At 42.8% G+C, this 71,585-nt stretch overlaps 2 protein-coding genes and 1 pseudogene across 2 annotated transcripts; all 3 read right to left on the bottom strand.

Moving 5' to 3' along the window:
- Window positions 1–4,585: 4,585 nt before the first annotated feature.
- LOC100028145 (leukocyte immunoglobulin-like receptor subfamily A member 5) lies at window positions 4,586–10,835 on the bottom strand. Its single transcript, XM_056826294.1, has 6 exons — window positions 10,802–10,835; window positions 10,025–10,114; window positions 8,928–9,118; window positions 8,825–8,868; window positions 7,020–7,060; window positions 4,586–5,692 (listed from the first exon to the last, which is right to left on the bottom strand). Exons 1-6 carry the CDS (start codon window positions 10,833–10,835, stop codon window positions 5,553–5,555), a joined length of 540 nt encoding a protein of 179 aa, XP_056682272.1. The 3' UTR covers window positions 4,586–5,552.
- A 29,440-nt stretch (window positions 10,836–40,275) lies between these two features.
- On the bottom strand, window positions 40,276–56,616 carry LOC103103350 (leukocyte immunoglobulin-like receptor subfamily B member 1). Its single transcript, XM_056826293.1, has 11 exons — window positions 56,583–56,616; window positions 56,001–56,073; window positions 55,801–55,841; window positions 55,555–55,647; window positions 54,751–55,044; window positions 54,293–54,361; window positions 46,082–46,195; window positions 45,946–45,985; window positions 45,819–45,856; window positions 45,656–45,711; window positions 40,276–45,476 (listed from the first exon to the last, which is right to left on the bottom strand). The coding sequence occupies exons 1-11, from the start codon at window positions 56,614–56,616 to the stop codon at window positions 45,348–45,350; spliced, it is 981 nt and encodes a 326-aa protein (XP_056682271.1). The 3' UTR covers window positions 40,276–45,347.
- A 3,975-nt stretch (window positions 56,617–60,591) lies between these two features.
- Window positions 60,592–62,184, bottom strand: LOC100028343 (cyclin-Q-like; annotated as a pseudogene).
- Window positions 62,185–71,585: the final 9,401 nt, after the last annotated feature.

Genomic DNA, 71,585 nt, shown 5'->3' with positions numbered 1-71,585 from the left:
GAGAGGGGTCTGAGGACGGAGGGGTGGTTGGTTGGAGAGGTTTTGGCTCTGAGAGGTTGTGCTGGCTCTGAAGGAAGCTGCTCTGAAGGAAGCTGGAGGTGGAGGCCCCTGAGACTGTTTCTCCATTTTGGTCACACGAGTAATAGGGACTGATCTCCTTTCTTTGCCCCAGCTATCTAAGGTCTTGGGCCTTTTGGCTCAGCCTAAACAGAAGGGGGTATTTAAGCCCTATTCCCTTCTCTCCCCTTTCTCTCTCCCTCTCTCTCTCTATCTCTAATACCTTTCTTCATCCTGTTTGTAATTAAACTCCATAAAAGGTTGACTGCTGACTTGAGTTATCATTAAGGAATTACATAGCTGAATTCCTTGGCGACCTTAAATTAATATATATCATTCTTTTAAAGTGATTTCCTTGTCACAACCCTTACTAATTATTATTTTTATTGCACTGTGGTCAGAGAAGGTTGCATTTATTATTTATGCCCTTTTGCATTTGTTTGCAATGATTTTGTGCCCTAGTACATGGTCAATTTTTGTGAATGTACCATGTACTGCTGAAAAGAAGGTGTATTCCTTTTTGTCCCTATTTATTTTTCTCCGTATGTCTTCTAACTCTAATTTTTCTTAGTTTTCATTCACTTCTCTCACCTCTTTCTTATTGATTTTTTTTTATTTGATTTATCTAGTTCGGATAGGGGAAGGTTTAGATCTCCCACTAGTATAGTTTTTCTATCTATTTCATCCTTGAGCTCCTCTAGTTTCTCCTTTAAAAATTTGGATTCTCTGCCATTTGGTGCATACATATTGAGTACAGATATTTCCTCGTCTATACTGCCTTTTATCAGGATGTAATTACCTTCCCTATCTCTTTTAACTAGATTTATTTTTACTTTGGCTTTGTCCGATATCATGATTGCTACTCCTGCCTTCTTTTTATCATTTGATGCCCAATAGATTTGGCTCCATCCTCTTACTTTCACCCTATGCATATATAACTTCTTCATATGTGTTTCTTGCAGACAGCATATGGTAGGGTTTTGGATTCTGATCCACTCTGCTATTCGCTTGCGTTTTATGGGTGAGTTCATTCCATTCACATTCAGAGTTATGATTACTAGCTGTGTATTTCCCAGCATTTTGATTTCTACTCCTGGTCCTGCCTTTTCTTCTTTCACTATTTCTTTCTATACCAATGTTTGTTTATAGTCAGTTCCCCCCATCCCCCCCTTATTTTACTTCCCTTTCTACCCCCCTCCCTTCTTATTCCCTCCCTTATTTTCCTCTGTAGTCTTTTTAAAATCCCCCCTCCCTCCCTTGTACTGCTTCCTTCCCCACCAGTCCATTTTTTACCCTTCTACTCCCCTATAGGGTGCAAATCTATTCTCTTCCCCAGTGGATTGGATTGTTTTTCCCTCTTTGGGTCAGTTTCAAAGTACATAAGAGTTGAGTATTTCCTGTCTTCAACCTCTTTACCCTTCTAGTGTATTGATGTTCTCCCCCCTCCCGCCATGAGCTTCTTTGTGACATATAAATTTAACCCCATTTGTTTCTTTTCCCATTTCTTTTAGTCATAACCTTTTCTTTTTTAGCTCTAGTCATGTATATATATATATATACATACATACACATGTAAATGTGTTTATGCATGCATATATATATATATACCTATTTATGTCTTGTCCTTTCATCCTATACAGCTTGTCACTGTTCCCTCTGAGTGTAATTCTTCTAGCTGCTCAGGTGATAGCAACAGATTTTAAGAGTTACCAATGACCTCTTTTCTTATAGGGATACATATCATTTTAACTTATTGAATCTCTTAAAAATTTTTTGTTGTTGTTTTGTTTGCTTTCCACCCCTCTTTTTTAATTACCTTTTGATGATTCTCTTGAGTTATGTGGTTGGACATCAAATTTTCTGTTCAGGTCTGGTCTTTTATTTATGAATGCTTGGAACTCTTCTGTAGTGTTAAATGACCATATTTTCCCCTGTAAGAATATAGTCAGTTTTGATGGGTATTTTATTCTTGGTTGTAGAACTAGTTCCCTTGCTTTCTGGAATATCTTATTCCATGCCTTTCGGTCCTTCAGTGTGGATGCAGACAGATCCTGTTTTAACCACACCGTGTTTCCATGATATCTGAATGGCTTATTCTTGGCAGCTTGTAATATCTTTTCTTTCATCTGATTATTTTTTAATTTGGCTATAACATTTCTTAGTGTTGTCAGTTGGGGATTAAATACAGGGGGTGATCTGTGGATTCTTTCAATCTCCACTTTCCCCTCTTGTTCTAGGATCTCGGGACAGTTTTCCTGGATAATTTTCTCCAGTATTATGTCCAGGCTTTTTCTTTTGTCGTGGTTTTCTGGTAGTCCAATTATTCTTAAATTGTCTCTTCTTGAACGATTTTCTAAATCTTCTGTTTTGTGAATGAGATGCTTCACATTTTCCTCAATTTTTTCATTCTTTTTGTTTTGTTTTATAGGGTCCTGCTGCCTTGTGAGGTCACTTGATTCTAGTTGTTTTATTCTGGTTGTTAAAGATTGGATTTCATCTCTGGCTTTTTGGTCGCCTTTTTCCTTCTGGTCTGATTTTCTTTGAAGATCATCTTTCATCCTCTTTACCTCATCTTTCATCTCCTTTGCCTCATTTTTCATCTCCTTTGCCTCATTTTCCAGCTGGTTGATTTTGCCTTTCAAGACACTATTTTCTCTTTTTAGTTCAAGTGCCTCTGTTTCCAGATGACTTATCTTAATTTTTAAGTTCTTTTCCCAATTGTCTTCAGCCTCTCTTAGTTGTGTTTTGAGTTCTTCCACAGCCTGTATCCAATTTGCTGGGATTTCTGATTTATCATTTGCTGATCTCTCCCCTTCTGTTCCATTTGCTGAGTAGTAGCTTTATATTGTAGTTTCTTTCTTCTTTTTCTGTTGTTTGCTCAAATTCACTCCTTCTTTACTCCCCATATTTGTCTGTGCTCTTGTTCCTCTCATTTTTTTTTGTTTTTTGGGGGACTTCTATCAGTCTCCCCTCTTGGATCTTTAACAGAAGATCTCTTGGTGTAGTCTCTGGGGGAGGGTTTTGGGGGTTTGAACTTCCCTGTCCTCTGGAGGCTTTTGATTGGCTTAAAGTCCAGCAGTCAATGAGGATGGGTGTGGATCCTGGGATTCCCTGAGTTCTGGAGACTTTTGATGGGATTGGGTTCAGCTTAGTTGGGCTGGGTTTACTCTGAGTTTTAAACTTCCTGGATGGCTGGAGCAAATATGGAGGATCCCCAAAGCTCTGGCCAGGCTGCCAGGTCTATGCTCCTTCTATGCTGCCATCTTGACTCTGCCTCTAGGTTCCTGTTTTTTCAGAAGACCCTGCTCTCTAAGGGGGGAGGGGTAGTGGCCTCCCTGGGCTCTGAGGGCTCCTGATGGGATTATGTTCAGCTGGTGTGGGCTGAATGATCCCCAAACCAAAAAAAAATACAACCTCCTCCTCTACAATCTGTGTTGAATGCCCGGAGACTGGCCCAGGTTACTTTCAAGGGAAGCTCTTCAGAGCAACCCCTTTCCCGGCCCTGGGGTTTCTGTCCTTTCAGTAGCTCTGAGGGCTCCTGATGGGATTGGGTTCAGCTGGTGCCCTAAATCTGGGACCTCCCTTGAGACTCAGATGGAAGGACCCAGCCAGGGGGCTATAGGCTTCCCCCTTCTTTCTATGTTTCCCTGCCATCTGTGTTGGGCGCCCCAGAGACTGGCTCAGGTTGCTTTCAAGGTGAGTTCTTCAAAATAGCCAGCCCTGATGCCCTTTTCCTGGCCGTGAGGTTCCCGCTGCTGCCATGGGCTCAGCACTCTGGATTGGGGGGGATGGGTCCTGGGACCTTCCTTCTGCCTACCCCTTAGATCCAAGTGATCTAGGGTTCTGGCTTTTGGGGGGGGGCTGTACCTTTTGATCCAGGTCCAGAAGGAATTTCGGTGTCCTAGGAGCACTCAGTTTGCAATCCGTAAGGAAGGGTTTCCAAGGTCTGAACTTTCACTGCTTCTAAGCCGCCATCTTGACCGGAAGTCAGTAGTCCAAGATTTCTTTTCTCTTTACCTTTTTTAATACGTCTCTTGAGTCTTGTATTTGAAAGTCAAATTTCCTATTCAGCTCTTATCTTTTCATCAAGAAAACTTGAAAGTCCTCTATTTCATTAAATATCCACTTTTCCCACTGCAGGATTATGCTCAATTTCCTTGGGTTGGTGATTTTTTATTGTAATCTGAATTCCATGCCCCCCAGAATACAGGATCCTTGTGTCTAGAATGGGATACATTCCAAGAGCAAGATAGCTGAAACTGTGGATATAAGTGAACACATGTTGACTCCATAAAGAACAGGATATTCTCAAAGAGATATAAAATAATTTTTAATTGAAAAATTAAGTATACAATAAGACATTAGTAACATTCAACACAGTAACAATTTAGCACACTGTACAATATGAAGTAATACTGTACAACTATCCTTTCTTTTATTACCTTGCCCCTCTCCCCATCACCACCCCACAATGAAATTATTTTTCCTCATTCTTTCCTGTATAGGCATTGTCTAAATGAAAAGATTTAAACTTTTTGGAGGCCAGGAAGCCTTTAATTGCGCAGAGTTCAGAAATAATATATGTTGAAGATTATGAAAATATGGTCAAAGCTGATCCCCAAAACAATTGTTGAGGGACAGTGAAAGAAGATATGGAGGCAAAAGGAATTTCTTGTTATGGCTGATTTCAATAATTCACAAGATTGGTATTGGCTGAAACCTTTAATTTATCTGGGGCTGAAGGATCAAGGCATGAAGTGCCAAAGTATAAAGAAACAAAGTTATTGTAACTCTTTCTACGAATGCTCACATCCTCTCAGCCACCATCGGGGTAAGCAGGCTGCTGCTTCTCTCCCAGCTTTCCAGAGGCCACATACAAGCAGTTCTCACACGCCTGTGACAGCTTGGAGAGGGGTCTGAGAGGCAGCTTACAGTACAAGGAAGACGGATGGAACATGTACAACGTCACAACTTGCAGGAAAAAGGTTTACATTTTGTGCTTCATGTTTAGAATCAGCCAAATTAGGTCTGAACATCCTTTCCCAGAATCCTGTATTGTCTACGTGGAAACAGATGTTGTTACTTTGGATAATCTCTTGTATTGGGAATTCCTTGATTCTCATCAGTGACTTTGCAAATAGATGAACAACTCTCAGCCCTGCAAGCAGAGGAAGCCTCAGGGTTATTTCCAATAAGAGGCATCTTTGTGGGTTCTTCACACCATCTTCCCCCCTTCCCTGCCCTGGGCTTCTGTCAAGGGTTTCCTTCCACAGAGGAAAAGACCCTCCTCTGCTTAGGCTGTTCTGGAAGCAGCAAATTCTCCCTCATCTTTCGGTCTCGGTCTGTGTCTCCGACCCTTTTAATGACTGTATTTGGTGCTTAATAGAGACCCAGCACAGAGGCAGCCCTCACTGCATTTGTAAATGGTTTTAGATGGTTTTGTTCTTTCCTTCCTTCCTCTCTCTCTAGGTTGGGGGCTGCTCTGGCCAGAGGGCTCAGCCAAGGACTCTCGGGATGGGTTGTTCTCTGGAGCTCTTCCAGTGCTCAGCCAGCAGGACCCCCAGGAGGATAAGGACCAGCCCAGCCAAGGTGAGGCGGACCAGGTTGCCCACAGTGTAATCCTGGGCAGCAGCATCTGCGGATCAGAGAAGGTCACTGAGAAATGGCTGCCCGGTGCTCAGCCCCTGTTTCACCCATGTTTTGTCTCCCACAAGCACTCAGATCCTCAGCCCAGACCCTTCCCCTGAACTGGGGAGATGCCAGTTATTCCCCTGCTGGTAGCCTGGCTCTGTGGATGAGGAAGGGGAGGGTCTGAGGGGCTGGGCAGCCTCCAGCCTCCTCCTGCCCTGAGTCCTTCCTCTGCTCTCCCTTCAGTTCTTCCCAGCTCCCTCCTTCCCCAACCCTCCATGCTTGCACTTCCTCTCCTCACTTGCTCCTCCCCCCTCTGTAGGCTGGCTCTGATCTCCTCCGTAGGCAGAAGCTGCACCCCAAAGTCACCAGAGACGCCTTCCTTGCCCAGGCTAAGGGTCCCCCTCCTCATCCTCCACCCTTTCTTGTAGGACTTTCTCCTCTCTCTGGGTTGCCATGACAACACTTTCTGCCCATGCCATCCACCAGGGGGAGGGAAGGAGACCCAGCCCTGTCCTCAGGGGCCCCCAGATTATTCCATGATTCAGTCCTCCAGACTTTTATTCATCCCCACCCTGTGCCCATCCCAGAAGATACAACAGTAAAACCAAGCTACCTCCTGCCCTCTGGGGCTCCACATGGACAGAAATAAATCATCTCTCTGAGGAGGGAATCCCTAACAGCTGGGGGGGGGACAAGCTGGGGATCAGGAGAGGCTTCCTGTAGGAGCTCAGGATGGGGCAGGCTGAGACGTCTACCAGGAAGCCTGCTGGGAGGCTGGAGAGACCTGGCAAAGCCCAGGATGAAGATGCAGGTTTCCTCCTGTCTGTGGAGTCCCCTGTCCAGCCCTGTCCTCAGGGAGTTCTTGTCTTATTCCAGGGTTCAGTTCTCCAGACTTCTATTAACCACTGACCCTGGGCCAGGCCCTGTTCCAGGCCAGCCCCAGAGGTACAAAGGCAAACTAGAGAATAGCTCCTGCCCTCCAGGGGTTGACACAACCCTAAAATAATCTGTTTTCTCCTATACAAATGAATCAATCCCATCTGAGCAGTGGGTCACTAACAAGTGGGGAGGGGACAGGCTGAAGATCAGGAAAGGCAGCTCCTAAGCTTAGTCTCAGAGACATCTTTTCATTGTAAGAGGAGGTAAAAAAGGAGAGTATTCCAGGCAGGGGACTCAGCCTGGCAAAGGCTCAGAACTGGGAAAAGGATGATAAAGTGCTGGCAGAAGTGGTGGTAAATTAGGAGACCCTGGTTGAGGAAGGCTGACCCTGACTGGACACCCAGCCCCTGTGCCTCCTTCCCCCCTCCGTTGGGGATCCTCCAAGTACTCACCTGAGGGCCTGTTCTTAGATTCAGGGCTTGGAGAGAAAGTCCTTGGGGATGAAGAAGGGGCAGGGTTAGAGGCTCTGCCGGGGTGGACCAGAGAGGCCTAGAGAGCTGGAGGGTCTGGAGATGGCTGTGAGCCCAGCTGTGCCCAGACTTGCTGGGTGAGGGATGTTGATCAAGTCCCTCTTCTCTCTGGGCCTAACTTTCCCATCTGTCAAATGGGCCTGAGCTCAGGACCTCTCCTGGCCTAGTTCTGAGACTTGATGCTCCTGTGATTCCTGCAACCCCTCTCTGAGCTCCAGTGGGTGGGTGGGGCTCTGGGGACAGGCAGGGACCCCAAGAGAAGAATGGAGGAGCTGGTATGGCAGGGAGGGACCCTCTTAATCCTCCTTAGGGCTCCTTGTCCTGGCTGGCTGCAGGGCCCTGAGGTTGCCTCCTGCCTTGGTGTCAGAGCCCTGAGACTCTGCTCGATCATTGGGAAGTTGTGCTGGGCAGAGGAGGGAGTAGGGGGAGGAGGGCCCTCTGGGGCTTCTAGATTAGAGGAATTGGGGTACCCCCCCCTCTATACTGGAGAAGCCAGGGAGTCCCAGCTATGGCTGTGTGGGTGAGGAGAGGCAGGGCCTAGGGTCTCCTGAGGAGGGGGAGAGAAGGAAGAGCCTTTGGGGCTTTAGAGGGCACCAGAGACCAAGAGAAGGGAAGTGGAGGGCGACTCAGGAACCCTAGAGGTGCCTGGAACAACTCAGGGCCTCCTCTTCATTCTGGACCCGTCCAGCCAAATACTCTCCCTGAGAGCCCCTGAGACATGGACAAACATGCCATTCTTGTGGCATCTTTTTGGGATCTGAGAATCTCCTGATTGACTCCTTGTCACACCCAGACCCTTCCCCCACAACCCCCATCCTAAAAGGCACCCAGCCCCTCCCCCAGAGTTCTGTCACCCAACTAGCTCTCCTGGCAAAGCCTCAGAAGCTCCATCCTGTGTTAGCTGGCTGAGGCCCACTTTCCCTGCCAGCTGCCTCAGAATCCCTTTCAATTTACTGATGGGTCTCTTCATTCTGGAGGTGTGGATGCCTCCTGGGGGCTCAGGATCACTCGAACCCTTCCCAGGGCTGCTCTACCCTTCTCTGCTTCCCATCCCCCCCCCACCACCCTTTCCTTCCTTCTTCCCCAGCCTTCTGTTTCCTCTGTCCCTGTCCCCTCCCTCCAGCCCTCCTTGTGCCTTGGTTTCCTCTATGATAAAGGACGTCAGGCCTGGCCTAGATAAAAGGTGGTCAGCAATGGGGGAGTGAGAGAGACCCCACCCTGTCCTTAGAGGAAACGGTTACCCCCTGGGTGGGGAGACATCAGAGCTGGGGGAGTCTTAGAGCTTTGGGGGAGGTGAGGATCCTTTGAGGTGCCTGGAACAGGGAGAGGAGGAGGGGGTCTGTAGGTGTTTAACATGCCTCCCCCCCCCCCAATTTCCCCATCCCCCACCTCAAGTTTGCTCTGCTCTCCTCCTGTCCCCCTCTGACCTCCTCAAACCTCTTTCTGAGGCTGAATAGAATATTGCCTGGGATGTGGAACCAACACAACTGGTTAGGCTGCTGGTGTGGGGCATCTAGAGGGGTCATGAGGAGCGGCCTCACTGTCTACACTCTCTGAGGCTGACCCAGTGCCCTCCCTCTGAGCCTCCTCTTCCCGCAGCTCCCCTGGTCTCTGGCCTCTGGGGTCCCCTGGACAGGCTGAAGCAGGCAGGGAGGAGTCCCAGGGCAAAGAGGGAGCCTGGGAGAGCTGGAGGCGGGGGGAGCTAGGAGGGCCTGGGGCTGCCTCACCTGAAACCCGGAGCAGCAGGGGGGCGCTGGGGGAGGACCACTGATTAGGATAAGAACTATGAAAGCCGAAGCATCGGTAAGTGCCATCCTGGGTCGGAGTCACAGCAGGGAAGAAGAAGTCAGCCTGACGCCCCCTTCCATGGCTCCGGGTCCTGCGGCAGCTGATCTCTTCTCCATCCTTGCACAGGACACACCAGTCATACCATCGCTCTGACCGACACTGCAGGGTCACCCTCTGTCCTGAGGCCACCTCAGAGCTGGGAAGGGCTGCCAGGGAGGGCGGGGCAGAGAGGCCTGGGGGGGGGGAGGGGAGACCCTGGAGTTAGAGCAAGAGCAGCCCTGGGGCAGGGAGGGGGCAGGTGAGGCTGGGAGGAGGCCAGGCTGGGCTGGGAGGTTCAGCTCTGAGAGGGGAAATGTGGGGTGTGTGAGGGGAGAGAAAGACCTTGGACAGCTCTGGGAAAGAGGAATGGGAGGGGGAGAGGGGAGGAGAAAAGTGGGATAGGTAAGAGAAGAGAGAGACCCTGTGTGATCCCCTGGAACAGTCTGAGAAGGAGAGGAATAGGCTCAGCTGTGCCTCTGCATCCTCCGCAATACTCTTCCCCAGGCCTGAGGAGATGGTCCTGGGCAGCAGCAGTTCCACCCTCTGCTCCCTCTCCTGGCTTTGGGAGGGGCAGTGCCCGCACTGGGAGATGCCCCACTAGCCCTGGCCTATCCCAGGGAGCCCCCAGCTCTGTCTGATCTCCTGAAGTACAAGCTGAGCCTCTCCTGCCTCCTGTCTGACCCCAAGATGGGAGCTGAGTGAGGAAGCTCATGGGGCAGTGGAGAGAGTCCTAGATCTGGGGTCAGGAAAGCCTGAGTTCAAATCCAGCCATCACAACTATGTGATCCTCAGCATGTCACTTTTCTACTTCAGATTCCTCATCTGTAAAATGGGGATCACACTAGCCCTGACCTGGCAGAGTTGTTGTGAAGATCCAATGAGACAACAAGGGTGATGTGTTTAGCACACAATAGGTGTTACAGAAATGCTGATTCCTCCCCTCTTCTGCCAACCCTAGAGGGAGAGCTGAGGCAGACACAGGGGAGAAGACAGGAAGGGCAGAGTCAGAGGGACACTCGGGGCCAGGCTGGGCTGGGGAGGAACCCAGAGCTGTGGAGACCCTGAGCCAGCCCTGCCTGGGGGGGGAGGATCTGCCTTACCTGTGACCACCAGCTGCAGGGGGTCGCTGCGCTCTGACCACCTGTAGGATGAATGTCTGTACTGGCACTGGTAGGTTCCAGCATCATTAGCTGTCACAGATGGGAAGGAAAATTCGCTCTCATTTCCACCTCTTCCCATATGTCCAGATCTTCCGTTTTTCAGCAGATGCCACTGTATAGCCTCCCATGGCCCCCTGCACCTGAGGGTCACAGCTCCTCCTTGGGGCACCAAAGAGCCATTCTCTGCCTTGAGGGAGGGTCTGGGAAAACTGTCTGGAAGGGAAGGAGAGCTGTTAGGTCGAGGGGATCCCCCTTCTGTAGGTACTCCACCTCCACACGGGGTCTCCTCTTTCTTTAAACCTTGTCAGCCCAGTCTAGACCTCCCCCAGCTCCCTCTCCTGGGGCAGTTGTGTCCTCTGCTCAGGGGCATTGTAGGGGGAAGGACTCACCTGCTGCCTGGGTCCTTGTCCTCTTGCACAGACACAGCCCTGCCAGAGAAGACCCTGATTACTTTCTGCTCCCCCCAGCATCCCCACAGGAAGGTCAGAGACAGTTCAGGGACTGGGCTTAGGGTGCTGTGAGGGAAGGAGGCTGGAGCCCAGGAGACCCCTCTAAGAGTCCCACCTTCTCTGCTCCCAACCGCACCCTTGCTGTGTGACCTTAGATTTGTCACTCCCTTTCTCTGGAGGAAAATTTCCTCCTCAACAAAGTGGGGAGGCATGTAGGACTTGATTGTGGGTAAAGTCCCCTCTAGGGTGGGGGCTGCTGAGGACTCACCGAGGCACAGCAGAGTTGATAGGGAAGGAGTCATGGTGCTCCCAGAGGCTGGATGGTCTGAGGCACAGGATGTGACCAGGGTCAGCTCTGCACTGTTTCTCCACTCCGAGCCTCTCTGACAAGCTTCACTTCTCCTTCCTCTCTGCGGGTCCTCCTTGACTGATGGCACCATGCAGTGGGCAGGGTGTGTGTGCGGGTTGGCAGGATGGTTGGAGAGTCATCTAAGGTTGGAATGGTGGAACAGTTCTTGCTTTTACCTGATGATTCAGACCCCATTGCCAGGGACAGATTCCCTGGTCAGCTTTAGGAGCAGCCTCCTGCCTTCCTTCCTCTCCCCCATAACTGGCCAGTCCTGGGATCACTAGAGTCTCCCAACCAGATTCTGCCCCCTCCCCAGCCTCATTAAACAGGGCTCAACCCCTAACCAGACAGACCAGGATTCCTGTGTTCTGGGAGCCAAAGAGTTAAACCCAAACCCCAGAATATGGGGCTAATGGGTGGGCAGGTTGGGGAGCTGCTGCCTTAGAGCCCAGGGTGGTCTCTTCTCCTGTTTTCATTGTCACTTCAATTGCTTATACGGTCTAGATCTCTAGATTCTGTAGAATGTAAGTGCTAGGACTCAGTCTCCCAACCTGCACTCACACTGGCAGGTCAGAGCCCCAGGACAGAGTCACTCTTTTCCTAATGCCCATTGCTAATGAGCCCACACCAGTGTGGTTTCACCCTACCATTTATCCAATTGCTGTGTCTCCAATATCAATTAACCAAGTGACATGGTTTAGTTCACCCTGATTCCACCAACATTTATTTCTTTTCCAAAAGGATATTTACTGAGAAACTGGAATGGAGTATGAAGTGCAGAAGACTCCCTTTCCATTTACCACACTTAGCTGTAGACTCTTCCTTCTTCACACTCACTTGATCCTAAGTGCCAGGGGCAAGGTCCAGCCTCACTGGTGACTCCAGGGATTCCCTACAAGTGGCAAATGGTCAGTCAAGAAAAGAACATATGGAAGACAGCTGTATATTTTACAGCTATGGGCATGCTTTTCACCTGATAGCTGCTCCACCATCCCAGGCCTGGTGTTTCTTTTTATACCCATTTTCTTGGCACACAGATACATTACCTAACATGCATGTCTTAATGGAGATAATTGGAAAAGTGATACATTAACTTTTAACAAATCACTTGATTAACATTCTATATTCTTTATTTGTAATTACAGATTCTTGACAGAATAAAGGTTTTACACAAGATAAATGATTTTGTCACAGGTCGCTTAATTTTCTCATTACCCTGTGAGGGGTTTTAAGCTTATAATCAAGGATTTTTCCTTATTACTTTTAATAAATATACAGAATCAATCAGAAATTCTTAAAGACAATTCAACAATCATATCATTGAGATTAAGAGGTTCTGGGGACAAAATTCAGATTTAATATCAGACTGATCATTTTTCAGGGTTTATTTCTCAAAGGGAAGAATCAAGTCACTGAGGCAAGATGAAGCTTGATGTACCTGCATGTTTTGTATGGGCCTTTATGAGTGATTTGTATGCTGGCTTTATGAGAATAAGTTTCTGTGAGTGGGAAGTTCTGGGCTTGGCTTGTAGCTACAGTTTTATTGTGAATTATTTATGTTGGCACTACCTGCAGTTCCTATTTAATTCTTCATGGTGTTAAGATTGTAATTAGTTTCTCTGCTTAAAGTATTATATTTTAGAGGTTTATTAAAGATTAAGAAATAGGGGGCAGCTGGGTAGCTCAGTGGATTGAGAGCCAGGCCTAGAGATGGGAGGTCCTAGGTTCAAATCTGGCCTCAGCCACTTTCCAGCTGTGTGACCCTGGGCAAGTCACTTGACCCCCATTGCCTAGCTCTTACCACTCTTTTGCCTTGGAGCCAATACACAGATGGAAGGTATGGGTTTAAAAAAAAAGATTAAGAAATAAAGAAAATACAAAATAAGAAAGCACATGCCTAGGCACAGAGGCCATTCACAGTCACTTACTCTACATCTTGAGAGACTCATGTGACTAGAAGTGGAAGCAGAGAGAGCAAGTAGGCAGTACAATCAGTTTAAATACCCCTTTTGCTCTCAGCCCAGGTGAGGACCTCTGGTGAGATTTCAGGGTATTCTGGGAACTACCAAGGACTTCTGGGAATTGAAGTCTGGGGTTCAAATCTCCATTTTTACATTTCCATGTTTGATCCTATTGGGAAAAGTTTCCCCAAAAGGATCATAAAAAACATAATCAACTTAAAGATTACAACAATTTAAGGATAAGAGGAAAAAAAGAACAAAACCAATAATTGCTAGACGCATTGACAAAAAGTCAGTTAGGGGGCAGTCCCCTTTGGCTTGAAAGTATACATACAAATAAATGTTCAATCAACCACACCCAAAGTTCAGTCTTAATCTTCTTGTGCAGCTTGTGGTCTGGAGGCATCTTCATGGTGTCTTCTCCAAAGAGTTCAGTTTCTGGATTCAGAGAGGTATTGTGTTTCTTTAACCTAAAATACTCTCAAAAGGAATTTAAATGTTAAAATTTAAAATAATAATAGTTAAATATTAATAAAAACAATAAATTAAAATAATAATAATAATATTATATTTCCTCATGAAGAGGGTGATTGAAAAACACAGGATCACTTAGGGATACATGGCTGAGGTGTGAGGTATATGAATCAATTTGCAAGAGAAATTAAAAAGACATCAGAAAAATTCAAATAAAAAAGATAATTTCTGGATGAAAATATAGACTATCAAAGTCTTATATGTAAAAATTCTAAGTAAAGGAAAAGTAAATCTATAACAGGTCCTTGAATCAGGGCCCAATTAAAATGATCTAAGCAAGTAAGCATTTACCCAGTCAGTAGCCAGGACTACAGAAAGTTTGCCACACTATGAAAGACAAAAAAGGGACTAGATTGTAGAAGCTGAGTAGGAGCCAAGTTAGGGATTCTCGTCTGTATTTTTGGAGTGAGTGTGGATACAAGGAAGGCCTACATCTTAATGTATATTAAGTGTTACAATCTTGAATCTTCACACTAATATATCCTGTGTGCTCTTTTGTGGCACTAATCAGGTTTAGCTTTGTGCTTCATTGGCCCTGTGCAACAGCTCTTTTGTATATCTTGTCCTGGAATCAGACAGAATCATTAAGTAAAGTCCCATAATTTTTAAAAAATAATTAGTGGCATCATTTTTATAGTCTCAAGCCTTTGGGGCATGCATTGACATTATAGCAAATGTTTTTTAAACTTATATTACTGCAAAATAAAAATATTAAAGAAAACCTTAATACTAACATGTGCTTCAAATATAAAAAGGAGAGAAAAAATAAAAAACTGAAATAGTATATTGCACATGCAAGAAAAATATAATAAAAGAGTTTTAAAAATTCAAAAATATAGCTTATAATCATTGACACACTGTGTCAGCTAAGAAAATATAAAATACCAGGCTTCCTCACCAAAAATGAGATCCATTTCCTCTTCATATCTCGCCATGATCCACTGTGAGTATAAGCAAATGAATTTCACAAGGTAATAGTTTTTTTTTATAAAGAACAGTAGTATAAATATGTAGGAATCCCCAAAATTCTCAATAGTCCAGTTAATTACAATAACAAAGAAACCCACTATCATATTTCACATGAGTTGCTATATGGCATTTTTAAAGCTTATGAACTGATTTGATATTTGTCACAATTTTTACAAATGTAGCAAATCTTTCAACCTTAGTAAACATATTTTTAAATAAAGTAAAACTTATTTTGGGTTTGGAACATCCTCAAGAAATCTAGATATCGTTACAAAAATGTGGTAGAGGAGTCTAGGAAAAACTCAGAACTCAGTAAAGTGAGCTGAAGAGTATAAATGAGAGATGCTCCCCTTTTTTTGAGGGGGAGGCTTCCAGGGGTACAATGCCCTGGGATTAACTTCCCAACTTCCATTCACATTTTTATAAGTGCAGGAGTTGGGATTCATAATTGTATTTCACTTCAGCTACTAAAATGGGCCTTACCTCGTGTCAGGGGCAAGCAAAATGACCAGAGATTGTTAAGAAAAATTCTAGAAATCATGCTCAAAGAACCCTTAAAAATCAATTTGAGATATTTAGCTCATTAAATTTTCCAAAGGTTGTCATAGCAATTTTCTGATGGAGTCCATCTATCCTCTATGTGACCATTTACAAAGTCAAAAATAGAAAAGGTCTTTTTATATGGGCCCACTCAATAATGTTTGTTCAGTATAGTTATAGGGGAAAGGCAACAGAATACAACAGTAGTTAAAACTCAGTACATTAAAATGATTCAGTGTAACAGAATAGTATTGAATGCAGTAATATATGAACTTAAAATCACAAAGTTAAACCTTAAACAAAGCAAACAGCAAAATGCAATAGAATGCAGAGATTTTTATAAAATATTGGAGTCTGAAATGCCTTAAAAATATAACCTCCAGTCTCTTTAAAGTTCCTTGGGCTTTTTAAAAAAAATTATCCATTTAGATGCCTATTGTCAGAAGGCAGAAGATTGGTTAGGCAATAGGGGTTAAATAACCTGCCCAGGGCCACACCACCAGGAAGTATCTGAGGCCAGATTTCAACCAAGGACCTCCCGTTTCTAGGCCTGGCTCTCAATTTACTGAGCCACTGAGTTGCACCCCCATAATAAGGGTGGATTTTAGGAATCTCAAATTTGGCTAAAGAGTTGCAGGGAGCTGAATTTTTCCCCTGACTCTCAGGTGAAATAAATGAAAGTATCAGTACAGTCAAAAGATATCCTCTTAAAGCCATGCTTTAAGATCAAAAGTCTCTTCCTTCCCCTCTTCCTCCCTGTGATCCCCTGCCCCCAGTCTATGTGGAGGCTAATTTTAGCCTAAGGAAAAAGCACCCCCCACTTTTACCAGCTGCTAGAAGTGAGTCCTGGGCCTGGGGCGATGAGCAATCTGCTACGAGGCTAGAGTTTGCTGGGGGGGAGGGGAGGGTCGTGACCAGTTGAATGAGACCTGGTTTAAACAGGTCCAGATTTCAGGCAACAGGAGCTGGGCTGAGAAGGGCTGGGACCAGGTCAGCGAGAGAGAGAGAGAGAGACAGAGAGAGAGAGAGAGAGAGAGAGAGAGAGAGAGAGAGAGAGAGAGAGACAGAGAGAGAGAGAGAGAGAGAGAGAGAGAGACAGAGAGAGAGAGACAGAGAGAGAGAGACAGAGAGAGAGAGAGAGACAGAGAGAGAGAGAGACAGAGAGAGAGACAGAGAGAGAGAGACAGAGAGAGAGAGAAAGAGAGAGAGAGAGACAGAGAGAGAGAGACAGAGAGACAGAGAGACAGAGAGACAGAGAGACAGAGAGAGACAGAGAGAGAGAGACAGAGAGAGAGAGACCAGGAGCAACAGCTGGAGCAGAAGCAATTTGAATCAAATAGGAGATCAAGAGGCTTTTCTGAAAATTCTTGGAGGAGCTTGGCTTAAAAAAATTTGAACATGTGACTTGGTATGGAATGTGGTCTAACAGGGTGGGAGCTAGGACCCTGTGGTAAATAATGCCCTGCTCAGAAATTCTTTTGTCCTTTGGACTGAAGATTTGGAAATACAATAATCAAAAAGTAACATGAGCATGAGCGTGGTATTTGAACACATAAGATACAATATCAATACACCAATAATACTTTCAAGATGCTAATATACCTAGTATGCTACAATGTACCTAAGTAAAAGTTAACCCATGGGATCCTTTTGGGATTGGGTTTGAGGGTCTGATCTTTTGTAATTTTGGGGATAGTAATCATGTCAATTACATAGGTAAGGGATGCTAATGAGAGAGGTCATTCAAAGGGAACTGTGTGGGCAGTCACGTCTTGCCAAAGGGCCACTGTGTGGCCTCCTTAGCTACCACAACTGACTTTGTCAAGGCGTCGTGACCTGATGGCTCCCAGCACCTAAGAGACTGTGAGAATTTATTCTTTATATACTCTGTTATCCCTCTGACTTCTACATTTTCTTCATTCTTAATGTGTAAAGGGAATTTTCACCCCCTACCCCTCCTGGGTTGTGGGCCAATTTCCCCATCCTATTTTTTGTGCCTATTGGCTGTTCCCTCACATTTGATGGGTGTGCGAAGATAAAGGGGATCATGTAGAACCCTGGGGTCCTCTACTTCCCTGAATGCAGCAGGAGAGGCTGACTGAGAGTCATGTGGGAGGCCCAACATGTGGCTAAAAAAAATGGGACTTAGGTGGGATGCTCCAGAGTCCTCAGGGATCCTCATTACTGATTCTTTTAATTTCCTTGCCCGGAGCTTCCCTTCATTTTTTTTTAGGAAAACTCTTTTCACCTGTGAGTGTTTTAATACACATTTTTTAAAGGTGGATTATTTAAACCCTCCAACTCTGAATGGTCTCAAACACCAAAGCCACCACCCAATGGGTGCCATCTTTCAGCTGGATTTGGCATCTTTCCCCCCTGGGTGCTCCTGCGGAGCTGCGTCCCATTCCCCCATGTCCTTGTCAGGGCTTAGCACAGGATGTGAGCTCTACTCCCCTTCTCAGGCTGCAGTAAAGGATCTCTCCCCATTCTGTGTCTCCTCAGGGCCCAGCACATGGCCCAGATCCCTTTTTTTCTCTTTCCTCAGCATCCAGCCCAGGCCTTGGATTTCCCTTCTCTCTGTGCTCTCAGCATTCTACTCAGGTGCTCTGTCTGTTTCCCATCTATGCCTTGATAAGGAGTGCAGGGCCCTCTTCTCCTCTCATATCAGACTTCTCAGCCTCCCAGAGAGGCCTGAATCATAGGCCTATTTATCCCAGTCTGTCCTCAAGGACCAATTTATAGTACATATCAACAGAGAAGCTTCTCCAGTTGCTAGACCTGGTCAAGGAGGAGATCCCATGTTGGTTCAACATAAGTTATGTAGTCAGGCTGAAGGGCTCCTGGGACAGCTGCCCTCGGCTATCACTCGATGTCATTCTCTTTTCTCCCTCCTCCTCCCTTCTCCTTTCTCAACTATGCCTGAAATATTGGGCTTTGGGGTTGGAGGACATGGCAGGAAGTCGGGGGAGGTATGGAACCTCAGTAGCAGAAACAGCTGGTGCTCCTCCCCCAGACTGGCTGCTGACTCCACTGTTCCTGCTCCATGCTGGGCCATTCGTGGCAAGGTGAGATCAGAGACCCCCATCAGGGATCAGCCAAAGCACCAACCTTCCTGAGTCTAGCCTGTAGCATGGCTTTTGCTCACAGCCTGTTAGGGCTTCTCGGTCAGCCATGATCGTCAGTCTTACAGGAAGTAGGAGCTAAACATCCTTGGAGAGGACTCCAGGGTTGCAGCCATCTTTGCTCCTGGGAGAGCAGCCATGGGGGAGGAACCAAACTGGGTCTGGGCATGTCATTGGCCCTGGAACTGCTGGGTCTGGACACAATCCCTGTCACACACTCTCTGATCCAGGGAAACTTGTTGCTGTCTTCTTGGCTGAATGCAACATGCCCATCTCTGCCTTTCCATTAGGGATCCCCTTTCCTGGGATGCCCTTCCTCACCTTTACCAGGTAGAACCCCTAACATTGGCTCAAGTTCTGGTCACTCCCTTCCTCTTACATTCAGCCTTTCCTTTCTTGCCTTGACTCCTCCGTTTCCCTGAATTGTTAGGGCTCTACCAACAGTAAAGAACAAAGATAAATACCTCCAATGTGTCAAGCACTGTTTTTAGTATTGTTCCTTGGACTTCAAAGTTATAGTGAAGCATTTTAACTTCACTAGGGAGGGGCATATAGGGTGACTCAGTGCATTGAGAACCAGGCCCAGAGACAGGAAATCCTGTGTTCAAATCTGGCCTCAGATATTTTTTAGCTGTATGGCCCTGGGTAAGTCACTTAACCTTCATTGCCTAGGCCTTTCTGTTTCACTGCCTTGGAACCAATGCAAAGTATTAATTCTAAAAATGAAGTAAGGGTTTAAAAATAATTAGATTGAGGGAAATGCTCCAGAAGAAATTCTTCAGAGTCAAGGACTCCCATTATTTGAGACCCAAACATGTGAGATGATCTCTGCCCAAACTACAACTCCTTCTCAGACCTGGATTCTGCCAGTCAGGGTTTTAGCCACACTCAACAGCACTGTCACATCTGTGAACTAGATAAGTGCACCAAGTGCATGTAGGGCCCTTGAGCAACCTGAAACAACAGGGAGCTGAGCCTTCAACTGGCATTCTATGTTTTTCCATGAGATTCTGGATTTGCCCATGATGCCTCCTGCAGAATGGGCTTCCTGATGCTGGCTGAATTGCTTGCTGCCCAGGATTGGGAGATGGGGGCTTGGAAAAAGATCTACCCCTTTGTTCTGTCCCAGAAAAAGCATGGACAGCTCCCTCCCACCCCCTTCTTTCATCCTTGTCTACACTACACTCCTGAATACTTGATATTCTCGGTGAGGTCCTAAAAACTTCTTCATCCTACAAGCTGACTCTACTTCTAGCCTTTACTTCAGAACTTCACACACTGGCATTCTCCTCCTTGCTTTCAGCTTCTCCCTCTGATTGAGTTATTTCTCCCCAAACCTCCACTTGAAAGAGGACTGATGCCCCACACCAGCCAGATCTTCATTTCTTCCCCTTCTGCACTCCCGAGTCTCCCCCGCTATCTCTACAATTCCCCAGAGCCTTTCCTGCCTCTCCTCCCTTTTCAGTTCCCTTTTACATATTGAAGTTACCCCATTAGAATGTAAGCACCATGGGCACAGCGATTGTCTTCCTTTCTGCTGCCTTTTGTTTTCTCAGCTCTTAGCACAGTCCCTGACATGGTTTAAGATAATAAATCCTCCTTGACTGGGATGGACGTGACTTGGCTCCCCTAGTCCCTGGAACCATTAATGGTTTCTTTGTGTAACCTCAGTCTCCACACCCAGAGATATGGGACACTTTGCTTTTGGTGAGAGATCAGTGCCCTGCATGTGTGTGAGGGAAAGGGTAGAACCGGAGGGGGAGCCGAGGTTTGCTATATCTGAGGTGCTTCTGGCCCCCAACTTTAATAAAGATGATGGAAAAGCCAACCGCACTTCAGACTGCTGACCTCCGGAAAGAAGGAGAAATGAAATGGCCATCTCCATCGTGTCCATCCAAGTCTGGCTCCTCTCGAGTCTTTGAGGACTTTCATCATCCGGGACTCCTTTCCAATGAGCGGAGACATCTCTGATGGAGGAGCTCTCAAGTCTGTAATTATCTGAGAAGAGGCCAGAGATGTGGATTCTACCTCCGTTTGTATCACAAATGACACCCCAGTGCTAGATGGAGGAGCATCCCTTGCTCTATGTGGAAGCTTTGGCCACAGGAACATAATTTGGAGTTGTTCAGTTTGGCAAGAAATTGTGTGTGTGTGTGTGTGTGTGTGTGTGTGTGAGTGTGTGTGTGTGTGTGTGTGTGTGTGAGTGTGTGCACGCGCGCATGCGAGATAGTTCTTTTTAAAAGCTGAGACAATTTTCTTTCTGTCTGGCTCATCTTTAGTATTTTATTTTCTCAAAAGTATCTCCCAGTGTTCTGAATGGGGCTACTTAAGTACCCCTTTATTATCCCAAATTGTTCCAGACTCCTAAAATACTCCAGCCTTCATATCTGTCACCCCCTGTGTCTTCAAGCAAACCTCCCCCCTCCCCAGACACTCTCAAATGCATACCACTCTGAGAGTTAGGTCTCTACTGTTGTAAAGGGTATAAAGACCCCACACTTGAAGTTCCCAGGGATGCAGCTTTCCATCTATGCTGTCCCCACTAGGAGGCAGTGTTCCATCTATGCTGTCCCCACCAGGAGGCAGTGTTCCATCTATGCTGGACCCACCAGGAGGCAGTGTTCCATCTATGCTGTCCCCACTAGGAGGCAGTGTTCCATCTATGCTGTCCTCCTGGCCAGATTCAACATTACCTTCTAAATTAATCAAATTCTCTTTATTTTCAAGCTAAGTTTTAAGCTAAGTTTCTTGCAAAGGGTGCCCTTCCCAAACCCAGGGGGTTCACCTCAAGCCCCCCACAACAATACTAGCATGAGGTTGTTCTCCCTGTGTTTAAGGTACAGAGTCCCAGGGTTTCGGTTGTGGTTGCTGTTGTTATTTCCTGAGCTCTCTGGGATCTTTGCCCTCTTGGTTCCTCTAATTCCCTGTTGCAGAATCTCCAGCAGCTCCATCAGTTCCAACACTGTTAACCCTTGCTGTTTCTGCAGAGGTGGTAAGCGCTTTTTAAGCCCCTCTTTCCTGGGACAGCAATCAGGAGCTCTGGTCTCCCAGGGTTCTCTCCATTATGGGTATTTGCTCCTCCTTTTCTGCAGCCAAAGCTTATCAGTCAGCAAGCAAAGGACCAGCAATCTTCTGCCCATCAGCCATCCAACCCTCATACAGTCAGTTGGAGGTTCAGAAGCTGAGATGATGGACTACACAGCTAATATTCTATTGTATTATATCATTATACTCCATGTATTCGTAAGTAACATTTATTTTAATTCAATTGTATCCTCCTTGTTGTTACAAAGTGCTGATGTTTGTGCTTCTATTGTATAGTTGCAGGTTTGTGACCTGACTTGGGCAATCTTTGTCAGGGAGTACAAAGAGTTTCACTCTAGGGGAGGAATGTCATCTGAGTCTCCAAACCCTTTGGCATAAAACTCTCTTCATGTGGGAAGATTAATAGCCTGTCCTGTGTGAGAGGCAGGATGGAATTGCTGAGAGCCAGAGAGAGGAGAGACCTTCAGTTTTCTTCCAGTCACCTGAGGCTCTTCAGGCTCTCTGAATCACTGCTGGTACTTCAGGTTTTCAGCTTAGATAGAGAAGATGAAGAGACCAACTTTATCTCAGGTTGTTGGAGGAAAGACACTTGGAAGTCCAGAGAGCAGTAGGCAGACTCCTTCACATCCCCCTCCCCAGCTTCCTAGAGACTGCAGGGCATTTCCCTTTGGGTGCCATCCAGAGCCTTCTTGGTACAGTTGAGCCACATTGCTGCCAATGGGGGTGGGGGGGTCTCCTCTATTTGGTATTATCTCATGTACATTCTCCTTTGTATGCCTTCTCTGATTTGTTTTGCTAAGATTTGGCCAAATAGAATTCTTTGGTAGTTTCTAAATTAAGGAAATGGTATTCGGTGGGAATGGAGTCAAGACTGAGATACAGAGCTTGGGGTCCTCTTTTCTCCCCTGTCAATGAAACAATGCTCAGGAGTTAGCTTGAACAGGAAAACCATATCCTCTTGACTAATAATATTTAAGGGAGCAGATAGACATATTTTTAGCCTATTATCCCTTTCTATGAGGTGAGAAGACTGGTGGACTGACCCCAATTTCCTTCTTTGTCAACAATCAGGAATGAAAGTCTTCCTTGAAGAAGGAAGGGGGAAGAAGACACTGGTCACCTTCCTTTGAGCCACACAAAGACACTTCCATGCCACATGTCAGGGAGAGCCCTCAGCACACTTGTATAAAAGTCCTCTTCTGTCCTCTGATACTGCCACATGCATACTAATGCATGCCCTCATCAACTATTGCAATTGACCCTGGTGGGCCTGCCTGCCTGAAGCCTCTCCCCATTTCAGTCCATGTTGCTCTACTCAGCTGTCAAAGTGATTTTCCTAAACCCTAGGTCTGCCAAGGTGGCCCTTCTTATCATCAATTAGAGGACCCTTGCCCTTGTCTGTCACTACTCTAATGACTGCTCAGAAGAAATCCTTCCTGAGCTGATCTGAAAGAGGAGAGGAAGCCATTGTTTTGGAAAAGACAGTCAACAAAAGAGTACAAAAGCTTCTTTTCCAGATCAGGCTAAAGCCTAAAGCCTTCAGACTCCAATACTTTTTATAGGTTTTCTTACTATTTGTAAAAAGGGGAGGAGAAAAGAGAGTTTTGTCTATTTCAGTATGGGTTAAAGGGAAGTACATTGCTGAAGACCCATGAGCTAGAATGGAGAGCAGAAGGAAGATATTTCTCCAGTACCCCAACAGGACTCTAAGGAGTCTGGTACATGCAGATACCATGAGTACTCTGAGAGAGTTTGAGTTTTATCCCGTGGTGTTGGTGCTTGTCTGGAAAATCCTATAAGACATGGGAGGCACTATATGGAAGATGTCCATCAAGGCACACACTACAGGGCAAAAGAGATAAAACCAGACATTTTATCTGTCTTTGAAATCAGAGTTCTAAAGGTCCCCAGGTAGCGTAGTGGCTACAGTGCCAGGCCTAGAGTTGGTAGGACATGAGTTCAAATTTAGCCTAAGACATTTTCTAGCTCTATTATCCTTGATAAATCAGTTAATGCAGCTGCCTGGCCCTTGCTTTTCTTTTATCTTAAAATTGCTACTATGTCAGAAGATATGAGTTAAAAAAAAAACAAAACCCTAGGGTTCTTGTTACTTTACCCCCCCCCCCACTGATAAATGCTTAGATAAATCAGTTTTTTTTCCATGTTGTTCTTCACTCTACTGCCAAGATGGGATGTAGAGAAAAACAGGAATGACAAATGTTGTAGGGAATGTGGGAAAATGGAGACACTAATACACTTTGTGGAACTGTAAACTGACCCAACTATGTTGGTGAGCAATTTCAAATTATACTCAGAGAATTATAAATCTTTGTGTATCTCTTGAGCCAGGAGGACCATTTTTTGACCCAGAATCATTAGTTTAATTTCCTAACATTATCAAGGGAAAAGCAAAAGAGAATCCTGTACCATAAGGAATGAAGATCAGGTTAATTTTGGAACGTGCAGAACCAGCAATACGTGTCTTTTTCTGTCAAATGAGGCCTTCTCCAGTGAAGGGAGGGGAGGGAGAGAGAGGGTTAACTGGGTATTTGAATGTAACAAAGAAACAAATTAATAAATTTAAAATGAAAAACAAAACTCTGGTGTAATAATGAGAACAAATGGGAAGAGGAGCTCACGGTAGGTACTTTGAGGTTGTTGCAGAGAGAGGTGGATCAGACCTGCATCAATTTCTTTTGCAGGGAGCCTGGTAAAAGGGATGAAGCATTGGGATGGGGCAGTGGTCAGCAGAAATTAAGGATCAAGTCAGAGTCTGGATCTGGGTTCAGCCTGCTGAATTACATACACTCTGATCTGTAGGACTTTTCAATTTCTGTTTCCTGTTTTGCTTGGATATATGTATTTACTAGCTGTTCACCACTGGTGCCTGTCCTTTGGGGGACCAGCATTTGGCGGGGAAGAAATAAACTGGTTCGTGTCATCTAAAGGCTACCTCCTCCTCCTTCTCCTCCTCCTCCTCCCAGAGCAATGAAGGAAATGCCTTTTCGTCTGAACCCGCCCTCTAACCCTTAGACCAGAGATATCTAGTAAGAGGTAAATAGATAGAAGAGTAGCCCCATATCTCCTCTCAGAGACCAGAGAAAAGAATATCTGAACTTCAGTAGCACTTCATTGTCTATCCATTCATGCATGGCTATTGGTTTGTCGTGTCTCCTAAAAGGTGGGCCAGAACCTCAGATCATATCTATCCATCCTTCCAACAAAACACTTTAGAGAACTCACAGAGACCGGCATTCCCCATAGTAGAGTGCCCATCTGCAAGAATATTAGAATGATTGCTGGTCATTCTGGGTTCAACCACTCCTTTCATCTATATCACTGGCCCAGTTTTGAGTTTCTATATAAAATAGCTTCCTCATTAAAAAGATCACTTTCTGCATTCAGACTATCTCTATATATGGCTATTACTGGGGCATTCTCTCTTTGTCTTAATGCCTTTTTAAAAGTTATTTTTAAGCTAGAAAGTCCTACAGGAAATGATGGAGAGTGAAAAAAGCAGAACCAGGAGAACAATGTACCCAGTAACAGCAATGTTGTACAATGATCATGAGTGAAAGACTTTGTTACTCTCAGTCATGTAATGATCTAGGATAATTCTAAGAACTTATGGCAAAGAATGATATCTACTTGCAGGGAAAGAACTGTTGGAGTCCAAATGCAGATCACAGTTTAATATTTTTTACTTTAGTTTATCTGCATTTATGTTTTGTGTTTTGGTTTTATATGAGTATTTTCTAACAACAATGGCCAATATGGAAGTTTTTTTTGTATGAGAAGATGTATATAACCCAGATCAAATTGGTTGTCATCTCCAGGAGAGGGGTGGAAAGGAGAAAGGGAGACATTTTGGATCATAAAACTTCAGAAAACCCATGTAGAAAATTGTTATCACATGTAATTGTCCGAATTTTAGATTTTCTCCATTTTGCTTAGTCTTAGAAATTCTAGCAACCAGGAATGTATAGCCCCCCCCCCCACTTAAGGATTAACTGTGAGAAGAATGGCCTGTGACCACATGTGCTAGCATGTGATTAATCAGAAACAACTGACAGAACCCCTGGGATGTCCTAAGTCAAGCTTAAGCTACCATTGGTACATGTGAGACGCAGGAAGTGATGTAAAGAATGGTCTATATATTTCACATCACTTCCTCTCTCTCTCTCTCTCTCTCTCTCTCTCTCTCTCTCTCCCTCCTCTCTCTCTCTCTCTCTCTCTCCTCTCTTTCTCTCTCTCCCCACTCCCCCCGTGGCTCGTGGTGGGTGCTTGGCATCTTGGTGGATTGGCATTTGCGGCTTGCTGGTGAGGTGACTGGAAGGAGCTCTGTAGCATGGGTTAGGTGAGGTGTCTTCCCTGAGTGTCCTTGGTGAGGTGACTGATTCCTCCTTTCCTTGACCTCGAAACTCCTATCTGGCTTGCTGGAGCAGTCCAATTTCCCTTTCCTCTCTCTCTTCTTCTTAATTTCTTCCCTCTATTGTAATTAAAACCACCATAAAAATCCCAAACTGACTTGAGTAATTTGTTGGGATCGAATTAAACCCTGGCAACCACTAGTATAATATATTCAGTCAATAACCCCTAATTTTACCCCTTACAATTGGGAAAACAAAGTATCTTTTTTTAAAAAAGTCATTTGAAACTAATTGTTCATTGTTACCATTCTCTTACTCTTCATGGAGTCTAACCAATCAATTAATTAATCAATGAGCATTTAATCACTGCCAACTATGAGCCAAACATTTCACTGAGTTAGACTCTTAGATTCATTAAACAGAAGACCTGCACTTCCAATCTTGTTGGAGAAAGTTTTTGTGAGAGCTGATCTGTGCTTTCTCATAAGAAGGGTTTCTTTAAGCCTTTTTTGCTCTACCCCAATACTTTCAAGTATCTAGATAGAAGTTAGTATTTTCTGCCTACCTTTTAGAATATCTCCCCTTCTCTAAAAATGAAACTCTTGGCCTATCCACTTTACATTTCAAAGGCCTTGAAGGATGGAGTAGTTCTCTGGAGACAGTCTCCACCCAAAGGTAAAAATGCAGAAAGAGACCACACAATGAGTCTCTACATAAACACCAGAGACAAACTATGACCCACACACTTGTAGTTGAAGATCCTTGCTTCCCTGTATTGTATCAGTTCAAGCAGACATGATATGAAGCCTTGAGAACACATTAACAGGTCCATAACTCAGATGGAACTCATAAAACAAACAATATAAAAATAAGGAGGATAAAGAAATCCAATATAGCTGTAACTGTAGGAGTGTCCAGTCCTTTGACAAACTCCATGATATTCAGGTGACTGGATAGATCAGAGCAGGTTGTGGAGGTCACTTATGGAGATTCTCTGGGGAATGTTGCTAAAGTCTGCTGGGGGTAAGACTTAGCAGAATTTAGGAAAACCCAATAAAATCTGATCAGATTATCCATTCAGTAATTAATTCTTTAGTTCTTCCCTTTTTGTTCTAGTATTAAATTCATCCCAATATAAAAATCTAGCATCAGAAAGTAAGAAATTTGTTACATTCCAGAATTCTACATTCAGTTTTCAGTCATGTCCAACTCTTCATGATTTCATTTGGCATTTTCTTGGTAAGATAATGGAGTGGTTTGCCATTTCCTTCTCCAACTCAATTTTTAGTTGAGGAAACCGAGGCAAATAGAATTAAGTAATTTTCCCAGGGTCACATAGCATGTCTGATCCCAGATTTGAATTTAGGAAGACAAATTTTTCTGACTCCAGGCCCAGGTACTCTATCCACTATGCCATCTACCTGTTCCAGGAACTCCACATAGAAAGGAATATATTACTCAGAAATGAGAAAAATACTGGCTACTTCCAAGTATTGTTCCATTACTACAGTTCATCATAAAACCAGGTCTATTCTAAAAGCAAACTTGTAAATTCTCTCCTCCACTTTGCTAAGGGGTGTTTGTGCTAGAAGAGGGAATCCCATTTTCTGAGTCAAGTAATTCATTATTTTGGAGTTTTGTAACATTTAGCAGGTTCCTTCACAGTTCTGTAAAATTTTATGATGCTGCCCAAGCAAATTCCCAAAGAATGTGGCAATTTTTAAAAATAAGGAAATTTTACAAAGTTTCTTTTTTCTTTGCCCATAAACTAATTCTTATTCTTTTAAAAAAATATCCAATTATATATTTGATGGTTTTTAACATTATGATAATAGCCTCTAATTGCATAATAATCTATCAGCATCCATAGGAAAAGACAAGTGAAATTTTCCAATGATATAATTGCACCATCCTCTTATGAGTATTTCTTATAAAATGGTCTCCCGAAATTCATAGCACAATAACATTGAGAAACACAATAATAACACAGGCAATATTATGGACTTAAGCCATGAAAGAAAACTGCCAGGCAGATGACATCACTTCAGCTGAATGTATTTACAAATTATCTTACTGAGAAGCTCACTGTGTTGGTTTGATCACTTTGGCATTCCACACTGATTGTATTGAAGACAAGGATAAAATAATTTGCATCTAACTCTAACAAACTAACTTTTATTATTTTCAAACATCTTGTCTGAATTGCAGCTATTAAGTGTATTTTAAGTCCTTATTTGCTTCTAGAGGGTCAAACATCTTCATTATCCTAATAGAATTTGCTATTCCTCATATAACAACAAAGCTTCTAATGATCCTTTGCAGATAGACTGTTGGTATGCTATCCTCAAATAATTCCAGGTTGCCAATATATTCCTATAGTTTCCATATAGAATAAAGAATAACCACTGAACATTGCTCATGTCTACTTTATGTCAATGGGATCAAAACCTCCCTCCATCTACTTTTTTTATTCCAAATTTTACAAAATGAAATAAAACAAATCATTCCATACACAAAAAAAGATTGTGCATAAAAGAAATCACAAATCTCTAATATGTTTAGCTTACTTTTCTTCATATTTACATAGTAAATTCCATCCACAGGTGTCCTAGCTTCTTCCACCCCACATTGCAGAAAGAGTGACCAGTGTGAGAATTTAACACTAGCTGGTACCTCTTTTCTATTTTTCAAAATAACTGTAAATAATACAAATACAATGACTGAGGGAAATGGCTGAATAAATTGTGGTATTTGAATGTAATGGATTGAATTGTTATTAGAAATGAAAAATATTAGAAATGCAAAGAAAATAAGGGCAATATATGAAGAAATTAGAAGAAAGGAAAAGAGAATAAGAATAATAATACTGTGATTACATTAAAAAGGTAATGAATGGCCACCAAAATCAAGAGAAAGAGTATAGAAGTAAAAGAAATTCAAAAGGAACTCAAAGTAGAGGATTTTTATATTAGCATATCTAAATATGTGATTTACATATTTAAAATGAATAGCAAACAATGTGGAATTTATGGGTCTGTACATTTTTTTCCATTTGTTTAGCTAAATGTGTTTTGTTGGTGATGGTTATTAAATATACAATAAAAACAAAAACAAACGAATACAAAGAGAATAAAATAGAAATAAAAAAGAAAAATATTAATCTGCTCATCACTTCTTATCGCACAGTAGTGTTCCATTGCAATCATAGGCCACAATTTGTATACCCATTCTCCAATTGATTGGTATCCCTTCAGTTTCCAATTCCTTGCCACCACAAGAAAGCTGCTATAAATATTTTGGAACACATGACTTCTTTGTCTTTTTTCCTCATCTCCTTGGGAAGCATACCCAGTAATAGTATTGCAGGGTCTCAGGCTACACATAGTTTTTTAGCCCTCTGTGTTTAATTCCAAGTTGGTCTCCAAAATGGTTGGATCAGTTCATAGTTCCAACAAAATTATATTCATGTCCCCATTTTCTCACATCCCTTCCAACCTTTGTCATTTTGCCCTTTTGTCATTCAAGCCAGTCTGATGGGTGTGAGATGATAACCTAGAGTTGTTTTGGTTTCCATTTCTCTAATAGGTAGTGATTTAGAACATTTTTGATATATTTACATATGGCTTTGATTTCTTCATCTCAAAATTTTCTGCTTATATCTTTTCCCCATTTATAAATTTGGGGATAGCTCTTATTTTTATAAATTTTACAAAGTTCTCTCAATATTTTGGACATGAGACCTCTATCTGAGAGACTGGCCATAAAATTTCCAAATTTCTACTTTTCTTCTCATCTTGGCAACATTTGTTTTATTTGTGCAAAAACTTTTCAATTTAATGTACTCAAAATTATACAGTTTATATTTCATGAAATGTTCCATCTCTTATTGACTCATAAATTCCTGTCCTATCCATATATTTTATAGTTAATGTGTTCTCTATTATCCTAATTTACTTATGATATCTCTCTTTAAAGCAAGAGCAGTCAACAACTTGGTAAAGAGAGAGAGAAAATATTGAAGAAAATATCACCATAAAAAGTAGAATGGCCAAATGGAAAAAGAGGTACAAAAGTTCCCTGTAGGAAGTAATTTCCTAATAATTAATATAGGACAAGGGGAAGCTAATAATCCCATGAGCCATAAGAAACACTAAAAAAAATGTCAAAAGAAGGGAAAAAAAGAAAAAATTGGAGAAAAAATTGACCTGCAAAATAGAAAAGAGAAACAAAAAGAATTATTGGGCTTCCTGAAAACATGTTGAAATGATCAAATAAAGAGTGTAGGCATTATATTTCAAAAAATTATCAAGGAAAACTCCCCTGATGTCTAGAACTTGAAGGCAAAATAGAAATGGAAGATAAATCCTCCAATTACCACCTGAAAGAGATCCCCAAATAAAAACACTCAGGAATACTATAGCAAAAATTTTAAAAATCTGAGATTGAGGAGAAAATATTGGATGTAGCTAGGAGGAAATAATTCAAATATTGTGGAACCATAGTCAAGATAACATATGATTGACTGCTTCTTCAATAAAGGATTGGAGTTCTTGGAATATGATATTTGAGAATGAAAAGGAACTAAGATGACATTCAGGATTAACTATATACAGCAAAACTCAATATAATCAGGGGGAAAAACAAATTTTTAATGAAAGAGCATAGTTTCAAGCATTTTGGAAGAAAATACTATGATTGAATAGAAAATAAAAAAGAACTGAAAGGAATAGTTTTTGTAGTGGAAGGGAAGATAGGAGTGGTGAAGGGTCATGCCTGAACCTTACTTTCACTGTAATTTTTTCAGCGGCAATATCAATGACAATCAACTGAATATAGAAATCTCTCACACCTTATAGGGAATTAGGAGTAGATGAGATAAGAGAAGGGAGAAAGCTAATAGCATGGAGGATAGATTGGAGGAGGTAGTTGACAAAAGAAAAATACTGTTGAGGAAGGACACTCTGAAAATAGAGGGAATAAATCAGGGAATAATAGAATGGAGGGAAATAACACAGTAATTATAATTGTGAATGTTAATGTGATTAACTTACCCATAAAATGAAACTGGATAGCAGAGTAGATTAAAAAACAGAATAGGATACTATGTTGTTCATAAGAAACACATGTGAAGCAGAGAGAAACATACAGTATCAAGGTAAGCAGCTGAAGCAGAATCTATATTATGCTTTAGCCGAATTAAAACAAGAAAGGATAGCAATTGTGACCTCAAACAAGGAAAATTAAAAAAATAATAATTAACTATGTGTATTTAATTTAAAAATATAATTAAAAGAGATGAACAAGGGAACTACAGTTTACTAAAAGATATCACAGACAAGGAAGTAATATCAATATTAAACATATATGCACCAAATGGTATAGCATTCAAATTTTAAAGAAAAACTTAAACGAGTTACAGGAGGAAATAGATTTTAAAACTGTAATACTGGGGGACCTCAGCTTTCTCATCTCAGGAATAAATAAATTTAATAAAAACATCAAGAAATAAATTAACGAGATCAATATCATTAGAAAATAGTGATTAGAAAAACAACTTTTTAAAAATCTAAAAAGATATGATGGAGCACTGGAGAAAACTGAGTAGTGGCAATAAAAAGTGATGTATTTTTTCTCATTGGTGTATGACACTTACACAAAAATTAACCATATATTAAAGCATGAAAACATCAAAACCAAATGGTGAATGCACATGCAGAAAAAGAGAAATATTAAATACATTCTTTCTAGATAATAATGCAGAAAAATATTACATTCAATAAAACACTATGAACTCATGGATAAGAAATCAGCTGGAAATTAAATAACCAAATGCTTTAAAATGAGTGAGTTGGAGAACAAATCATAGAAAATTTTCATAACTTATGGAAGAGAATGGGACCAATGAGACAACATATAAAAATGTATGGGATATAGCCATGGTAATATGTGTGAAAAAAATTATATCTTAATGTTTATGTCAACAAAATAGAAAAAGAATATTTTGCTCAGACCCAGAGATAGGAGGTCCTGGGTTCAAATCTTGTTTCAGATACTTCCCATTTTTGTGACTCTGGGAAAGTCATTGAAGCTGCATTACCTAGACCTTACCATTCTTCTGCCTTGGAACCAATACTTAATATTGATTTATGGTGGAAGATAAGGGTTTTTAAAAATAAAAATAAAATAAAATAGAAAAAGAACTGAATAATGAATTGACCCTGAAAAGAAAAACAATAAAACTCCATAAAAATAATAAATTGTAAATCTCGAATTAAACATGAAAATGGAAATCCTGCAAATCAAAGGAAATACTAATGAAATTGAAAGTATGCAAACAGTTGAACTAATAAATAAAACCAGGGGCTGTTTTTTTTAAAGTAGATATTCCATTGACTAATTTGATTTAAAAAAGAAAGAAAATCAAATTACCAGGGTCAGAAATGAAAAGGGGGACTTAAATCATTAATGAAGACAAAATTAAAGTGATGATTAGGAGCTATTTTTGCCTGATTATATGCCAAAAAAACCAGATAACCTAAGTAAAATGTGTGAATATTTAAAAAATGTAAATTGCCCATATTGATAGAAGAAATGAAATACTTTAATAATTCTGTCTTAAAGAGTGAAATAAAAAAAGCCATCAATGAGATCCCTAAGGAAAAAAAAATCTCCAGACCTCATAGATTCACAACTGAATTCTACCTACCACTTTTGTCAAGGAAGCTCATCCCCTCCCCCTCCTGAGTAACTTTACCTGTCTATCAAACATTCCTGACATAGCAGAGCTGCCCCAGAGTTGCATCAGTGTACATTCTGTAGGTCAATAAAAAGTCATAGTTGGGGGCTGCTTGAGGGGAGAACTGCAGGAGAATCCGGGAAGAAGTCAGAGAACAGAGAGAATTGGGAGAATGAGTAAGAGACATGCAGGCTGTTGTAGCATTTAAAAGGTTGAGGTTGTAAACTATAGTGAGTAAAATAGTGGAAGATATAATTTGTGTTAGATATAAGAGTGGGTGAGTAAATGTGACCACAGAAAATATGTTTCACTACAGTGTCTTGTTTTAAATCAAATATATAAGGTGGTTGTCAGGGAAATATTCCCAATTATGAATATACCCAAGTCAACTGGGTTTTATAGAGAATTTAATTAATAATACAATGAGGAATTAAAGAAAGAGAGAAGGAGTAAGAAAGGAATAAGTATGAAGGGCCTCAAGCCAACATGGCCTAGACCTGAGTCTTAAGAGAGAGAGATCAGTCAGTCTTTTATCACTCACCACAAGATCTGTCTAAGCAAGGATTCTAGTGACACCAGGCCAGCTCCATCTCAGCTGACTTCACCAACTCAATCTTCAATCTGAAATGTCCCCAAGAGAGTCTCGAGAGAGACCCTTCAAGGCAGCCTTTCCCAGCTGACTGTCTCAAGAGACTTTTTCTTTTCCTTATATAGGGAATTTTTTTCCTTTGTCACCTCCCCTAAATTCTTACATCTACCAATCACAATAGATGTTTTTCAAAGGACAGCCCATTCTGAATTCACAGCTTAGTAGATTAGAATCTCTGAGTAAGTTTCTCACCTTTTTGTCCTGGCAAGTTTATTAGTTGCCTGACCTTCAATAGGTACTTAGCAGCCCATTGTATTAATTCTAAAAATAGGCATGGCTTAAGTATGGGTATAAGCATTTCTCATTGTTCAGCAAGAAGTTTTCTCCCCTAAAGCAGTCCTAAGTAGGGGTGGAGTAGAGGTCCTCCCATTTCTGATCCAAGTAAAGTTCTCACATTTTAGATCTAAGTAGCTTCACTGTTTAAAATGGGAATTGGTTTTAACCAAATGTTCTAAGGTAGAGTCTGAGAATCTTTTAACATTCCCAAGTCTGAGAAATTTCAAGATTCACACTGTGAATCTTAAAAATTACTCATACTGCTTTAAAAAATTTAATTTAGGTATTTCCTTATTGTAACAATGGAGATACTTGATCAGGAATGTCTTGGGAACTTTACATTACTCCACCTATACTTAGACATACCTTAGGTGAAGATAAAGTTATAAACTCTTGAGTGAACAATGAAGGTACTTAACTCATACCTTATAGTGAAACTAGAACCTTAAATTAAGTCTATTTTTAGATGTAATGCAAAAAGGTGTTAAGTACCTGTAAAGGTTAAATTAATCACAAAAAGGTCAAGAAACTCACAAAAGGTAGGCTTAACAAAGAAGTGTGAAATACCTCAGAAGATTTAATCTAACCAGAGAAGGTGAGAACTAAAGAGTGGTGAGAACTAAGAATGGGCAGTCCTGGAAAAAAAGCATCTACTGTGATTGGTAGATGTGAAGATTTAGGGGAGGTGACATAAGAGAAAATTCTCTTTAAAAGAAGGCTAAAATTCAGTTCGGGGTGGATTTGGGTTCTTAACTCAGTTCAGGAGGTTGAGTTCAGTGGAGGACTGGAGCTTCCCTAGAGATGGTCTTGTGGTAAGTGATAAGATTGACTCCCTTTTCTTTAGACTCAGGAAGGCCACTTTGGCCAAGGCCTTTAACTACTGCCTGGCTCATACTGAGCCAGAGCAGTTTAAGTTAATTCTCTTTCTCTCTGTCACTGTCACTGTCTCTGTCTCTCTCCTTAATTCCTTCTTTCTCTATTAATTAAAATCTCCATAATTCCCAGATGACTTGGGTATTTTATTATTTGGGAATCATCCCTGGTGACCAATTATTTAGATTTTAAGTCAAAACACTAAAATGATCTTTACAAGGCTAGGCACCATGCAGTCAGGTTACTTAGAGGAATAGTTGTCCACCCTTTTCAATAAACTTTATAAAATATATGCCTGGGTAGAAATATTATTTTAATTATTGCACAGTTAAAAATAATTAATTGTAATACTACATTATAGGCAAAAAGGAGTCCTACCAAATAAATTCCATTTACAACAGAAATATGGTGCAGATATGTCACCCAGGAATAGCAAAAACAGAAAGAAAATTGTAGACAAAATTCCCTAATGAATATGGATGCAAAAATTTTAAATAAAAAACTGCTGGGAGCTATCAGGCCACAATGTCTTGACAAGGTCACTTGTGGTAGCCAAGAGGTCACAGAGTGTCTCTTTGGCAGGATGGACTTTCCCACTCAGCACCATCTGCATGACTTCTCTTACCTACATCCCTCACTAATGGAATTGACACGATTGGTCTTCCCCCTAACCTCAGAAGGAATAATACAAGAGCAAAATACCTGGACTCTATTTCTCTAAAACATCACCAAAAGATCAGACCCTCAAACCCAATCCCAAAAGACAATCATGGGTTAACTTTTACTTAGGTACATAATTCCCAGTAAAACTAACTACAAGCCAAGCCCAGAACTTTTCCACTCACAGAAACTTATTCTAATGAAGCCAGCATACAAATCAATCATAAAGGCCCATACAAAATGTGTAGATTGTAGCAGTTAATATTTAGGGGAACTGAGGCAGGGTAGAAATTAGTTTCTCTCTGTAAGAAATATTATATTTTTAAAGGTTTATTAAAGGTTAAGAATTAAAGAAAATTACAGAATAAGAAAGCATGTCTCTAGGCCCAGAGAGGCCTAGACACAACCTCATCTACATTATGAAAAGAGACACGTCCGCTTGGAAGCGGCAACAGGCAGAGAAGAGCACTAAAAGCCTTTCTAATCAGGTTAAATACCTCACCTTGATCTTGGCCCAGGTAAGAATTCAGTGATATTACAAAGCATTCTGGGGAAGTGGAGCAAGGACTTCTGGGGATTGAAGTCCTGGATTCAAGTCTCCATTTTTACAAGGTACACCAAGCTTCATCATGCCTCAGTGACTTGATTCTTCCCCTTGAGAAACTCCCTCGTAAATCCTGAAAAATGATCAGTCAGCTGGGTAGCTCAGTGGATTGAGAGCCAGGCCTAGAGATGGGAGGTCCTAGGTTCAAATCTGGCCTCAGACACTTCCCAGATGGGTGACCCTGGGCAAGTCACTTGACCCCCATTGCCTAGCCCTTACCACTCTTCTGCCTTGGAGCCAATACAAAATATTGACTCCAAGATGGAAGGTAAGGTTTAAAAAAAAATGATCAGGCTAATATTAAATGTGAATTGTGTGTTCCCAGTACCTCTCAACCTCAATGATATGACTGTTGGATTGTCTCTAAGAATTTCTGATTGATTATTTCTTTTTATTAAATGTAATAAGTAAATTTCCTTAATTGTTTGTAAGCTTAGACTCCTCAGAGGGTAATGAGAAAACTAAGCCACCTGTGACAAAATCATCTATCTTGTGTGAAACCTTTATTCTGTCAAGAATATGTAATCACAATACAAGAATATAGAATGTTAATCAAGTGATTTGTTAAAAATTAATGTAACACTTTTCCAATTATCTCTATATGAACATGTGTGTTAGGTAATGTATGTGTGTGCCAAAAAAATGAGTATAAAAGTAAACACCAGGCCTGGGGATGGTGGAGCAGCTATCAGATGCAAAGCATGCCCATGGCTGTAAAATATACAGCTGTCTTCCTTTTGTTATTTTCTTGACTGATCATTTGCCACCTGTCTGGAACCCCTGGAGTCATGAGTGATGCTGGACTTTGCCCCTGGCAAGAAACTAGCAAGGAGATTATAATAAAATGTCACAAATATTTTACTAGATGGGGATTTATACAGGACTAGTGTAATGATAAGAAAATTATCACTATAAATATGATTATCTAAATAGATGCAGAAAAAGCTTTTGACCAAATACAATACTCATTCTTATTAAAAATAATAGGATAATGCAAAAAAAAGTGGTGCTCTCCTTAATAATAAGTAGTACCTGCCTAAAACCATCAACAAATTATCTCTAATGGACTAAGCTAGAAGTTGTATCAGTAAGGTCAAGGATGAAACTAGGATGCCCATTATTAACACTGTTATTCAATATTCTACTAGAAATACTAATTATAACAATATGACAACAAAAAGAAATTGAAAGTTACAATAGTGATGAAGAAACAAAACTGTCCCTCTTTGAAAATATGATTGTATGCTTAGAAAACCCTAAAGAATCTACTAAAAATAATTGAGAAAATGAACAACTTTAGCAAACTTGAAGGATAAAAAATAAACACAGAAATCAAAAACATTTCTACATATTACCAATAAAGTCCAGCAACAAGAAATAGCAAGAAAAATTACATTTGAAGTAACAGTAGGAAATCTAAAATAATTGGGAAGCTAATTACCAAGACAAACCTAAAAAGTATATGAACATGATTAAAAAGTACTTTTCACAAAATAAAGTCAGGTCTAAACAATATTGGAAGAATCTTATTTGTTCATGGGCAGACTAAGCCAAAATAATAAAAATGACAATTCTACTAAATTTATGAATGAATAAGCATTCAATGCCATATCAATCAAACCACTAAAATTTATTTTGTAGAGCTAATTTATCTGATAGAACAAAAATTAAAGAATATCAAAGGAATAAATAAAAAAATGTGAAGGAAGGTGGCCTAGCAGTATGAAATCTCAAATTGTAGCAAAGTAATAATCATGAGAACAATCTGCTATTGTCTAAGAGACTGAGTGATGGAATAGTGGAACAGATCATGTATGCAATAGATTGTAGTAAATGACCATAATAACCTGATGTTTGGTTAGTGCAAATATCCAAACTTTTGGGACAAGAACTCACTATCTGACAAAAATTGCTTAGAAAATTGGAAGCAATTTGGTGGAAATTAGATATAGAGCAACATCTCACACCAAATAGCAAGAAAAGCTCAAAATGGGTAGATGATTTAGACATAAAGAGTGATACTGTAAGAGTTAAAATAATATTTCTACCCAGATATATTTTATAAAGTTTATTAGGAAGGGGTAGACAATCATTCCTAAGTAACCTGACTGCGTGGTGCCTAGCCTGCCAGTCTCTTTCCTCCTTCCCCCCTCACCTGCCTGCTCTGTTCCTCACTTTTTTCTTCCTTCTTCTCTTCTTGGTTCTCCCCTCCCGATTCTCCCCAAACCTTGACCTTTATTGATGCATGTCACATTGACCTATGGAAAACCTGGCACAACTGTGGTATGTAAGGAATGTTTGACAGACAGGACAAGATACTGAAGGAGGGGAGGGGATCAAACTTCCTTGGCACAGGTACCAGAGCATGGAATAGTGAACATGCCAGCTCTATGGATAAGGAAGAATTTATGAATAAGCAAGAGAGAAACATTAGAAATGTATAGTTTTAATTAAATTTAACTGGTTCGGTATGGGCAAAGCAAATGAGATATTAGAGGGAAAGCAGAAGGGGGAGTTAGGTGGCTCAGTGGATAGAGAAGCAAGTGTGTGCAGGGAGTTATTAAGGGGACGTTGATCATGAGAATAGAATATAAACTCTGGTGATCCCTGGGGTCATTGGGAAAGCCAACAATTAAGGTAGGGGACATTGAGGCTGGACAAAGGACCCCTGGGCCTTGTGAGTGAAGGAAGAAGGGCCTCACAAAGTATGTGTCAAAGTCAATGGGCTGAGAGAAAGCTAGATAAATCCTAGCCCAAGTGGATTGAGCTCTCTTCACTTCTGTTCTTGAAGAGACTGACTGCTGTGAACCTTAAAATTTCACAGACTTATGAATGTTAAAAATTTTACTCCACATTGAGGAATCCTCAAATTCCTTACTGAGAAACATTCCCCATTTTGATGTGAGAACTCGCCAGGATCAGAAATGGGAGGACCTCTACTCCACCCGTACTTAAGACTGCTTTAGGGGAGAAAACTCCTTGCTAAACAATGAAAGTACTTGGACCCATGGTTATAATAAGGCAAGGAGTTCTTTGAGCCAGGCCTGTTTTTAGAATTGATACAATGAGATGCTAGGTACCTAAAAGGGTCGGGAAAGTTTTCTCTTGATGAGATTAGTTGACTCAGCTGTGTTTTCTCTGGTTCAGACTTACTGAGGAGATTAGTTGACACAGCAGCATTTTTTTCTGATTCAGACTTACTGAGGAGATTGGTCGACTTAGCATGAATTTAGATGGGCAGTCCTTTGGAAAGCGTCTACAGTGATTGGTAGATGTAGGGACTTAGGGGAGGTGACATGGGAGAAAAACCCCTATATAAGAAAAAGCAGAATCTCTTGAGGGATATATCCTTTTGGAGAAATCCTTTTGGAGGATCTCTGATGAGGACAGCTTGGGAAGAATCTCTTGAGAGAGGCTCTGGTGAAGGGAAGCTCTTGGAGGACAATCTCTAAGGAGGTCTCGTTGGAGCTCCTCTGAGGGGACTCTGTCCCTCTGGAGGCTCTGGAGAGAGGCCCTTTGGAACAGTCTCTGGCTGGAAGGCTCTCTGGTGAAGTCAGCTGGGATGGAGCTGGCCTGGTGTCACTAGAATCCTTGTTTAGTTCAGACCTTGTGGTGAGTATTAAAAAACTGACTGATTCCTATCTTAAGGCTCAGGTCTAGGCTATATTGGCTTGAGGCCCTTCATACTTATTCCTTTCTTACTCTCTCTCTCTCTTTCTTTGATTACTCATTGTATTGTTAATTAAAATCTCTATAAAACCCAATTGACTTGGGTATTTGAATAATTGGGACTATTTCCCTGGTGACCACCTTATATTTGATTTAAAACCCAAGACACTGTAATAAAACCCAAGACACTGTAGTGAAACATATTTTCTGCGGTCAAATTTACTCACCCTCTCTTATATCTATCACAATTTATATCTTCCACCATGTTAACTCACTACAGCTTAAGACCTCAACCATTTTAAATCTCACACTGCTCACATTGCTGTGGAAGAACATTTAGGCCTTAATTCAGCTAAGTGAAAACTCTATAACCAGGTTAATTTTTCCTCAAGAGAGATCCATCTATATCACTTCTCTCTCTCTCTCTCTCTCTCTCTCTCTCTCTCTCTCTCTCTCTCTCTCTCTCTCTCTCTCTCTCTCTCTTATCTCTTACCTTCTCATTTTTATTAATGGATACTTAAATTCTGGCTGGGTCCCTATTTGAATTGTAACATAAGCCTAGAGATGGTAAGTCCTGGGTTCAAATCTAGCATGGGACACTTCCTAGCTATATGACTTTGGACCAGTCAGTAACTTAATCCAAATTTTAAAGCTCTTACCTTTGTTTTGCCTTAGAGTTGATATCAGTTCAAAGTCAGAAGGTAAGGGGGGGGGGCTGTTTAAAAAGAAAAACTGAAAACTTGGAGATTTTTTTATTGCAAGTTTCTATGATAAAGGCCCCATTTCATAAATATGTAAAATATGGAGTCAACTTCATAGAAACATGAGTCACTCCCTCTTTGACCGAGCAATGCCATTGTTAGGTCTGTCTCCCAAAGAAAGAAAAAGAAAAGGACCTCCACACACAAAAATATTTGTAACGGCTTATTTTGTTGTTGTTGACAAAGAACTGCAAGTGGGGAGGACGTCTATCAACTGGTGAGCAGCCTGTGGAGGCTGTTGTGACGGATACTCTTGTGCTTAAGGAATGAGGTCAGGATGGTTTCAGGAAAGCTGTGAAGTCTCGTGTTCAGATGCAAGTGAAAGTGAGCCTTAGCAGGGGACATTGAACACAGGAACAGTAATGCTGAAGTGATCTGGCACGCAAGACACGGCTACCCTGGTCACGACATTAACCCTGGACTAGTCACACTTGCAGAGAGAACCAGTGGAATCTGAATTAAGATCAAAGTACGAGGCTTTAAAACCGTTCTTCCTGGTGTTTTTAGTCTATATATTCTTTCACAACATGGTGAATACGGATTTATCGTTTGCATGACTGCAAAATCTACATTAAATTGCTCATGTTTTCCAGGAGGAATGAGGGCAAGGAGGAAGGAATTTCCAAAAAAAATTTTAATGTAAACAATTGAATATGTACAAAATTATACAATTAAATGTATTTGGGGAAAAAGTAAGAAAATTTAAAAACTTAACAAATGAACTACATTGAAAATGTTCGTGTGACCCTGGGCAAGTCACTTGACCCCCATTGCCTAGCCCTTACCACTCTTCTGCCTTGGAGCCAATACACAGTTTTGACTCCAAGAGGGAAGGTAAGGGTTTAAAAAAAAAAAGAAAATGTTCACAAAGAGGCTAATTAAGGGAGATGATTTCCTTATCTCTAAGGAGTGAGAGACAGTTGAGATCCTCCTCCATTTAAATAAACTTTCACATTCATGGGGGCAGGTTTGGGTCAGGTGAGGTTAACATTACTGAAGAGAGATTTTTAGTTAACCAAAGTTTTCAGGAGGAATGATTCTAAGATTCGGATAATAACAAAACAAATTTAATTCCCATCATAATTCTGCTGTCTTAAGGAACTATGTTACTGTTCACGAAAACAGCTCAGTTCCAGTTTATCTGGCAATATATGTGTATATGTTTTAAAAATTCATCTATTCTACTTAAATCACCATATTTATTGGCACAAAGTTGGGCAAACTAATTCCTAATATTAGCTTTACTTTCTACTTCATTGCTTATGAATTCCCCCTTTTCATTTTCGATGCTGGTAATTTGGTTTTCTTCTGCTCAATTATGCCATAAATCGAACAATCGAAATGAAATGGAAGGATATTGACAAAAATATGAATTGCCCAGATTGGCAGAAGAGGAAATAGAACGCTTAAAAAAAAGCCCATCTCAGAAAAAGAAATGGACGAAGCCATCAATAAATTCCCAAAGGAAAAAGCTTCAGGGCCATCTGGGTTCCTGAGTGAATTCTACGAAACATTTCCAGAACAATGAATTCTACTGTTATGTCAGCCATGTGGAAGATTAGCTGAAGAAGGACCTCCCCCAAATTGTTTTCATGACACTAATGTGATGTTTGTACCTAACTGAGGAAGAGAATAATCAGAGAAAGAAATATATAGTCTAATCTTTCTAATGAATTTTAATGCAATCATTTAGAACAAAATATTAGGGAGGAGATTACAACAATATATCACAAGAATCATTCAGTATAACTAGTGGGATTTCTGCCAGGGATGCAGTGATAGTTCATTATTAGGAAAACTATCAGCATAGTTGACCACATCAGTAATAAAATGAAGAGAAACTATAGGATTACCTTAATCCTTGCAGAAAACCCTTTTGGCAAAATATATCCATTCATATAAAGAACACCAGAGAACCCTGGAATGATGGAACATTCCTCAGAATGATGGAGAGCATCTAAAGGCACAAGAAGACGTTATCTGTGATGAGGCTGTGCTAGAAACCTTCCCATCCAGATCAGGAGAGAAGCACAGATGCAGGGGATCACCGCTACTATTAAAGATTGCACTAGAAGTGCTGGCTACAGCGATAAGAATAGAAGGAGAAATCTAAGGAATTAGAATAGGTAACGAGGAAACAAAATGATCCCTCTTTGCACATGATGTGATGGTATAGTTAGGGACTGCTCCAGTACCAAGCAAGAACTTATTGAAACAATAACTTTAGCAAAGTTACAAAATAGGAAATAAACCCACATAAACATCATCCCTTCTCTAGGCTACCTGTATATTTCCACAGCAAGAGAGGAGAAAGAAATCTCACTTAAAATAATTGTAGGTAATGTAATGTAGATAATAAATACCTGGGAGTTTGCCTGCTGAGACAAGCCCAAGAACTATGTGATCACAATTGGGAAAGAATTTTCATCTAAATAAAGTCAGACAATTGGAAACCCTTCAATTATTTATGAATATGCTCAGTCCATGTATTAAAAATGATAATTCTACCTAAATGAATTAACCCATTCAGTCCCATCTGAATCAAGCTACCCAGAAATTATTTCATTGAGATGGAAAATAAAATAAAATGGATCTGGGAGAAAAAAGGTCAAGGATGACAAGAGGATAAAAAATAGGAAGGAAGGTGGTTCCGTTACACCAGACCTCAAGCTGCATTATAAAGTGGCAACCGTACAAACAAGCTGGGACTGCTCAAGAAATAGAGTAGTGGATCAATGTAATACATTAACATTCATCATGAAGCAGTAAAGGACCATGGTAACGTAGTGTTTATAAACCCACAGATCTAAGCTTTTGGAAGAAGAATTCATCATTTGACCAAAACTGCTCTACAAATTGGAAAAGAGTTATGGCAGAAACTAGGTACAGACCAACATCTCATGCCATATACCAAGATAAATTCAAAATGATAAATGACCTAGAAGTAAGGGTGTGGGCCAGCTAAGTGTCTCAGTGGATTGAAAGTCAAATCTAGAGATGGAAAGATTTGGGTTCAAATCTAGCCTCAGACACTTCCTAGCTGTGTGACCCTGGACAAGTCATTTAACCACCTTAAACCTATCAGAGTGGATAATGTGACTAAGAGGAAAAATGATAAATTTTAGAGAGGATTTTGTAAAAACTAGGAAATTAATATACTGTTGGTGGAACTGTGAACTCATACATTAATTCTGGAGAGCAAACTGGAATGATGCCCAAAGGGCCATAAAACTATGAATACTCTTTGAGCCAGCAACAGAACTACTAGTTCTGTATCCCAAAGAAATCAAAGATAGGGGAAAAGGACCTACTTGTGCAAACACGTTTATAGCATCTCCTTTTGTAGTGGAAAATACCTGGGAACTGAAGAGTTGTCTGTCAACTGGGGAATGGCTGAATGAGTTGTGGTGTGTGATTGTAATGGAACACTATTGAGCCATTAGAAATGAAGAACATGATGATCCCTAAAAAGCCTGGAAAGATGTAGATGAAGTGATGCAAAGTGAATCGAGCAGGACCAGGAGACTATCGAATACAATAACAGCAATAATGGTGGATGATCAACTGAGAATGACTTAACTATTATCAACAAGGCTAGAATCCAGGACGGCTCCAGGAGACTCATCATGGAAAAGTCTCTCCATCAGCATACAAGGAAGTGACAGAATCTGAATGCAGATTGAAGCATGCCACTCTAGACTTTACTCCTTCCAGAAGTTTTTTTTCTCATGTAGGCAATAGGTCTTCTTTCACAACATAATGAGCATGGAACTATGTATTGGATGTTTACTCATGTTCAGCACATGCCATCCTACTTGCCATCTTGGGGAAGTGGGAGAAAACATGGTTTGCAAAATATCAGAAAATGAATATTAAAATTGTATCAACGTGTAGAATAAATAGATAAAGGAATCAATTTCAGCCAGGAGTCAACTTTTCATTACAGGTGAGTGTATTCATGAGATATTGAAATCTGGTTTTCCCTTTAGGCAAGAGGGAGAAGAGGAGAAGGGACAGTCCTAGAGGTATTGGGGTCTGGGATGGGTGAAGGGAGAATCTTCCCTAAATACCTAAAATAGATGAACTTCTGGAAGGGGCATCTGAGCTGTGGTCTTCCCTGCTAGCTTGTCCCACCAAGGCTGCTGGCTAGAGCTCTGTGGCCAAGAACATCCCAGGATCTTTAGTAATGGGGTGCCAGACTAATTGGTATTTATTCTTCAGAGGAGGAAACTGATATCCACACAAGGAAACTGACTTGTCAAGGCACATAGCTAAGGAAACAGAAGAGCCAGATTCAAATCCCGGTCCTTGGTCTCCAGTTCCAGGCCTCTTTAGGTCACTCTGAAAGTCTATGAAAAGACTAATTGATGGGCCACACTGTGTATAGATTTGGGGGATGCTGCATTTGGATGTAACCCCAGCCTGTGAGGAGGGAACCTGGGCCAAGGCAAGCAGAGCAGGGGCTGCCAGAAACGGTCCTGGATTTAGCAGAGCTTGCCCACTCGTCTGAGGCTACAGCATTTGAGTGTAAGTTCTGGGACCTTTATGCTGTGCAGGTACTTGGTGGTCTGGGGGGCCCAGACAATCCCCCTCCTCCCGTGAGGGCCAGCCTCCCCCTCCCCTCTAGAGGTAAGTAGGCTCTGCCCCCTCTTATACAGCACATTCCCCCTCTACAGTGTAATGGCAGATCTATTGTGGGGAGGACCCAGAAAATTCCCAATTTGTAATCATCGTTGGGCCTTGGGCCCCTCAGTGGATGTTGGGGGACCCAGCATTCCAGGGGACACGTTCTATGCAGAGGAAAGTCCTTTCTTTGCCAGCATCCCACAGTGAAAAGTTCCAGCCCCCTCAAAGATCCTTGTGGATTCTAATACCCTAGAAGGGAAGCCAAGGACTGGGAAATGGACTGGGGAAATGGGCTTAAGTCAAGAAATGGAGCTCCATAGAGGGAATGAGAGACAAGAGAGCCAGAGAAAGATCTAGTGTGGAGTCAGGCAGGGAGACAAGAGTGGCCGAGATCAGCTTGTCCCTGACCTGTTTATTATAGGTTAACACATCATTGGGGGTTTCAGGGTGTCCTCCAGACCAAGGAAGCCCCCAAAGGTTTAACAGAAGAAACAATCCAATTACAGAGATAAAGAAACAGACAGTAAAGCTGGGTGGGAAGGAGGAGGCTCATTTGAAAGTCCTTCCTGACTTGTTAAACTTCTCTCTTCTGGAACCCTGCCCAGAACTCACTCAGAGGGTAAAGGGGAGCCTTTCAGACCCCAAAGATCTTTGCAGCCTCCCTGCCAGGTTCCAGGCTGCAGCTGCAGCTCTTTGAACAATTTGTAGCCCCATAATTTTTGACCCCAATTTAGTTTCTCTGATAGAAGAATCCAGGATTAGTCAATTGTGTGAATGACTAATAATATCCCCAGCTACGTCTGGTCCATGAACGCCTGGCTCACCGGCATCAGCTTCTGCATTCATCTCTAACATCCTCCTGATCCCTCATTACTGAACTATGACTGGATGGCTGTTCCCCAGAGTTTAGGCTTTTTCTCTTTTCTGCTTTTCCTCTTGGGGTGACAAGCCGAGGTCCTAATGGCAGGGTGTCTTGGGGATGAGGTAGGACAGGGTCTGCCCTCAGGAAGCAGAGGGAGAACGGATGAAAGAGCAGCTTCTTCCTCTGGTCCCCTGGGCTTGGGCGAAGCTCACTGGAGGACAGCATAGACACTGGGCTCCACTGGGCCAGACTGGGGAGGGGGCTCAGCCCCACACTTGAGGCTCCTGTGGTCCAGCTGGGCGTAGGTCACTTCCTGAGCGGCTTCTCTTTGGAGAGCCTGACAGGAGAAGAGGAAGCAGGAGGAGGTGAGGGGACTGAGGGGGCATTGGGGAAGGAGGGGCAGGGCCCTGAACCCAGCAGCCCTTCCAGCTGTGTGTGACTAAAGGGAAGGTCTCCCCCTCTGATCCCTCCATAAGGAGATCTCTGGGCAAAGTAGGAGAGATCTGAGTGACTCACAGCCTTTTCCTCTTGTCTGGCCTCCTCTGTCTGTCTGTCATGATTCACAGCAGCATCTAGAGAGAAGAGGAGAAGGGATGAGGGGCCAGGAAGATGGTTCTCCCTTGGTAGGTTTTACCCTCTCACACCCCAGACCCTCCTGCTCAGCATTCCCCTCACTCACACATAGTCTCCTCTAGGGTGGTTCCTGCTTGTTCTGATCTGTGGAGGAGGAAGACACAGAAATTTGAGAAGGGGGGTCACTACATGGGGTGGTCTAGGAGGAATGTGGGGTATGTCAGGGCCCCTACCTCCTGGTGGTCTTGATGTCTGTGTCTTTGTCCCCTTTCCCTGTAAGGAGGGGTGAAGTCAGGCTTTAGGGAGCCCAGCTCAGTCCCATCAGATCCTTGGCCCAAGGGAACCCCCCCCCCAATCCCAAGAACTCACCCAGTCTGGGCCGATAACAATGGCAGTGAAGGCAAAGGAGGGAGAGGAGGAGGAAGGTCAGGATGAGGAAGGCTGAGATGCCCACCAGGATGCCTACTTGGAGGCAGGAGAGACCTGAGGAAGCCAAGGAGGAAGACCAAGATTGGGGAGACAGAATAATACTGATGTTTGTGGATGCCCCTGTCCAAGGGGAAGAGAGACCCAGCCCTGTGGTCTGAGATGCCCCAGGGTGAGGGGAGGAGACCCAGCCCTGTCCTCAGGGATCCCCCAGGCTCCCTCAGTCATTAAGTTCTCCAGACTTCTATGAATCACCCACACTGTGCTAGGTGGCCCAAAGAATACAAAGAGAAAAGAGAATAGCTCCTGCCCTGCAGGGGCTCACATTCTCCTGGAATGCTCTGTTATCCCTTAATAAAATAACATGGTCTTCCCTGTAGAGTGGGATCATTAATAACAGCAGAATGGATGAAAAGTTGTAGATTAGGACAGGCCTCCTGTGGGAGGTGACTGCTAAGCTTAGTCTCAGAGACACCTTTGCATAGTAAGAGGAATAGATGAGGAAGCAGAGCATTCCAGGCAGTTGGCACAGCCTGGGCAAAGACCCAGAGGAGGGAGAGAATTAGAAGGAGCTTCAGGGGATTCCTGGGTAAGCATGGCTGCTGAGTAGACCTGGCTCACTTCCTCTCCTCAGACACAATGACAGAGACGACCTCAAAAGACACCCCCCCCCAAAAAAAACCCAACCATTCTCATAAGAATGGAGGGACCCCACACTAAGGAGCAGCACTGAAGGCAGGTGGAATTTTGGCATTTCAACAATATAAGGGAACAAAAAGCTGAGCTACCCTCCCCACCCACCACTCCACCATACCTATGGAATCAGAGTTAAAGTCAGCACTGGCCAAAATCAACAAGTGAGGGAGGTGCACCCCAGGACTGAACAATGGGCAATCCCAGGTCTAGGGATCTGACTAAGACAGCCAAGGACCTACTCCTGTGAGTAGTAACACCCGAAACCCCTGCAGGCGGGCAAAGGGAACTCGGATCTCGGGTGCCCAGAACCAGCACGCTATAATCAACGAGTGTGAGAAGGGATCCCCTGAAGTGAGCAAGGGGCACCTACAGGTCTTGGGAGTTAACTAAGACCACCAAAGACCTACACCTGAGATCCTTAACACCAGAAACACCAGCAGCCAGGGGAGGGCAGACCCTGGGCTCCATCAGAAAGACAGCGCAGCTACGGAGAACCGAGAATTTGCCTGAGGTTAAAGCCTTGATCATTAGACCCTTACACTGAGAGCAAGCCCTCCTCACTCAGATTTCTGACTGGAAAGGGGAGAAAAAAACATAGAGATGACAAACAATGCTCAGGAACAGCCTCCCAACACCAAGAAAAGCAAGAAGAAGGGGGTGACTTTGGATATATTTTATGGAGGGAAAACACAGAATACAGAGAAAATAGAAGAGGAAACACAAACAAATGCTCCAAAACCTTCCAAAAGAAATGGAAGTTGTCCACAAGCTCTTGAAGAATTTAATTTGGAAGTTATCAAAAATATGGAAGCCTCTGGCAGGAAAAATGGGAAATAATGGAAAAGGAATTCAGCAATCTGAGGGACAAAAAACATGCAATTACAGAAACAGCTTGAAGCCTCAAAAAGCAGGACAGACCAAACTGAAAAGGAAAACCAGTCTTTAAAGGTCAGAATCAGGCAACTGGAAGACAGTTGATCTTGCAAAAGAGCAAGAATTAATAAAGCAAAGTCAAAAGACTAAGGAATTAGAAAATAACAGAAAATATCTCACTGACAAGGTGACAGACCTGGAAAATGGAGGAAGGAGAGACAATCTGAGAATAATTGGTCTACCAGGAAAGCCAAAAATAAACAGAAATCTTGATATCATAATACAAGACATCATCCAAGAAAACTGCCTGGAGATTCTAGAACAAGGGGGGAAAAATAGGCATTGAAAGAGTTCACAGAACACCCTCTACACTAAATCCCTAAAAGACAACTAGGAATGTAATTTCCAAATTCCAAATCTTTCAAGAAAAAGAAAAAATCCTACAAGAAGCCAGAAAAAGACAATTTAGATATAAATGAATCCCAATCAGGGTCACACAAGACCTCGCAATTTCCACACTGAACGACCGTATGGCCTGGAACATGATATTCAGAAAGGCAAGAGAGCTGGGTCTTCAACCAAGAATCAGCTATCCATCAAAATTGACTATATACTTCCAGGGGAAAGTATTGGCATTCAACAAAATAGAAGATTTCCAAGTTTTTGTAAAGAAAAGACAAGAGCTCTATGGAAAGTTTGACATCCAAACACAAAGAGCAAGAGAAAAATGAAAAGGTAAATATGAGGGAAAGGGAAAAGGAGAAAAATGTTATCTTTTTCTTTTATTCAAACTTTCTACTATAAGGATTACATTTATATAAAACTATATATATTAATATGTGGGGAAAATGTAATGTGTAACTCTTAAAAATTGTATGCATCATTAGAGTAGTTAGAAGAATCATGCATAGGGAAAGAATGGGGAATCAAGATGATATGGAGAAAGGGGGGAAAAGACAAAGGGAGGGGGGAATCAATGGTACTATGATATACTTCAAGAAATAGAAAAAAACTAAACAGAATAATCTTTCTCACACAAAGATACACATGGGAAGGGGAGGGGAAGAATTCTCCTATAAGAGGGAAAGGAAGAGAGTGCTAATTGATATTACTTAAACCTTACTCTCAGTGAAATCAACTCTGAGAGGGAAGAACATTTAGATCCATTGAGATCTCCAATTCTATTTTATCCAACAGGGTAAGAGAGAAGGGGAAATTAAGGAGGGGGAGAGGGGTAGGGAGTATAAAAAGGGAAGGAAGGAGAGGGAGGAGGGAAGTTAACAGACCCTAAAAAAACTAAACAAACCCCTCCAAAACCAACCAACAAACAAAAAAGGTACAAAAAGGGAGGGGCTAGAAAGGAAAGCATATCGAGGGAGGGGACTAGGGGGACTTATTTAAATTAAATCACTGGTTTAAAAGGTTATAAATAAAGAAGAGAAGTCAGACTTAGAGGAGGATATCAAAATGCCGGGAAATCCACAAGTGACAATCATAACTTTGAATGTGAATGGGATGAACTCACCCATAAAATGTAGACGAATACCAGAGTGGATTAGAATCCAAAACCCTACCATATGTTGTCTTCAAGAAAAACAAATGAGGTGGGTAGATACTCACAAGGTCAGAATTAAAGGATGGAGTAACCCCTTTTGAGCCTTAACTGATAGAAAGAAGACAGGAGTTGCAATCATGGTATCTGACAAAGCCAAAGCAAAAATAGACCTGATTAATAGGGATAGGGAAGGTAAATATATTTTGTTAAAAGGGAGCATAGACAATGAGGAAATATCACTAATCAAAATGTATGCACCAAATGGTATAGCACCCAAATTTCTAATGGAGAAACTAGGAGAATTGAAGGAGGAAATAGACAGTAAAATCATATTAGTGGGAGATCTGAACCAAGCACTATCAAATTTAGATAAATCAAATCAAAAAATAAATAAGAAAGAGGTAAAAGATGTGAATGAAATCTTAGAAAAATTAGAGTTAATAGATATATGGAGAAAAATAAATAGGGACAAAAAGGAATACACCTTCTTCTCAGCACCACATGGCACATTCACAAAGATTGACCATACGCTAAGTCACAGAAACATGGCATACAAATGCAGAAAAGCCAAAATAATAAATGCAGCCTTTTCAGATCATAAGGCAATAAAAATAATGATCAGTAAGGATACATGGAGAGCCAAATCAAAAATTAATTGGAAATTAAATAATATGATATTCCCAAAATTGGTTAGTTAGAGAACAAATCATAGAAACAATTAATAATTTCATTGAGGAAAATGACAATGGTGAGACATCCTTTCAAACCTTATGGGATGCAGAGAAAGCAGTACTCATAGGAAAATTCATATCCCTGAGTGCATATATTAACAAATTAGGGAGGGGAGAGATCAGTGAATTGGAAATGCAAATAAACAAACTTGAAAGGAAACAAATTAAAAACCCCTAGAAGAAAACGAAACTAGAGATCCTAAAGATTAATGGAGAAATTAATAAAATCAAAAGTGATAGAACTATTGAACTAATAAATAAGACTGGAAGCTGGTACTTCAAAAAAACAAACAAAATAGACAAAGTACTGGTCAATCTAATTTAAAAAAGGAAAGAAGAAAAGCAAATTAACAGCATCATAGATGAAAAGGGGGACCAAACTTCCAATGAAGAGTAAATTAAAGCAATCATTAAAAACTACTATGCCCAATTATATGGCAATACATATGCCAATCTAGGTGATATGGATGAATATTTACAAAAATATAAATTACCTAGACTAAAAGAAGAAGAAATAGAATTCTTAAATAATCCCATATCAGAAAAAGAAATCCAACAGGCCATCAAAGAACTCCCTAAGAAAAAATCCCCAGGGCCTGATGGATTCACCAGTGAATTCTATCAAACATTCACATAACAGCTAATCACAATACTATACAAATTATTTGACATAATAAGCAAAGAGGGAGTTCTACCAAATTCTTTTTATGACACAAACATGGTACTGATTCCAAAGCCAGGCAGGTCAAAAACAGAGAAAGAAAACTATAGACCAATCTCCCTAATGAATATAGATGCAAAAATCTTAAATAGGATACTAGCAAAAAGACTCCAACAAGTGATCAGAAGGGTCATCCACCATGATCACGTAGGATTTATACCAGGAATGCAAACCATCCACATAATTGACAATATCAAAAAGCAAACTAACAAAAATCACATGATTATCTCAATAGATACAGAAAAAGCCTTTGATAAAATACAACACCCATTCCTACTAAAAACACTAGAAAGCATAGGAATAGAAGGGTCTTTCCTAAAAATAATAAACAGTATATATCTAAAACCATCAACTAATATCATCTGCAATGGGGATAATCTAGATGCATTCCCAATAAGATCAGGAGTGAAACAAGGATGCCCATTATCACCTCTGTTATTTGACATTGTACTAGAAACACTAGCAGTAGCAATTAGAGAAGAAAAAGAAATTGAAGGCATTAAAATAAGCAAGGAGATCAAGTTATCTCTCTTTTTGGATGACATGATGGTTTACTTAAAGAATCCTAGAGAATCAACCAAAAAGCTAGTCAAAATAATCAATAACTTTAGCAAAGTTGCAGGATAAAAATAAACCCACATAAATCATCACCATTCCTATACATTTCCAACACATATCAGCAGCAAGAATTAGAAAGAGAAATCCCATTCAAAATCACCTTAGACAAAATAAAATACTTAGGAATCTATCTCCGGAGACAAACAAAGGAACTTTATGAACACAACAACAAAACACTCTCCACAGAACTAAAAGTAGACTTGAGCAATTGGAAAAACATTAACTGCTCATGGATAGGAGGAGCCAATATAATAAAAATGAAGATCCTACCCAAACTTATATATCTATTTAGTGCTATACCCATTGAACTCCCAAAATTTTTTTTTACTGATTTAGAAAAAAACAACAAAGTTCATTTGGAAGAACAAAGGGTAAAGGATATCCAGGGAAATAATGAAAAAAATACAAAGGAAGGGGGCCTTGCAGTCCCAGATCTCAAACTATATTACAAAGCAGCAGTCATCAAAACAATTTGGTACTGGCTAAGAGACAGAAAGCAGGATCAGTGGAATAGACTTGGGGTAAGTGACCTCAGCAAGACAGTTTATGACAAACCCAAAGACCCCAGCTTTTGGGACAATAATCCACTATTTGACAAAAACTGCTGGGAAAACTGGAAGACAGTGTGGGAGAGATTCGGATTAGATCAACATCTCACACCCTACACCAAGATAAACTCAGAATGGGTGAATGACTTGAACATAAAGAAGGAAACTATAAGTAAATTAGGTGAACACAGAATAGTATACTTGTCAGACCTTTGGGAAGGGAATGACTTTAAAACCAAGATGACATAGAAAGAGTCACAAAATGTAAAACAAACAATTTTGATTATATCAAATTAAAAAGTATTTGTACAAACAAAACCAACGAAACCAAAATAAGAAGAGAAGCAAGAAATTGGGAAAGAATTTTCATAAAGAAAACCTCTGACAAAGGTCTAGTTACTCAAATTTACAAAGAGCTAAACCAGTTGTACAAGAAATCAAGCCATTCTGCAATTGATAAATGGGCAAGGGGCATGAACAGGCAATTCTCAGCCAAAGAAATCAAAACTATTAATAAGCACATGAAAAAGTGTTTAAAATATCTGATAATCAGAGAGATGCAAATCAAAACAACTCTGAGGTATCACCACACACCTAGCAGATTGGCTAACATGACAGCTATGCAAAGTAATGAATGCTGGAGGGGATGTGGCAAAGTGGGGACACTAATTCATTGCTGGTGGAGTTGTGAACTGATCCAACCATTCTGGAGGGCAATTTGGAACTATGCCCAAAGGGCGATAAAAGACTGTCTGCCCTTTGACCCAGCCATAGCACTGCTGGGTCTGTACCACAAAAAGATAATGGACAAAAAGACTTGTACAAGAATATTCATAGCTGCACTCTTTGTGGTGGCCCAAAATTGGAAAACGAGGGGATGCCCATCAATTGGGGAATGGCTGAACACATTGTGGTATATGTTGGTGATGGAATACTATTGTGCTCAAAGGAATAATAAAGTGGAGGAATTCCATGGAGACTGGAACAACCTCCAGGAAGTGATGCAGAGTGAGAGGAGCAGAACCAGGAGAACATTATATACAGAGACTGATACACTGTGGTATAATCGAATGTAATGGACTTCTCCATTAGTGTCAATGCAATGTCCCTGAACAACCTGCAGGGATCCAGGAGAAAAAACACTATCCACAAGCAGAGGACAAACTGTGGGAGTAAAAACACCAATGAAAGGCAACTGCTTGACTACAGAGGGGGAGGGGATATGACTGAGGAGAGACTCTAAATGAACACTCTAATGCAAATACCAACAACAGGGAAACGGGTTCGAATCAAGAACACATGTGATACCCAGTGGAATCGCGTGTCAGCTATGGGGGTGGGGGGAGGAAAAGAAAATGATCTTTGTCTTCAATGAATAATGTTTGAAAATGACCAAATAAAATAATGTTTAAAAAAAAAAGGGGAGCTTCAGGAGGAATCGTGAGAAATGAGGAGAGCCTGGATGGGGCAGGCAGACCCTGACTGGACACCCATCCCTTCTGCCTCCCTCCACCCTCTGCTGGGAATCCTCCAGGTTCTCAACTGTAAAGTCTGTCCTCAGATTCAGGGCTTGGAGAAGACCCCAGGGATGAAGGGCAGGATTAGGGGCTCTGCAGGGGGTTCCAGAGAGGCCTGGAGATGGGTGTGAGCCCAGCTGTGCCCAGACTTGCTGGGTGAGGGATGCTGGGTAAGTCCCTCCTCTCTCTGTGCCTAACTTTCCCATCTGTCAAATGGGCCTGAGCTCAGGACCTCTCCTGGCCTAGTTCTGAGACTTGATGCTCCTGTGATTCCTGTGACCCCCTCTGAGCTCTGGGGGATGCTGGGAACAGGCAGGGACCCTGGGAGGAGAATGGAGGAGCTACTGTGGCAGGGAGGGACCCTCTGAATCCTCCTCAGGGCTCCTTCTCCTGGCTGGCTGCAGGGCCCTGAGGTCCCCCCTGCCTTGGGGCCAGAGCCCTGAGACTGCTGGATCAGTGGGAGGCTGTGCTGGGCAGAGGAGGGAGGAGGGGGAGGAGGGCCCTCGGGTGCTTCCAGCTTAGGGGAATTGGGGTGCCTGAGAGACCCCCTTCCCTCTATACTGGGGAAACCAAGAGGAGCAGACCCCCAACCCCCTAGTCTCATCTATGGCTGTGTGGGTGAGGAGAGGCAGGGCCCAGAGGCTCCTGGGGAAGGGGGGGTGAAGGGAGAAGGGAGGGGGCGGCTCTGCCCCTCTCTGCCTCCTTCCTTTCCCCTCCCTGACCAGCCCTGAACTTCCTTCTTCCCCAACCTGGTCTTTCTTCTGTCCCTTCCCTCCAGCCCTCCCCTTGCCCTGAGAAACTGGGGCTGAGCCCAGCCTAGACAGAAGATGGACAGCAATGGGGGAAAAGATAGAGAGAGACCCCCACCCTGTCCTCAGAGGCAGCAGATACTCACTGCGTGGGGGGGACGTCATGGTTGGGGGAGTCACAGAGCTTTGGGGGAGGTGAGGATCCTTTGAGGTGCCTGGAACAGGGAGAGGAGGAAGAGGGGCCTGGGGGTGTTTAACACGCCTCCCCCCCCCTCCGTTTCCTCCATCCCCCACCTCAGGCCTGCTCTGCCCTCCTCTTGTCCCCTCTGCCCTCCTCAAACCCCTTCCTGGGACTGAATAGACAACTGTCTGTATGCAGGACCCACAAGACTGGATGGGCTGCTGATGGGGGTGTCTAGAGGGGTCTTGAGGAGAGGCCTCACTGTCTACACTCTCTGAGGATGCCCCAGTGCCCTCCCTCTGAGCCTCCTCTTCCCCAGCCCTCCTGGCCTCTGGGGTCCCTGGACAGGCCTGAGCAGGCAGGGAGGAGCCTGGGAGAGCTGGGGGGGATGGGAGGGGCTGGGCGGGGCTGGGGCTGCCTCACCGGAGACCCGGAGCAGCAGGGGGGCGCTGGGGGAGGACCACTGAGAGGGGGAAGAACTATAAAAGCCGAAGCATCGGTAAGTGCCTTCCTGGGTCTGAGTCACAGCAGGGAAGAGGAAGTCAGCCTGACGCCCCCATCCATGGCTCCAGGTCCTGCCGCAGCTGATCTCTTCTCCCTCCTTGCACAGGACACACCAGTCATACCATTGCTCTGACCGACACTGCAGGGTCACGTTCTGTCCTGGGGCCACCTCAGACCTGGGCTCGGCTGCCAGGGAGGGCGGGGCATAGAGGCCTGGGGGGGAGGGGAGACCCTGGAGTTAGAGCTGGAGCAGCCCTGGGGCAGGGAGGAAGACCTTGGACAGCTCTGGGGCCAGGAATGGGGGGGGGATGGTAAGGAGGGGGAGGGAGCCTGCATGATCCCCTGGAACAGGCTGAGAAGGGAAGGAAGAGGCTCAGCTGTGCCTCCTGATCCCCATCAACACTCTGGCCTGACCTGGGCGGGGAGAGGATCCTGGGCAGCAGCAGCTCCACCCTCTGCTCTCTCCTGGCTCTGGGAGATGCCCCACTAGCCCTGGCCTATCCCCAGGGAGCCCCCAGCTCTGACTGGTCTCCTGAAGCCCAAGCTGAGCCTCTCCTGCCTCCTGTCTGACCCCAAGGTGGGAGCTGAGTGAGGAAGCTCATGTGGCAGTGGAGAGAGCCCTGGGTCTGGAGGCAGGAAGGCCTGAGTTCAGATCCTGGGTACATCACTTCCTCTCTGTCTCAGTTTCCTCATCTGTAAAATGGGGATCACACTGGCCCTGACCTGGCAGAGCTGTTGTGAAGATCCAATGAGACAACAAGGATAATGTGTTTAGCACTTTGAAGGTGTCATAGACATGCTGGTTCCTCCCCTCTTCTGCCAACCCCAGAGGGAGAGCTGAGGCAGACACAAGGGAGAAGCCAGGAAGGGCAGAGCCAGAGGGACACTCGGGGCCAGGCTGGGCTGGGGAGGAACCCAGAGCTGTGGAGACCCTGAGCCAGCCCTGCCTGGGGGGAGGATGTGCCTTACCTGTCACCACCAGCTCCAGGGGGTCACTGCGCTCTGACCACCTGTAGGATGAATGTCTGTAGAGGCACTGGTAGGTCCCTGCATCATGTGGTGTCACCCATGGGAGGGAAAACTCGCCCTCATTTCCACCTCTTCTCATAGTTTCAAGTCTTCCTTTTTTCAACAGATACCACTCTTCAGCCTCCCATGATCCCCTGCACCTGAGGGTCACAGCTCCCCCATGGGGCACCATAGAGCCATTCTCTGCCCTGAGGGAGGGTTTGGGGAGTCCATCTGGAAGGGAAGGAGAGCTGTTAGGTCCAGGGGATCCCCATTCTGTAGGAGCCCCGCCCCCACCCCGGGTCCCCTCTATAGACTGTCAGCCCAGCCCAGACCTCCCCCAGCTCCCTCTCCTGGGTCAGTTGTGTCCTCTGGGAGGGGCATTGTGGGAGGAAGGACTCACCTGCTGCCTGGGTCCTTGTCCCCTTGCACAGACACAGCCCTGGCAGAGAAGACCCTGATTACTCTCGGCTCCTCCAGCATTCCCACAGGAAGGACAGAGACAGCTCAGGGCCAGGGCTTAGGGCTACTGTGAGGGAAGAAGGCTGGAGCCCAGGAGACCCCTCTAAGAGTCGCACCTTCTGTGCTCCCAACCCCACCCTTGCTGTGTGACCTTAGACTTGTCACTCCTCTTCTCAGGAGGAAAGTTTCCTCCTCAGCACAGTGGAGGTGGGGGGGGGGGGGCAGGTAGGACTTGATGGTGGCTAAAGTCCCCTCTAGGGTTGGGGCTGCTGAGGACTCACCGAGGCACAGCAGGACTGAGAGGGCAGGAGTCATGGTGCTCCCAGAGGTTGCTGGGAGAAGGGACCGAGGCTGAGCTGGGGCTGGTCTGAGGCACAGAATGACACCAGGGCCAGCTCTGCACTGTGTCCCCACCCGGAGCCTCTCTGACCAGCTTCTCTTCTCCTTCCTCTCTGTGGGTCCTACTTGATGATGCCATGCAGTGGGGAGGGTGTGGGGGAGGGAGCAAGCTGTGGGGGAGGAGGTTGGAGAGTCCTCTGGGTCAGAATGGTGGAGCACTTCCTGCTTTTTCCTGATTCAGACCCCACTGCCAGGGACAGATAACCTGGTCAGCTTCAGGAAGTGCCTTTTAACTTCCCCAAAGTGTCTCCCAGAGCTCTGGATGGAGCTCCTTAAAAGTCTTTTTTTACCCCCACGTTTTCCAGGCTCTTAACAAAGCTGCAGCCTTCATAGCCATCTTCTCTCTGTCTCCTTGTTATGGGCTGGAAGGATATCCTTGGGATTCGGGAAGGATGCCTTTTGCAAGCATGCAAGACTCCAAAACTTAGCTTAAAAGCAAAAAAAGAGATTTATTAATTTATAAAGTAATGTTGAGAGTGGCCAGGAGGATAGCCAGGTGGGACAGCAAGATGGGGAGCAATTCCTTGGGAGGGCAGCATGGATGGGAAGGCTGTTTCACCTAGAGACATCAGTTCTGAGGTTCTTATGCCTTTTTACAACAGATTCTATGCCATGGTGGGGACATGAATTAGAGTGATAAGCCCTCAGGCATGAGGTGGGGTGAGGTGGTCAGCTGACTGGGGTTTCCCTGGAGGCATGAAGACTCCTTAACAAACAGATATCTGAGATGTAGCCTGATAGGATCCCGATGTAGCCTGGAGGTGCATCTCTCTGTCCATAATAGGTTGCCTGAGTTTCTGGTGGATCAATGCCCATGTCAATCCCTTCCCCCTCCTGAATTGTAGACCCAGTTCATCCCATATGCCAGCCCTGCCTCAAGAAGGTAAATAAAAGGCTGTGGGTTTGTTTGTTTTTTCACTCTCTACTTTCTGGAGGAGGCAGGTGGGAGAGACAGAGGATCCTACAGGATGAGCTAAAACATGGTCAGAGATAGAGTAAGGAAGAGACTTTAAATCTATGTCTATGTACCTTTTCTATTTCAAGCGATTATTAATAAATTTATAGAAATTGAGAACTTGAGAATATTTTAATCTAATGGAATGGCAACCACTATTGGAAAAAAGAATTCTTAATTTTCTTCTGAGAAAGGATTTGAGTCTAGATTAGGGTGACTTTAGCAGAGGTGCTCCTGTTTGCTCCATTTGTTTTCATATGCTGGATACACCTTGGCTAGGACAGAAAAACTCCCTACACAGGGTTTTCCACTGTAAAAATAGACTCGAATCCCAGGATCCTTTGCTCAACTTCCCCAGAATGCTTTGTAATCACACTGAATTCTCACCTGGGCGAGAACACAAATGATTATTTAAAGGAGTTCTCTGCATACTGAGGGGTCTTTTGGACTTCTGTTTGTCTCTTTCATAATGTGAGGTTATCTTGTGTAATGGTGAAAATATCACCTTTAAAGGTTGTTATAATATTAATTTATGGCCACCAAGGAATTTACTTATGAAATTCCTAAAAATGAAACACTCAAGTCAGATCGGAGTTTGTGGTGGTTTAATCACAATGGGAGTAAGAAAGGGAGAGGGAGAGAAGGAGAGAGGAGAAAAGGGAAAGGGGTCACTCAACCTCTGGACAAGGCAGAGGGAGGTTAGGCCCAAAGGGACCAAGGTAGAGAAGAAGAATCAGCCCTTGACTCACATGATCGCTCTCCAGGGAAGCTGTCTGGGGGCCTCCTCCCTGCTCAAGCTCCTGGCAGGAACCACCGTCTCCCTCTGTCCCCAGGAAGTGCGGGAATTCCAGAGGCTGTTCCCTACCTCACTTCCTGTGCCCCACGAGTCCCAATGGTGGCTCTAGCTTGACCTAGGAAGGCCCAGAGGGCTGTCCTTTTTTTGCACATGTCTGTTGAGGGCCACATTCTCAAAGAATTAAATCTTGAGCTTTGCTGCAGCCCTTCCTAATCTCTACCTGAGTAGGGAGGATACTGCAGTTTCCAAGACCTGACTCTGTTACTCCAAGTATCTTCATTGTCATTGATCAGGAAATAGCTAAATCCCATCCTCCAAAGACTGGTCTGAACAGGGTGGAGTAGTTTGAAATTCACACTTGTCTAGGCCTCTGGCCTAGGCACATGTTTTCCTTATTCTGTATTTTCTTTAATGCTTAACCTTTAATAAACCTCTAAAAAATAGGATACTCCTCGCAGAGAGAAACTAATTCTGACCTGCCTCAGTTTCCCCTAAATTTGAATCTTTACAGTTTTGGCTTACCACTTTGGGAAAACGAAATACTCTCAATATTCTGATTCCTTTCTCTGATCTTTAGTTCAGCCTTTAATAGCTACTGCCTAGAAAAAAACAATTTTTTTAAGCAATGGTTCTCCAAGATGCTTTTTTAGAAACCATCTTGATCAGCTGCTGCCGGCCATCCTCCTCTGACTTTCTTGATTCAATATTGATCACCCGGTCCCGGCCCTGCCCACACCAGGTACCCGCTCAGGCTCCCAGCCCTGCTTTCGTGCTTTCCTGCCTGCCTCCCCTGATCCAGACCTGTTGGGTTTGCCTCCCACCTGGGCCCTGGCTGCTAAGTTCTGCCTGCCTGTTTTTCCTGCTGCTGCTCCTGACCTCTCTCTCGCTCAGCAGGTCCCTGTTTAACCCAGATCTCGACCACCTGGTGACCTGCCTGCCCAACCAACCCAGATCCTTGGAGTAGATTGCTCAGGACTCATTTCTTTCTTTCTTTCTTTCTTTTTAAATAGAAACATGAAAAAAAATCACTTTATTAGGGAACTAACAAACAAATTTAATATAGAAATAGCAAATTTGTTTTGGAAATGACAGAAGTGAAAATCTTGAAAACAGGTGTTTCTTTTGGCCAACTTTTTGCCACTTGGCCCTGCTTTCTTAACTCTAAAAGTGTTTTTCTATCTCCCAACACTTCATTCAATCTATGATCTCATGCAGAAGTTGCTCCCTTCTTTGGAACTGACAGTAACCCATCTCTGCTATCCCTTCCTATGATTTTCCTTTCCATTCTCCATAGAGATTCTCCATATGGCTACCAGGTTGTTAGAAGCATTTCTCAGATGTTTTACATTTCCTGTGCACCAGTCTATCACTTGCTCTTTCTGTTACTCCCTGAGGCTTACCCCATAACTGGTCCCTCCATAGTTTTCTCTTTTAAACCAGTTTTTATACTTAGGTGAATATAGGCATACTTTTTTTTTTTTACCTAGTAGTACCCATTTACCTTTGGGTTTACTGGGAAGTTTTAATTTTTCAGAGATCTTGGCATTTCAAGATTTTGACGACATAAGATTTCTGGGAGAACATTTGTGTTAAAAAGATGCTCATATTTTATATTTCAGGGAGGGGAAGATAACACAAAATGAAAAAAAAATCATAGCTAATATCATCTTGCTATCCCCAATATGGTCCACAGAACATCACAAACTCTTAAACTATATATTTGCTCTCACCTCTTTATGCTTTTTATCTTTTATTACAAGAAATAAAATATTCTTCTATTTATATTTAAAGGTTAAGCTTATGTATGACTTGGAAATATATCCCCAAAGGGTACAATCAAGTATTCCATTTTGGTTTTTCTTTTAATGAAGAGATGCTTAAATATAATCGACATCAAATTCAAAAGTTTTATCTTCAAAAATGTCCTGAGGTGCAAAAAGGCAACGGAACATAGTGCATTCCTTCAGCACGGATCTATTCCCATTCAAACACAATGAACTCCAGACCTGCTCAGAGGGAATGCCTTATCCTCACCTCTTCACTACACCAGCACACGGATACCAAAGAGCCATCAGAAACCAGCCCAAGTTTAGTTCTCTGTTTGCTAATGCAAAATTGTTCCCTGTGACCCATCTTGATATCAGCGTTTTGAAGTCAGGGCCCATTTTGGTGGGTCAAATCCAGCCAGAAAAAGCAAATGTCTGTTTTTTCCGGGGTGGCCCCGGGACCACTGAGGGATTTCTGCGCCCGTTGTGCAAATCTGAATCAGGTCAGACACAGTATAATCAATGACTGGCTTGGTAAGGTCTTCCCTAAAGACCTGCCGCCGTGGCTTTTCTGCCTCAGGACGGCAGGCACCTCCACCCCGTAGCACTGCCGCGGCTCTGTGCGGGGCTGGGTAGGAAGGCACGACCCTCCATGGTAGCTGTCCCGCAGCAGTGCCCAGGCTGCCCGGGAGACGGGCGTCCTCTCCCAGCTGTGGTGGTTCATGCAGTTCTTTAGAGAAATAAGGCAGTGGAGCAGGGATTTGTGGGGGGCTGGAAGGTGACACGGGAACGCAAACCTCTCCGCACGAGCCATTCGCACTGAACGATGCTGTCTCTCGGCTCCCAGGACCAGGAGTCCAGCTCCAAAGGTTCACTCTTGGGGTTTAGGTACCTGCGGGAGACCTTGATGACGGCTCTAGTCCGGAGGTGTTGCTCCTCCGCCTTCCCGGCCAAGTAAATGGCAGACACAGCGATGAGGTAAGGCTCATATGCACCTAATTTGGTCTCGCAAACAAATTTCTGGTAAATGGTGCAGGCTGTGGCAATTGGAATGGACTGCATTCCCGGCTTGACACCGCCTCCATGATGAGCCGGGCCACTTTAAAGTGGACTTTGGCCTCGGGGCGAGGGGCCCCTCTTCCTTCACTTCTTCCCCCTGGGCACGGCTCTCACTCTGCCTGGGCTCCGTGGCTAACACTGCGGCCGCCAAGGTAGTCCTGGTCCCTCGGTCCCCTGAAATAGATACTGCTGATAGGCAAACACGTTGGACTGAGAATCATTTAGGCTGAGAGCAGACCGGAACTCTATTTGGAAAACTCTGTAGCGCACTTGTTTTGCCTTTTCAGCAGCATCTGTTGAATAGGTTGGCTTGAAGCGGGAGAGGGAGCAGCGTTTCTCTTCCAAGTGGATGGGAGAGGGGTCATGCGTGGGAGGGGCCGAGGAAGTCCTGGTAATTATTCCACGGGGGTAGTCGGGCTGTAGAAGGGGGTCTGCTCAGGTGCTGCCCTGGGCGTTCCCTCCCTGCCCCGCCCCGCCCCCAGCAGTGGCAGGTGGTAACGGGATCCCCCACAGATATTCACCCTGCGGTGTGCAAAGCCCCGGAACGTCCTCAGGGCCGGATTAGCCCACCCCCTTGGGATATCCGTGGTCTAGGAGAGGAGAAGGAAGGGCCAGAGCTGGTCTCAGTCAGGGAAGCCTTTCGGGGGCCTCACAGCGATGCTATTCTGATTCGGTGTGGTTGTGCCTCCGGGCGTGGCCCAGGGCCGTCCACAGCTGTTGCTGGTAGGCTCTTGTCCTGAGCTAGGGAGCTGGGAGCTGGAGAGGGCAGTGCCCATGAAGCGGGCAGCCGGCGTAGCCTGGCCCAGTGGGGCACGCGGGCTGCAGGAGCCGGGCCTGTGGCTTGTGGAGGTGGAGTCCTCAGGACTCATTTCTACCAGCTGGTAACAAAACTGGGGTATTGGCTCCATGTGGGCAGCCTGGGCTCCACCTGGACTGGGGCAGGAGGAGGTCTCAGAGGAGGGGAGAGAGGAAAAAAAGGGACAGGAGAAGATTTATTCAAGCAGGAACTTAAAAGCAATGGCTATTTTACAAGGATGTCTTTTAATTGCATTGATCCTTTTATTGACTTCACCTGCATGTCAGGGAGAAGACTCAGCTAACTGTGGGGAGGCAAAGGGGTGGCTCAACGAACTGAGAGCCAGACCTAAAGACATGCTGTCCTGGATTAAAATCTGGCCTCAGATACTTCCCAGCTGTGGGGCCCTGGATGGGTCCCTTAACCCCCATTGCCTAGCCCTTACCACTCTGCCTTTGGATAATAGACATTTAAATGGATAATTAAAAATTTAAAAAAACCCCAAGGAACGTTAAAGACTGGAGGTTATATATTTTAAGGCATTTCAGACTCCAATAGTTTATAAAAAAAAAAAAAAACTCTGTATTTCTATTACATTTTTTGTTCAAGGTTTAACTTTTTTATTTTAAATTCATATGTTACTGGATTCAATATTATTCTGTTATACTGTTCATTTCAATGTACTGACTTAACTACTGTTAAATTCTGTTGCTTTTGCCCTATAATCATATATTGAAAAAAATATCATTGTAATAATTAAGCCCATATATGAAAAACAGCTTTTTTCTATTTTTGCCTTTGTAAATTGTCACATAGAGGATAGATGGACTTCAGAACTAGTTGCAATTGCTATAACAACCTTTGCAAAATTTAATATCCTAAATATCTCAAATGATTTTAAGGGTTTTTTAAATATGGTTTTTGTAACTTTTTTTAAGAATCTCTGGTCATTTTTGCCTGCCCCTACCACGAGGTGTAAGGCCAATTCTAGCTGAAGTGAAATACAATTATAACCCCCAACCTTCGCGCATTTCTAAATATGTGAATGGAAGTTGGGGCCGTTAATCTCAGGGCATTTGTACCCCTAAAAAAGCCTCCATAAAAGGAGCATCTCTCATTTATACTCTTCAGCTCACTACTTAACTTCCTCCAGAATGATATATAGATTTCTTGATTATATTGCTAATCCAACATGAGTTTTACTTTGTTTAAAAATATGTTTAAATTACCAAGGTTGAAAGATTGCTATGTTTGTAAAAAAAATTGTGAAAAATATCCATCCATTCAGAGGTTTTTAAAAAATGCCATACAACAACTTATGTGAAATATGATAGTGTGTTTGTTTGCTATTGTAATTAATTGGGCTATTGAGAATTTTGGGGATATTGATATCTACATATTTGTACTACTGGTCAATTCATTTGTCATACTCACAGTAGAGGCTGGCCAGACATAAAGAGGAAATGGATCTCATTTTTGGTGAGAAAGCCTTGCATTTTATATTTTCTTAGCTGACACAGAGGGTCAATAATTATAAGTTATATTTTTGAATTTTTAAAAAACTTTTATTATTATATTTTTTCTTGCATATGCAATATAGTATTTGTTTTTTCTCTCCTTTTTTTATATTTGAAGCACATGTCACCAGCATTAAGATTTTCTTTAACTTTCTGACTTTTCAGTACTATAAGTTTAAGATACATTTCCTAATGCATACCCAAAAAGCTTGTGACTATAAAAATGATGCCACTAATTATTTAAAAAAATTATGGGACTTTGCTTAATAATTCTGTCTGATTGCTGGACAAGACATACACACAACAGCCATTGCTCAGGGCCAAAGAAAAGCCAATCCAGGATGGATTGATGCACTTCCAGGCCAATACAAAGGTCTTGAACCTAGTGTGAAGACTCGAGGTTACTGTGTTTAACATGTTGTTATGACATAGGCTTTCCTCGTGTCCACACTCACTCTGAAGATACTCACAGACGAGTATCCCCGAAACCTGGGCTCCTATAATCTGGTCCCCTTTTCTGCCTCTCAGAGTGTGGTACCTTTCTGTAGTCCTGACTACTGACTGGGTAAATGCATCATTGCTTTGATCATTTTAATTGGGCCCTGATTCAAGGACCTGTTATAGATTTATGTTTCTTTTTACTTGGAATTTTTACACATAAGACTTTGATAGTCTATATTTTCATCTAGAAATTTTTCTTTTCTTTGGGATTTTTCTGATATCTTTTTAATTTGTCTCACCAATTGATTCCTATACCTCAAACCTCAGGCATGCATCCCTACGTGATCCTGTATTTGTCAATCACCCTGTTAATGGGGGAATGTAAAAAAATATCATTATTTAAATTGCAAAGTTTAAATTCCTTTTAGAAGAATTTTAGGTAAAGAAAGATGCTATTTCCCTGAATCCAGAAACTGAACTACTGGAGAAGCCACCATGAAGAAGCCTCAGGACCACAAGCTGCACAAAAATGAACTTTGGGTGTAGTTGACTGAACATTTATTTGTATGTATACTTTCATGCCAAAGGGGACTGCCCCCTAACTGGCCTGTTGTCAATGTGTCCAGCAAGTATTGTTTTTTTTTTCTCTTATCCTCAAATTACTATAATATTTAAGTTGATTATATTTTCATGATCCTTTTTGGGGAAACTTCTCTCCCCAATTACTATCAAATGGGGAAATGTAAAAATAGACTCGAATGCAGGACTCCAATCCCCAGAATCCTTTGCTCCACTTCCCCAGAATGCTTTGTAATCCCACTGAATTCTCGCCTGAGTGAGAACACAAATGATTATTTAAAGCAGTTCTCCACCTACTGAGGGGTCTTTTTGGACTTCTGTTTTGGAGCAGATGCTTCTCTTTCATGATATGAGGTTATCTTGTCTAGGCCTCTGGCCTAGACACGTGTTTTCCTTATTCTGTATTTTCTTTAATCCTCAACCTTTAAGAAACCTCCAAAAATATAATACACCTTGCAGATAGAAACTTATTTCTACCTGCCTCAGTTTCCCCTAAATTTCAATCTTTACACCACCCCCAATTTCTTTAGCTTGGATAAGGGCGGGGTGGTGGAGAAAGGAGCCCCAGTCTTGAGGTTTCCACAGGAAATACAAATGGCTCTGGGACCCAGCAGGAACTCCTAATCCTTCCCAGCCCCCTGACTACCTGCACATTCCTCAGCATGCCGAACCCGCAGGGAAGCTGAAGGGAGCTCCTAGCTCCCACTTTGTTCAGAACAGCACGGCACATCAGGGAGCAGTGTGCAGCCCTTAAAATTGACAGTAAACTAATCCAGGGCATGCTTCCTGGGTATGTGGGGTTGGAGGGGGGAGCCTGAGGCACTAGGGATTTCCCATGCTACCCTCTAAACCCTCATCCCACCTAGGGGTAGCAGGTGTTGAGGGAGGTCTGAGCAGGAAACTGCTGGGCCATGGAAGTTAATATGTCAAAGGTCCCAGCAGCAGCAGGTACCAGAGAAGAACTTAGGGACCATAAATGCTGGCGAACATTCCAACAATGGTATGTACCAGATAGGGACTGGGGGCCATGCATGCGGCAGGGTAGATTAATCCCAGCATCCACAAAGACCAGCAGAACTCTATGGCAGAGCTCCCCTGGTGTGCTCCTGGTGCACATCAGTTCAATAAACGACCCTCTTGCTAATTGCATTGTCTATTGGTCTTCCGTGGTGGTGGCGCAAACCCGGACCCTTACAGTGTCAACTAGAAAAAACACAGAACTACTAAATAGTCAAAATGACTCTTTAATCAAGATCTAAAGGGGTTCAGCTCTAAAAGACCTCAGCGCTAATAGGCCACAGCAATAGAGCTGCTCCCCGAGACTGCACAGAGTCTGGACGTCCTGGTCACTGACTCCTGGGAGTGCCACCGACTCAGGATGGACTCTGAGGAACAAAAGAATTTGGGGAACCTCCGGACCATTTGGGGAGTCCAGGGGCATGGAAAGATGATGGACATCACTACAGCTACAAAGAAAATGGGAGTATTCAAACTACACTGACGGGATACAATCAAGCTTGGGAAAAGAATCCTAGCTAGAGGCTGGGTGTAAGAGAAGGGACTGATTACACTGGATACAATGTAAAGATTAAAATTTTGGGGATACTAAGGCAGGGAAAAAGTAGTTTCTCTCTGCAAGGAGTATTATATTTTTAGATGTTTATTAAAGGTTAAGGATTAAAGAAAATACAGAATAAGGAAATCACGTGCCTAGGCCTGAGGCCTAGACAAGATAACCTCACATCATGAAAGAGAAGCATCTGCTCCAAAACGGAAGTCCAAAAAAGAGACAAAAACCTTTGCAATTGGGTTCAATACCTTCTCGATCTCGGCCCACGTGAGAATTCAGTGAGATTACAAAGCATTTTGGGGAAGTGGAGCAAGGAATTGTGGGCATTGAAGTCCTGGTTTTGAGTCTATTTTTACAACTAATGGATGGTTCCAGCTGTGGGTCTTCTTGGGAAAGGTTGATACAATGGGGGAGACTCCCTGAAACAAAGAGGGTCCTTAGCATATGCTTATCTCACCCAACCAGGATTGTCCTTTCTCTGAGGGTCTCCCACTCAGTCTGAAACTGCCAGCCTGGACTTCCCTTCAGGGTATTCCCAGGGAACCTGGAACAAGAACAAGCTTTGGGGTCTCCAATCTACAAGCTAATCATGAAACTTGGGGTTCATCAGATCTCACTAGGCCACAAGTTTGGGATTCCTAGATTCCATGTTGACACCCCCCCCCTTTTGGTCAAGACTGAAGGTCACTGGCCAAACAAATGGACAAATGAGTAATGCTATATGGGTGTTGGGGTACAGGTTTGGGGAATTGGCATTTGGGGGAATTCCGTAAAATATGGATCCCTAAATATGTGCGGATTTCTAACCCTATATATGTGCATTGATATTTGAGCCAGAAAGGCAGGCAGTCTGCCTTTGGCAAAAGCTAACTAACAATCAAAACACGACCCCATTTCCCCAAAGTCTTAAGACTTTCACATCTGGTGGGTCCTGATGATGACTTCAGCCTCCTCTCCTATAGACTTCTGTCCTCTGGCAGGCTCCTCCTTCATACCAGACAGCTTCTTTGCTGCTGCAAGAGAAAACTTAAGAGAAATCCATGAATACATTCTTTAAGAGGACTTTATCAGCTCCCTATACGCTTACTCACTACCAGGATTATTCACGCTGCTAACCTGAAATCTGTAATCCCATCTCATTATATTCTAGTAATGTCTTTTCCTCCCAAATTATAAATGAGGTAATTTACATACTGAAGTGGGACACTTCACAAATGAGTTCAAACACCCAGAATTTCAATGATTGGAACCATAATTCATTAATCAAAGAGAGAAATAAAGAATCTACCAGCTGGGGAAGAATTCCCTAACAGAAAACTGCGCCAGTTTGCCATTAAGGAACAGTTTATGTAGGTTTCCAAGATACAAGTTATTTCTCTTCACAAAAAGGTTCTTATCTGACAATAAACAGACTTTAATGCAGGAATTTGAGGTTGGAGACAAGAAGCCCATCCTGGGGTTGTGATCTAAGGAGTGTTTATCTTACTTAGTCAAATGTTAGTTCCCTGACCCTTTGATATTCCTGAAATTGCTCCTTGTCTCATGCCAGATTGTTATCTGCAGAAACAGCTTGATCTCCCGGCCAGAAGGGAAACCAGGTCTGTCCCCTAAAAATGCCGACAGGGGTAATTTTTCCATCTTGGTCTTTTTGGGGCTACTTCAATACTACCAAAATAATCTTTAAAAAACCAACCTTACAAACTAGAGAAGCATAAAGGCAAAAACAAAGTCCACATCACAGGCTATTCAGAGCTTTGTAAATCTGGAAGTGGCCCTTCCTCCTGTTTGTGGTCCAAAAATCAAAATATTGTCTAGAACCAAGTAAAATTCGAACTAAATATTCCATCACCCCCAAACCGAAAACCACATTAAAATGACTGCATGGCAATTTCAGCTTCAGAACTATTTTTAAAGTCAAATGTAAGTTTCAATATTAAAATGGACTAAAACTCCAAAATTCTCAAGATTAAAATGCTTCTTATTCTCCTTAATTTTAAAACCTCAAACACACCTCACACACCTCACACACAGCCCTCTGGGGAGGCTGAGATGTCAGGGATTTTGTAACTGTTCTCATTCACCTTTATCTACGTAAGGACCATAATCCCGCTGAAACAGCTTAGGCTTTTTCCTTCTATGAATCCAGAATTCTAAAGAATTCTAAGTGCTTATATTTGAACCATAATACATTCCTGACATCAATTTCCGATCACACTTTGAAAGTGAAGTACATTAACCCTCAGAGGAATTGTTTAGAGTTGCTGGACACAAACTTGAGGATTCCTATGCCCTTGCTACCCCCCTTCTTTCTGCCCACAGCTCGAGTTCAGTAGTCACAGGCAAACACAATGCGATCTTGATTACAAAGAATTTCACTGGTTATTGGAAAAGGGATTCCATTATCGACATCGATGGTCGGGAATCCACGTATAATTTTGAAACAATAACCCTATGACGTTAATAGTACTAAAGATTGTATTTTAGTTTTTGAGTCAACCCGTTTCATCACACTCACACACAACCTTTTTCTCCGGTTACAGCGAGCTACCTGTTACCCCTCCCTTTTCCTACTACAGCAAAGAGAGCACTAAAATGTCCTGTCACATTAATTTTAAATAGACTTTGAGATAGGATAGGAAGCTTGTTCATCAGCATAGTGGCAAGTACGTGAATAAAGGTTCTTTGTATCCACGTTAGTGAGGACCGTACACCTATTTGACGTAAACATTTCAGCCATTGCTAGGCTATGTGAACAGGCAAGCAACCTGTTTCCAAATTATGATCATTTTGGAATTGGAATATTATTGATGATGGGTGGAATTTTTGTTCTCTAAGAAAAATAAACAACATCCATTATACTTTGCTTTCATTGATTTTGCTGCTTAGTCTATACAGGTATATTTTTAAACAAAATGTTTCCCTTGCATGAGATTCTGATTGGCCTACAATGAAGTGTCACAAATATAATTTACTAATTTATAAGGGAAATATAATAAAAACTTTAATTAAAGGTTAAGACCTCAGGAATTTTGTATCCTGAAGTAGAGGAAATTATTTACAATATGGTAGTTCCACCAAAATGTGTCTAAATAAAAGACATCCAAAGCAACATGGACACATAGATCAGAGAGTGTAGACAAGCAAGAACCATTAAGAAGAAAAGAAAGTTCAGCTCAAGTTTCATCAATATTACGAATTCCTATTTGGAATAGCTGTTAAATCCTGCCTATGTATGAATCCTTAGATACCTTTTCTAATCTAATTTCTACATCTATCCATCCCCCTGAAGCAGTATGCTCTCTGCAACTCCCAGACCTTCAAAACACACAAAGGACCAACCCATACATTCAAAGCTCTTGCTAATTTCAAATTAATTTTTATAAAAAGGGGAAACCCATAAACTCCTCAGACAAAAGGTCAAATAGAAAAATATCATTATTAATCATTGGCAGCCCCAGCCCTCTTTTGGTGGCAAGGACCTGTTTGTGTTCCTCCCTCCCCCCCAGGTACTCCAATACACATTTGGATTCCAGAAAGCTTCACCCATGCCTGCCATGACTCCCATCCCAACAACAAGCCTGGGAGAATGCAGATACAGAGACTGTGCTAAAACAACAAGATGCTCTACCAACTTGGGAACAAATTGGGACACTTGCAACCCAAGCAAAACAACGAATGAACAAGCAACAATTTACACCTCCTGATTGTATTAATGCCTTATTTCTTGCCATACTAGCCCTTTTATCTGTACCCCCTGGTATTTCTGCCATTAAAAGCCCTTTATTTCCCATCACTCATGTTTCTCTGTGGAAATTCATTGCTTCTCTCTCGCCCCTCCCCCTGCACACACACACACACACACACACACACACACACACACACACACACACACACACTCTATTACCCGGGTGATATTGTCAAGAAAAATTCCAAACCCATTCAAGCCTGTGACTTGATTGTACAACGTGTTCCCCTCCGTACCATATAGAATTTCTTGCTATGTATTTTAACAAATTGTCTTAATCGCTCCATTCCTACTATCATTGTATTTGTTGCTAAATAACCACCCTTTATCATGCTTTCTGTTAAGATGACTATTGACTGGGTGATGGTCCAAGCATTTGTGCCCTACAATTAATTTCTAACAGTTTAAACCATCCTAACCCTTCATTGCATCCCTTATTTTGGGTTTCACTGCACTCAATGCATCACTAGCTGTGATTTTTTAATCTCCATCTTGCTTGGTCTAGCACCCAAAATGGTGCACACCCACACTACCCAGGCATGTGCTAGTCAATGACAAATCAGAAATAACTAACTGCCCACCTGGGCTGTCCCAAGCCAAGCTGGAGCCACCATTGGCACTTGTGAGGCACAGGAAGTGAGGTAGAGAGCAGCTCTGGAGTTCACTCACTTCCTGTGGACAAGGCTAGGCACCAGTTCATGCTAGGAGCTGGAGCAGGAAGGAGGCCTGCAGACAGCTTTCCTGTAGATCGGTCACGTGAGTCAAGGACTGATTCTCTTCTCTACCTTGGCTTTCCAGGCTTAAACTCCCTCTGGTTCTACCAGACGTTGAGTTAACCTTTTCCCTTTTCCCCTCTTTCCTTCTCTCCCTCTCCTTCTTTCTTACTCCCATTGTGATTAAACCACCACAAACTCCATTCTGACTTGAGTGTTTCATTTTAGGAATTTCACAAGTAAATTCCTTGGCGGCCATAAATTAATATTATATCAATCCTTAAAAGTGATTTTAATATCACATAGCAACCTTCCCTACAAGGAGTTCACACTACACAGACAAATCATGGATATAAATCACACTGGTAAATCCCTTTATAAAGCCTCATCCATTGCTAATTCCTTTTATGAGAGCATCTACTCCTTTATCTCCAACAGTTATTTGACCCCAAACTTTATTGCTTGTGCATTTGGTCTTGTCTTATTTTTTCTTATTCTTTTTTCCTTTCCAATCCTCATCTGATTCCTAGGGTGTACTATTCAATAAATCCAAATTAAATTGAAGTTTCTTCAGTTCAAAAATTTAAAAAAGTTGGGATCTGCTGGGAGCCATCAGACCACAACACCTTGACAGAGTCACTCGTGGTAGCTAAGGAGGCCACACAGTTGCCCTTGGAAAGATGTGATTGCCCACTCAGTCCCTCTTGCACAACCCCTCTCATTAATGTCTCTTATCTATGTCATTGACACATTTACTATTCCCTCTAGTCTCAGAAGGAATAATACAAGAGCAAAATACCTGCACACTGTTTCTCCAAAACATCACCAAAAGATCAGACCCTGAAACCCAATCCTAAAAGACTACCATGGGTTAATGCTGGGGGCCATCAGACCCTGACGCCTTGACAGAATCACACATGGTAGTTGGGGAGACCACAGAGTTGTCCT

Source organism: Monodelphis domestica, chromosome 4 (genome assembly GCF_027887165.1).
Source record: "Monodelphis domestica isolate mMonDom1 chromosome 4, mMonDom1.pri, whole genome shotgun sequence".
Taxonomy (NCBI): Eukaryota; Metazoa; Chordata; class Mammalia; order Didelphimorphia; family Didelphidae; genus Monodelphis; species Monodelphis domestica.
The sequence above is the reverse complement of the archived record's forward strand: the minus strand, read 5'-3'. Positions and strand labels throughout refer to the sequence as shown.

Coding starts and splice junctions, on each gene's coding strand:
- LOC103103350 (XM_056826293.1), bottom strand. CDS start 56,616: ATGACTCCTGCCCTCTCAGTCCTGCTGTGCCTCG. Junction 54,362..54,750: donor CCTGCTGCTCCGGGTCTCCG/GTGAGGCAGCCC, acceptor TCCCTGTTCCAG/GCACCTCAAAGGATCCTCAC. Junction 45,986..46,081: donor TTGTTATCGGCCCAGACTGG/GTGAGTTCTTGG, acceptor CCCTCCTTACAG/GGAAAGGGGACAAAGACACA.
- LOC100028145 (XM_056826294.1), bottom strand. CDS start 10,835: ATGACTCCTTCCCTATCAACTCTGCTGTGCCTCG. Junction 8,869..8,927: donor CTGACTTCTTCTTCCCTGCT/GTGACTCCGACC, acceptor TTCTTATCCTAA/TCAGTGGTCCTCCCCCAGCG. Junction 7,061..8,824: donor CCTGCTGCTCCGGGTTTCAG/GTGAGGCAGCCC, acceptor TTCATCCCCAAG/GACTTTCTCTCCAAGCCCTG.